Source organism: Gambusia affinis, linkage group LG04 (genome assembly GCF_019740435.1).
Source record: "Gambusia affinis linkage group LG04, SWU_Gaff_1.0, whole genome shotgun sequence".
Taxonomy (NCBI): Eukaryota; Metazoa; Chordata; class Actinopteri; order Cyprinodontiformes; family Poeciliidae; genus Gambusia; species Gambusia affinis.
This window is the reverse complement of record NC_057871.1, coordinates 22,796,934-22,853,550: the sequence shown is the minus strand read 5'-3', so window position 1 is coordinate 22,853,550 and position 56,617 is coordinate 22,796,934. Positions and strand designations below refer to the sequence as shown.

The following is a 56,617-nucleotide window of genomic DNA, read 5'->3' as shown; positions in this document are numbered from 1 at the left end:
CTGAAAAAAAGCCAGTAGAAGTCCCATGTGTAAAAAATGTAGGAGAAAAGACTGTTGTGGTCCAAGGAGACCAAATTTTAACTTTTTTGCTCCACATGAAAAACTGATACCTCATGGCAATACACGGTGGTGGCAGCATCGTACCGTGGTGACATGTTTCTTTCACTGGTGAGAGCTGTTTGTGGTTGCAACGTGACAAAATGGGAAAATGTTTACCGAAGTATTCACAGCGCTTCACTTTTCCCACGTTTTATCAAGTTACAGCGTCGTTCAGAATTGTACTAAATGAATCTCTTTCCTCTAAAGTCTACACATGAACATCTTACAATGACAATGTGGAGACAAAAGGCTTAGAGATTTGCGCAAATGTGTTAAAAATAGAAAACCAAGAAATCACAACGGAATCCAAAACTTTTCTTCCACTTTGTCATAATGTGGAGATTTTTGTATGTAGAATGTTGAGGAAAGAGATTCTTTTAGTACAATTCAGAATGAGACTGTAAAGTAAAATGTGGAAGAAGAACACTTTGCTGCTTGGCGCCGCACACATAGGCGCTAAAGCGAAAAATATGAGACAGAGAAGAGGACACAGGAAACGAAGGAGGATGTGGTTACTGAAAGGGGGTTGTGGGGCTTGCCAGCTTTGACTCTCCTGCACCTCGCGGAGGGAACATTAAATAACACATCTGTGTGTTGTTTTCAGGATGCCAGTAGCAACTGAATCTGAGTGATTACGATCCACTTGATGTGTTTCCATATGGAAAGATCCCCTTTGAGGGAGTGTGCGTCCTGCCAGCTTCAGGGCTGGGATATATTTCTACATCTGCTACCGGAGTTTTGCAGACTGCCAAAGAGCCCTGCGTTAATCATTAAGTAGAGTGTGAAGAGTAAATATTGAATTCTTCTTTAAAGAATTATCGGGCAGCTGGAGAAAATTAACTTTTCCCCTTGATGGTTGCGTCTGAAAGCCCACATGAGCCACAGCCAGATCTCAAATCTATTTTTAATAACAGGAACTGTAACTAACGTTGCCTGTCCATAAACTCTCTATCTAACAACAAAAGATGAATGAAACCATTTGTGTGATCATAACTTAAAAAACCCCCCAAAAACATAACTTTATTGTCCTTTTGCATGTCGTTGAGGTCATCTGGAAAACCGTGGCTGCTGCGTTTGCACCGCTGCCATGGCAACTTGTACAAGGTTAGCAAAGTGTCTGATGTAAACACAGGCAACACGAGCCTTGGGATAAATAAAAACTGTGAAATCTACACCGCTGAACAACTCAACCATACAAACATAGATTATGTCAGCTCAGGATCGTGGCTCAGCAAGTTTCGGTTCTGCGCCAGCTAACTGTCGTGTCACATGAGTGGAAAGCAGCTGAAGGTTCATGTTTTTGAAATTCAAGACGAATATCAAGATGAAAAATGTACGAAGAGCATAATCCAGTGATTTACTGTTGCAAATGAAGAATTTCTCTTGAAGTACGGGAGACAAAAAAAAAACAATTAATTTAGGGGTTTTTTTAGCTCTGGAGGCGCTTTGGAGCCAACATCTCCTATTTTTCCCTTGTAATCTCCTTAAAGTCTTCAAGATTGGAAGCCTAAATTTCCACTTTTAACAAAATCTACCAATTTACAAGTTTAATAAGAAAAACCTCTCCAGATAAGGTGCTGAATTTAATAAAAAAAAAAACATCAACCTGAGAAATTCGGGGTCAGATCAAGCAGCATAAGTAAATCACTTTCTCACGTCTGAATTGTTGCAGTGCCATAAACAGGCAAACACAACAGGCGTCTGTCCGTTTGGCTCCTGACAAACTGTTTACAGGTTTCAGACACTGATTAAATAACAGAGCTGTCCAGATCTTCCTCCTCCACACACTAATCTACAGTAAACAGCTCTGTTTTTCAGTATCTGGGCAAAATCAAGCACAGGGTTCCTTCACATATTTCATGTAAAAATACCACACTTTCATGGATTTAACTTTCCAGAGCTACCACTCCAGTCTGTTCACCCTGAAATACCAAAAAATATACTTACTTAGTACTTAAAGAATATAAATATATCTGTTTTGTGAAATGTTTTGTGCTAGGCATTCTTGTTTCAAGAAGCAGATAGCGCTGTAAGGGTGTTTTCACACTTGATAGTCCAGTAGACTCTGCTTGATTGAGGACCAAAAAGGCAACATTTGTTAAATTTTCAGCTGGTGCTGTTTGCTTTCACGCGGCATTGTGTCCAATTTCAAATTCATTGAAAAAACCTGCTCCTCCCACTCGCTTGTGTGGCGCTGCACCAAGAACCACTGAAGGAAATAACACAAAAACCTCAGAGGACGACATGCAAATATGGAGTAGCGTCAGAGTTCAGTGGTTGTAGGATCTCTCTTTCGCCTCTGGTAAAAGACCTGAAGACATTTCTTTTTCTTGCGAGACATGTGCATTAATTTTGGCAGTATTTACCCAGAATGCCCTGCGCAATAGTCCACTTCCTGCTTCTGCAGAGCTCATCCAACCAGACCGAGACCTTGGTTTGTCGGTGGACAAGAGTCCACTGTTTTGGTCTGCACGCAGCTGAACTAAAACATACTTGAGATCTAATGATTTTATGACTGTAGTAAATAACGAGGAAAAAAAAGAAGAAAAGACTTAGGGACACCCCCCAAAAATGTTGCGGCCCTGGGCTACTGCCGCTTTAAGCCCTTTCCAAGAGCCTGTCCCAGGCTGCATATATTTCTCTTCTTGGGTCATTTTAGATTAGCTCACTGCTAAGCTGGTCCGGTGAATGACAGTAGCAAAGCTACAGTTTCAGTTTCTACCGTCTTAATCAAGTGACACGGCGTCACGCTGTCACATGCAAATCACATCAAAAGGTACATGGAGGGCTGCCCACGCAAACTCCTGAAAACCGTTCAAACTGCTACTTGTATAGATAACATTCTCCCTCTGACAGATCACATTTTTCCCACACAGCCCCTCCGTTCAGATGACGGATGATCACATTGCGCCGACGTCAGTTAGAAGCATGTGGGATTAATGCTTACTGGCGAGCACGACGGAGACTCACACACACACACACACACACACGCCCACACACACACACTGGATAGAGTTGTCCATATGGAAACATGTGAAGCCCATAAGAGAGCAGATGCAGATTTAGCTCCAGACAGTCATTAAAACTCAGGCACAAACAAATCTAAACAGGTGAAACTCGCCTACATGCAGATGTACAAATACACACGCACACACACACACACACACGTATATAGACACACGTGGTGTGTGGTGTGTCTGCTTCTTGTTTACCGAAGATGCTGAAGCAACATAAACTCTTCCTCTTCCTGCCGGCATGTGTGGATGATTTATGTGTCTCCATGTGTCTCTCCGTTTGTCTCTCTGTGTCTGGCTCTCTGTCTGCACTAAAACGATGACAGGGAGTCAAGATGGTGCTTCTGGAGGCCAAGACAGCATGAGACCATGTGAAACTGAAGGAGGAGTTAGAGGACAGAGGGAGACGATGAAATCTGGTCACATCAGTGTCCTTTCATTGAGCCCGAAAGCCTGCAACCAGCTCGACTTGAAAAAAAGCGAACCAGCTGCACCAAACCGAGACTCTAATCTGCTACTTCCTTACACAGTTCAGAGATTGTTTATGAACACAGCACAGAAACCATGGCAACAGCAACCTTTTTCCTCTCTAATAAGTGTTGGGGTTAGAAAAAATGGTACATGTCATAATCTGAGTTCACACATCCTTATCTTGCCTTTAGTTGTTTACAGTTTCTTCAAGCCTTTTTGTCCTCCTCGCACATAGCTAGGCATGTTTATGACTCTTCAAGTAGGATTGTGCATCGGCAGACAGTTTGCAACAATCAAACAGCTTTAAAACTCCCCACCTGCTAAAGGAGATATGGACAGTTTACCATGCGCAGCAGATTGTTTTACTTCCTGAAACCAAACCAAAAGGAAGTTTTTCAGATGCACAAGTTATAAAGGGTTCACTCTCTCCTGTCAGTTTTGTGAGCAGGCAACATCTGAAGTAGGAAGCAGGGAAAAGGGCAATTACTTTAGATTTGGTTTGACTTTCTGTAGGCGACTGTAACAAGAGAATGTCAAACAAACAGGTCAATAAACCGCAGCCATCTGGAACTATTGATCAGCTTCTGGAAAGATTATTTGATAGAGGAGCCAAAGTATCTCTTTCGCAAAGACCAGACGTCTGGTGATTGTTTTACCACTTAATAGCAAACAATAATTCACCTGGTTTTAAATGCTGCGGCGGTGTTTTGATCTGACTTTGCCTCCACTTCTTTTCCAAACCGGACTTATTTCTCGTGATTCTTTCTCAGCACAGTCGACGTTTCCATCAAAGTTGTTTATTTTATTCTTATTTTTATGTAAAAAGTTTTTAAAAAGATCAAGTTCATTTAAAAAACTGAAGCTATCGGATAAAGTAAACAGCAAATTTCAATGTGCTTTTGTTTTTACACCAATGCAGAGTTGTGCAAGATCATGACGTGGAAGGAAAACCCCTCTAATCTAAACAAGTTAGATGAATAGTAAATAGAGTTTGCATGTGCATAACCTTGAAAGCCTGATAGACCGTTAATGTAAAATACTCCATCATGGAGACTAAGTAATCGCTATCTGAGGACTGCAAATACAAGTGCAAACTTTCAAAGACAACGTGCCTCAGAGAACCAGTCAAGAGTTTTATGTAACTCAACCTCATCCGTGTTGGAACAATCCAGTCAAAGTACAGTGCCAAACGCAAATGAAAACCTATGTGAAGACTTGAATGTTCACAGGAGCTCGCCATTCAGTCTGACTGAGCTTCAGCTATTTTGCCAACAAATGGGCAGGAAATGCCAAGTCTATGGATGTGGGATTATATTTAGGTATATCAGGGCAAATGGAGTTGAATACAGTTTTGCTGTTTCATTTGCACAATGTTAAAAATTGGGTATTATACTTACCAATTCAGCACCTGCATAAACTCAATGAACTCAATCTCAGTGAAGTTAGTGGATGCAATGCGGAACAACTTCCATTGCCATGCTTTTCGCAAACCCCCCCAATATAAATTCACTTTATTTTTTTCCATTTGTCTTTCACATGTCAATAAGCCAATTAGCTTAACATTAACTCACTTACTGATGACATGGAAGCCCAGTTTACTTTAAGCAGCACTCTGTTGTGGGAAAAGAAACGATTGGAAACAATCCAGAGGCATATTTTCTATTTTTATAATCAAAAATGTAAAATGTGGCTGGCTGTGATTGGGCTCAAATGTGCCAGACCCTCCTGGATGGGAGCCCAGCAACAGAAACAAAAGCTGTTGCTGTAGTTCTCCTATTGTCGTGTAATTTCATTTACACACATTAAAACCAGCCTCGCCTGTTTGTCTGTTTGGTTATCAGTGATCGAGCCAAGGGGGAAACAAAGGGAAACTATGTGAAGTTGGTGTGACGTAGTCTGATCCATGTAAACACCATGTGTTTACATGGATCCATGTGATCCATGTTGATTCTGGATAAATGCTCATTTGACATACATGACTATTTCAAAAGGGAGCAAAGCTGTAAAGATTTATGAGCAAAATCCCCAAATGGACCTGGCCTGATCACTTAGTATTAACTGTTTTCTTCCTTTGATAAATGCTCCTGCATGTGGATGCTAGACTTCAGAAGCACAGCGGAGCGCGGCTAGCTTAGCTTCATTTTTGTATTTCATACTGCAGTTCATGTTTTCAGGTGGTGACAAATTGAATTTGCAGCAGGGCTGCTTATAAAATTACAACCATGTGTTCTGGTGCCTGTGTGTGGTTTGCCGACGGTCTTGTGTTTGTGTTGATTTTGAGATTAAAGTGATTAAAGTGATCGAGTAGGAGATGAGGAGGAGACGAGGAAGGAAGTTTGAGTTACCTTTTTATATCTAATACTTTTTTAACAGTTTGGTGTGATACAGATTATGCACCCAAGCCTCCTCGCAGTGTTTTTGATAAAGCCAGTTGTTTTTCTTCTTCTACTTCTAGTTTGACTCACGGTCTTTGTGTTTCAGGTTCCACATGTTTCACAGATATTTTATCTGTGCGTGTGTCACCGTGGGTGCAGGCCAGGTAGACACTAACAACTAACTATCTTCAAAATGATCTGACCTGCATGTGACTCGGCAAACCCTTACAGTCTTTTACGGTATGTACGTTACTCACACTTTTCTCATGCCTGGACAACGAACCATGAAATGGGCCTTATTATTCGTTCCTTGAATCTCCCCTGGGTTGTGTTATGTGTGTGTGTTATGACTACTGGTTGTTGTTTATGCCAACTACATCCGCCGAAGATGGGATAAGTTGCCTAACTAGTAGCCTACAGTTTGGGGGAGAGTGAGAACCAAAAACCTTTTTCCTCCTTTAGAAAATAAAATGCTGTTATTTCCACCAGTAAAACTCAAACCAACCACTAACAACGCCATGCCCTTCTGTAACTCTTTGGGAAGTTGCAACGCCCAAGTCCCAAAAGTATTTTACTGCACAGCTTTCAGCCGTTGCTGCGTCTCAGAAAAAGAGACAGTTTGGTAGAACCAGATTCTACGGCCGTAGCCCAGAGGCCTTGTGCGCTTTAGACTGGTATAGAAGAACTTGTGTTGCCTGCAGAGGATCCTGACCGCAACAAAGCAGAACACATTTGGGATGAATTAGAGCAGAGAGCATTTACACTACCACTACAGGAGAACTTCCTGTCCATACCGATTACCTTCTACAGTGAAGTTTTTGATTTCCCTTTGAGGTTAGTGAAGTATTTTTGAATTGATTTGAAATGAGCTTCCTGTTTCTATGCGGTACATTGTATGACAGCGCAAAGATACTTTTCTAGTATTTTTAGCTCTTAGTAATGTTGGTCTGGTAATTGTGTTAATTTGGTGATTTAGTGGTTTTGTGGTATATTGTGTGAATTGTAGTGTATGTTGTGTGTAATGTCTTGAGCTGCTGGGACCTTGAATTTCCCCTTGGGGATTAATAAAGTATTCATCATCATCATCATAATTTGTGTCTCAAGTCCAAAACATCTGAATCAAATGACTGTAGGAGTTATTTCAGTCCTGCTAATGACCTAATTATATGAGTCAGTGATGCAGAGACACAGTGAAATGTTGCAGAGAGAGTAGCCCTCGAGGATGGAGGTTTTACACCTGCTATCTAGAGACTTTATTTTCTCTTACTTAAAAAGGGAAAATTGAACTCATAAAAACGTCAGGAAATGTCCCAAATCACCAAGTTCTTAATCAAGAAATGAAGAACTTGGACAATCAGCTAAAATGATATCTAGAGTCAGAGGAATGGTCAAAAAGTTTAAAGCAATCTGAACGGTGACAATCAAGGCTGGATGAAGATTCATGTGTATCTTTCCACCACACAAAGCAGAGGACGGTAAGAAAGACAAAAACTATCTCCAACAACCACTGGTAGAACTTCAGACAGAGCACAGCTGCATAAAATCTGTTATTTTAAGGCATTTATACAGATCCTGACAGTGAGTACTTCTAATCATGATAGGAATTTAGGACTTCAAGTGCAACGCCATCAATGACATCAATGTGTGGTGGCATAACGTTCTCCATCTGAACAGAAACAAAACTGAAGTTATTATCTTTGGAACGACCAAAGAGTCAGCTCCAGTTGTTACAGCTAGAAACAAGAGATCAGGTCTGAAATCTGAATGCAGTGATGAACTCAGACCTGAACATTCAGAGTCACATGAACACAGTTACAAAGTCGGCCTTCTGTCACTCGAAGGTCATTTCCAGGATTGAAGCAAGATCTAGAGATACTCGTACACGTGTTTCATTTTTGTTGAATTGATCACTGCAACAGTGTCCTCAGAGATCTGCTTAAAAGGTCAATAAGAAGGTCAATAAATCACTGAACAGCGAAGCACCAAAATACATTAACCAGGACCAAACTTGGAGAAGCAGCATTCAGCTTCTGTGCGCCTCTAATCTGGAACAAACATCCAGAAAACTGCAAAACAGTCAAAACACTGAGTTCCCCAGCTGTCCAGAGCTGCCTTTGATTAGCAGTACCGGTAAGTGGAACATGGGTCAACATTTTTCACATTTCATTTTATGTATTTCCTTGATTATTTTGACGATGGGATTCAACAAAATGTCATATCGACTGCTTGTTTTGTAATCGGTCGCTGTTGTATGTTTTTAATGCTGTAAAGCGCTTTTACGGAAACATGCTTTACAAATAAACTTGACTAGGTGCTTGCAAGGCTAGAGACCGGTTTTGCTGTTCTTGAACTACTTTAAAAATCCCAGAGTTGGAATGATTTGCAAGTTTTCGCGGGACATCTAAACTTTGTTACCACATCATGTCGTGTCGTCTCCTCCACCCAGCTGCCCTTCTCTAATCTACACCAGAGAAACCTCGTAGGGGTCAACCCCTACATCCGTCTGCAGCCGGCTTTCTTTGTGACCCGCCGGGGGGATGAGAAAATACAGGCACTGGAAAATGGGTGAAGAGCTGAATGCTGCCGAGGGAAAGGAGGGACAAAGCAGAGAAGGGGGAGGGAGGAAAAGTAGAGTAGAAGTTAGAGGAGAATGTGAGCGGATATAAGAGTACTTACTGGCAATTCTCAAACTCTCAAGCAGCTGTTTAGATTAAGTGTTAGTCATCAGGATCTTTTTCGATTTCTGTCCAACCCCCCAACATCCTCCCACTCTGATTCTTTTTATTTTTGGGGTTGGGGGGCTGTGAATAGCTCCTGAAATAGAGGCCACTGGAGCAGCAGAGGATATTGTGAAAGCATGTGTGTGTGTGGGTGTGTGTGTGTGCGTGTGTGTGTGTGTGTGTGTATGTGTGCAACGTGATACGACGAGTGTGAGAAACTTGTTCACAAGGAGAGGATTTGGAGTGAAAGACGAAGAGATCGAGAGAGAGTGTTGTTGAGGGACACAAGTCCGCAGAGATTAGAGAAAGAGAGGAAAAGAGAGGCAGAAAAAACTAGAGAGAGAGAGAGAGGGAGAGAGGGAGAAGGGGTGGGGAATCACAAAGAGAGAGAGAGCGATAGAGAGAGAGAGGAGTGTACTCAGACTGAAAGTCTGAATCAGTAAGAAAGAAAGCTGGTGACCGTTCACTGTTTCAGTGTCGTATTAGTCATTCCCTTCTTAAAGGAGTGGGTTTATGTTTCTTCAGTTCCTCTGTTTTTGGATTTCATGACCCTGGGATTACAAATCGACCCGAAAGCTTTTGTGAGAGGATCCAGTGTTTGTGTTTGAGTTGAAGCTCATCGATATCTTGTGTAGATCTGAAAGAAATCTCCTGTGTGGATCTATTTATTGCCTCTGACATGGGGCTTGGCAAGGCGCTGCTGATTTTGGGTGAGTCTTTCAATGAAGTTTGTGTGTCTGAATGTCCCCATCTGTGCGCATGGAGAAACCAAAACTAAAGACAGTTTACAAAATGATCTAATACTTCAGTCACGTACCTTTACTTTTTCTTTGCAAACCCTTCTTATAAAAACAGAATCACACAATTAGAAAGCAACTCTTTAAATTAAAATAAGAGTTTAAAGTGGATGAATGGGACTTCATGGAACTCGACAAGAACAACGCCTCACAGTTTTAATTGCGTCCAGCTCTTTTCAGCCAAGGTTTTGAGTTGTGAACTGTCACTAAGTTGTTGCCAAAATGACCTTCTGCAGTCAGATGTGCTTTTCAGGCAAAGCGGATCTTTAAGGCTTAGTAAGAGTTGTGGTTGTGGATGAGGTTCAAGCTGTGAAAATCGTGGCTGAACAAGCCACCGCTGCTGAACGTTTTGATCACTGGTGGAAAGATTTTTATCTTAGGTGATTCTCACATAGATAAGATGTAACCAAGGCTGTTTAGCTGGTTGTTTTTCCATGTTTATCTCTCTTTAGATAAAAAACCATACAGTGTGTGTTAGTTAGAAGAGCATGCCTTCAGAAGAACCTGATATTATATTATTTTAAAAGGATAGAGTTACAGTGTTTGTGCAGATTTGTTGGCCGAATCTTCAACTTTTTCTTAAAGTTGCTAAGTTACAATCTGGTGACTGTCGAAGTCTTTGCTCTCCAATGAAATCATCCCATTAAAAAAACACTTTGAGAAGATCTGCGCTTTGTGGCCCGGTGTATCCACCATACAAAAGGCGCACAGCGATCTTACAGCAATGTATTTGATCAGCATTGGCACTCAGATAGTCTGTGGTGCTTAAAACTAAATTACAAGTGGTACTAATTAGCCCAAAGTATAGCTGGAATATATGTTTTGTTGGAGCTTTTTATAACGTATGTACTTTAAAGACAGAAGTGTACTTTAATCATGTTCCATCTCAGGTTGAAAAGATTCTCTTTCATCTGTAAAGATGCAGTCATTTTTCCCATCACACACCTTTTACAGTCTCTGTTTCTGTTCAGTTACGGTTGGTGACTTCGCATTCTTCCAATTAACATTCGTAATTTTCTTGGCACTCAATAGTAAAATACACAGAATCTAGCTCTGAGCATTGAAATCGTCAGCAAACCTTTTGAAGGGACTTCCCTTTTTACAATTTTCTCAATCTCGTTAAAGATAATTTCTGACCATACCATGGCAACGTTGCTGCAGAAATCGAGACTGCAGCAACGTCTCATAGTGTCCAACTATGGTGAGCCGCTTTAAATTATGGTCTCAGATTTCTGCTCCTAGCTGAAGGAAGTGGCACCGGCTGTTGTTTTATTACATACCTTGGTCGTAATAAGTGGTTATTTAAGCTGCTGCTGCCTTTCTATCATCTTCAGCCAGTTTTCCTTTTCCTCTCCGACCTCGAACATCAACAAGGAAAGAAAAGGCAGAAAATCCCCAGAGATTATCAGTTTCTGAAGTTCTAAGATCAGCATGTCGGGAATAAACAACCGTAGCACATTTAGAGTCACTCAAATCCCTTTTCTTCTGCCTTTTAGATGCTCAGTTTGAGTTTCAGAGAGTTGCCTTTGAAATGTGTAGAGCAGGGGTCCGCAGCCTGCGGCTCCGGGGTCCGCTGGCTGTCTGGACTTTCCACACTGAATCTGAGTAACTTTGGCAAAAAGCAATAATATAGAATTTTTATTTTTATTTTTTTCATTATTTTGATGGAAAAATTTCACTAAATATGCCCAAAAGAATAAACTCAAAAGAACCAGTAATCATTTTTTATGTCTTTTTTTTGGGGGGGGTCATTAAGTTGGAAACTATGTGCTTTTTCAGAATCACAATCAGTTTTGAAGGTAAAGATCGTGAGACCAAACAGGAATTAACTTAATTTTTAACACTCACAGTTTAGAGACATTTGTCGCAAATACAAAAACTTTAGAGGATTTTTTTTTAAATACAAATATCAACATCCCATAGTAGAAACTTTACCCACCCACGTTATTGGGAAAAATGCAAAATTTAGAAATTAAAATGATGGCTTCTTATACACAACACATTTTTAAAATAGATATTCATAAAAAATTATAAGCAGTCATTGCTTTTCCCACAGATTATGTAACATTTGCTGCCCTAAACAAGCTTCATGTTGAAGCTGAAGACAAAATGGACAAAGGTCGCCCTAGATGACTCAATCATTTGATGCCCAGTTCACCCCTTCACCATTTTGTACACCTTTTCACCCAATGCAGCGGCGCTTCTTTCATTTCCACTCACATCTTTTATGAGTACGCCAACCAGTTCATACACATGTGAAATAATATGTTTATTTCTAATTTTAGGAATAAATTGCTATAAAAATGCTGAATCTCATGTAGAATTTAATCCAGTCTTAAAATATTTGATGAAAACTTTACATTACCATTCGTTACAATCCTGATCGTCGTTTGAAATCGCTCACCTGTGAAATATGACAGATTGTGAATCTGATTTACCACCAGCAGTTAAAAAGGACAGGCAGTGATAAATCCGCCTTCATATGTTCTTGTAATTGCTTTCATCTCGTAAAGTCACAATACGAGTCTTGTTTTCTTTGCTTTTACTGCTGGTGAAAACTGCACTCTGAGAAACAAATCACAAGCTAACGTTACTTAAGGCCGTCTTAAGTAACCGTGGAGTCAGCTATTTTCTGCAGAGGTTTAATTCAGACCATAAAGAGAACAGAAACTTTTTGAGCTGCTTGTCACTGAACTCTGTGTGAAATGTTCATTGCTGTTTTTGTCTGCCTGCTGACAGCATTGAAACTGTCAGGAGATTGAAATGACATCACTCTTCCATGTGACGATTTTTTTCATACGTTTGTACATGTGCTGTGTGAAAATATTTTGACTCTGCACAATTTAAAAACCACCGAGGAAGACCAGTTGGATAGTTGATCATTTTATCTCTTTATCCCGCTGAGATGGCTTATAGTTAACTTGTATTGCATAAATAAACTGAATTTAGAAGAAGTTTCCGTTTTACGTTTGTGTCTGATCTCGGCAATGGATTTGACTTCTTCAATACAAGCAACGTTATCCAAAGTTTTGAGAAATATATGAGTTTTTCTTTTGCCATGATTGATGTTTCTACTATCAGATAAATCTCAGACTCAGCCTGACAAAATGTTTTGAGAGAAACGCTGATTTCAGGCAGCTGTGTTTTCTGTTTTCCGGAGACTCGGTAGCCATAGCATGCTAGCTCATGTTCGTGAATCACCCGGCGTTATCTTAGTCCGCTTTCGTTCCAACAGAGATCTCCTCATCAAGATTGGTTTGTGCGTCTGTGCTGCACGGATCAGATCTCGATGACGTCTGCCGACACTTTTTCAGACACGCATAACACCCAGGAATGTAGGGCCAAATATATATTTGTTTTCAATTTCCACCGAGGCACCACATGATTTATTACGATAAATTAAGGCACAATCGGCCTCTTTTGAAATGTCTTCAGAAACGTCCCGCCTTCTTTTCAGCGCGGTCATCTCGGCAGCTTCATCTCAGCCTCGAAAAGATCGTTTTTTTTATCTTGGAATGGTTGTTAAGTGTCCGACTTGCCTCACTTCCCAGGTTAAATGAGACAAGCCCCCGCTTTGGAGTAACAGTGAACACAGGCGGAGGCTTTGTTAGAGCTCAACGCGGATCTAAAGTTACACGACACAATGTTGAAGATGCAAGGCAGAGGAGTCACATAGCCGTCTTTATGACCACCATTTGCAAAACTTCCACATTCACTATATAATGGAGTAAATGATTTTTATAGGACTTTGAATTCCGGATGAAAATTTTCCCTAAATGCTGAAGAACGCTGTAACGTTTTCACACACTACAATCAAAGTCAAGTTTGTGTCTCTCATTTCCGCAACAAGACAATTAAAAGTGCTTTACACCTGGAAACTATGAAAAAAAAACCCAAAACATTAATTTTGTCATATGCCATCTTCAAAATCGAATACATAAATGATGTTGGTTAATGTTCCAGATAGTAAGAATAAAAAGCAGCTTTAAACAAGTGGGATCACAGCTGTGATGTAAATGAACTCAGTGTTTCGGCTTGCTGCCACGTTAGGCCCTGTAATCCCGGAAATGTTCTTCAGGCGATGGAAGGCCGGCTTTGTAATTGCCTTTATGTGTCTTTGAATGTTCAGGTCAGGATTTGTACACATTAGACCAAAGAGATCATAAAACTCAAAGGGTTGAGGAGTATTCCCATGATAAAGGATGTCATGGAATCCACCTCACATGGTGTAAATGTCATTTGGTAAATATTAACACTTTTAATGCAAAGTTGCTCTAAAGATTGCACTGAAAGACTATTTAAAGCCCTAACTTTGCCTTAAAGTGTCATTATTTACAAAATAACACAACGTTGGCACTTTTAATGCAACTTTTAGAGCAACTTTGCATTGAAAGTGTCATTATTTACCGAATGACACTTCATGATAAAGGATGTCATGGGATCCACCTCCCATGGTGTTATGCAACATCATCAGAGCACCAAATGTCATCATGAACCAGCTGAATGATGATAGTAAGAAAAAAAAAAAAGACAAATCAGGTATCAAGGCTTTTAAATTCACTTAGACTTTGCTAGGTCAATTTCAGAACAGAGTTGTGCATAAATATGAAGAAACCAAAAGGACCTGGGTTTAGCATTGTTTGGACTTGTAGCAGGAAGCCATATTGAATACCAGTCAGCTAAGCGGAAAACTGCACGACTTTTCTCCGTGCGTTTTCCAGACCTGCTGAAGACGATAAAAAGGCACATTCTTTACTCCTCCTCTTCCTGAGCTGAAGAGTTTGAGAGATAATCCGCAAAATGTGAGCTGACAACATAATACGTAAAACACTTGTTGGGAAAAAAACACCCAACAGTGAACACATCCGAGGTAGGTCATAAATTATACACTACAAAAAGCAAGCCACAGTTGGACCAAATACCTTTACCTCTACTGCCTCTGCAGTATTTGTACACAAGCTTCAACGACAGATATTTAAATGCATAGTTAGTATTTGTAATTTTTTATTGAAGGCTGTGAAAAAGGTACAGCTGTAAGGCAAACTTGTATAAGTAAATAAGGTACTATAAACAGTGTATCACATGAAATAATAACTAATGGGTGATGTTTAATTTTTTTCTTTTTTCAGCCAAAAACCCCCAGAATCATACAATCCTACAGCTAAGATTCAAGATGCATTTGATTGTACCCAGGCGATACGTTATGGGAAATACTGGGAATAAAATCATAAAAACAAAAACCCCGAAAGACATTAAATTGGCATCCGAGCTCTGAACACATTCTGCCCTTGTTCCCATCTGCAGACCACTTCACCACATAATCAAGCCCAGACGCAATTTTTCTCACTCTGGCTCAGTGAAACGCTGTCTGGTCTGCCTCTGGCTGACATTACGGGATCCCAGCGCTGTCACACCGCAACAGAAGGCTCATTGTGGCCAAAAGGAGGGAAACGCAGCGAAAGGACCTTGGAATGCGAACCGGAGCTCCGTCTTTAAGCTGCTTAAAGACGGACTCCCGAGTCATGAAAATGTGACCGGCGTTAGTCCGTTTCGAGGGGCGGTTCGCTTTTTGGTGTGTCACTGCCGACGTTTGTCTAGAAATACGGAGGAGAAAAAAGTCAAGTTTTTTGTTTGTTTGTTTTGTTTGCTGCCTACGCATGCGAGTAAATGTGCATTAATTTCCAGGACTGGTTAATTATTAACATCAAGTGAAGATGGGGCGAGGTTGATAGTTATTGTGACAAAGTGGTTCAGTTTTCGTTCACCACTTGTCCCTTATTCTTATTTTTGATTCGTTTACTTTCTGTAACTGGTCATAATGCTTAAATTTAAACATTAGTTTGCAACTTTGCTTCATTGACTATCCCGGGTTTGTTTGTGTTAGCATTATGTTGCAGTTTCCATCTATTTATATGTTTAGTTTAAACTTTAAAGCTACTACTTCTGGATTATTGGTTGAACTTGTTTATTTTGTTTCAAAGTATATTCATGGTATTTGTGTTCCTTTTTACTTACCATTGTCCCTTGTAGATCTGCAGCAGGTCGGGAGTATGGGAGCGGCCGGCCCAGTGTTTCCTGATTAAATGTCTGAATGATGTCACTGATTACCTTGCTGGGTTCCACCAATTGGAGGGTTCTTTGTAGTATTGCTTTGTTTGTTTTATCTTTAAAGTCACTTTTGAGTTATCTTGTATTACAAGTTTTATTTTACAGATTATTTCATTATGTTGATGAGTTTGTAAATTAGATTAATAATATTATTCTTGTTTCTGTCTTTGTTTTTTCCTTTACTTGTTTAATTGTGGCTTGGCCCACTTATATGCAGGTGTGTTGCCAATTAGCAATGCCGTCCGTTCCCATTGCTGGCACGTTCGTCAAAAACTGTGTGGCGACCAATTTTCCAGTCTGCTCCACAGTCCCAGTCCAATACATTTAGTGTAACAAACTGGATGTGTCTTCTACAGCTTGAAATAATCTCGAGTCTAATCTTTATTGGAAGGAAATGAGTTGAAAGCAAGAATCATTGTGTTTGTGCATTTCTGTACACATGGCATGGTTTCCACTTCCTTGAGGACTGATAAGTCAGCTTGAGGTTTTTATGTGCTTCAAGGTCAAGTTGGTCTGTGGCTTTTTTTTTCTTCAGTTTCTCTTCTAGATTTTACTAAGTTCCTCCTGCTTTCTTTCTCTCTCTTTTTTTTGGCAGCGCTAATTAAGGGTGAGAGGGAAGCTTATTTTTAGCGAAACGTCTTCCTGTTTGCAGGTTTCAAAGGCAGACGAAAACAATGAATTTAATCGCTTTCTGAAAAAGTTTATATCTTGCAACAGCTCGTGTATGGTGCTCGGTGTTTCAGATCGCCAAGCAAATCAGAAAATGATAACCAGAGTAATTACAATGACATGTATATTTATGCTGCTTTCAAGAAATCAAAAAACTGCAACCAACAGCAGAGCTGTAAACACAAATTATCGAGTTTGTTGCAGCGGCTGGGAGGAAGGATCTGCAGTGACGCTTCTTTGTGCGACTGGGATGCCGCAGTCTGTCACTGAAGCAGCTGTCCTTCTCGGCCACAGCATGAAAAGCCTTATGTTCCAATCCTCTGTTTCAATTCAATGCAGTTTTACTTATTTAGTGCCAATTCACAACAAATGTCTTCTCACAAAATTGTTAATCAAGTCGTTGAAAATGTTGCAACATGAGGAAATTATTTTTCTTTGCTGCACATCTACAGAATGGCTATTGGATTTGACGTTAGCGTCTCTGCTGCCAAGTTTCTATCAAAACTCCTTATTGTTGTTGTGGATCAAACACCTACGACTGCAGCTTCTCAACAGTATCTTTGTTGTTTTTACTGCCATGTTTGCCTTTAGCACAGTTTTCTCCTCATCGCGTTACTTTTGATCAACAATGATTTTCAGCTTTGGACTTTCCTGTGGAGACCATTTTGAACCAGTCTCTCGTTCTTTCTCGTTGTCGAGCCTTTAACATTTTCAATAACTATGAGGGAAGCGAGGTCTGCAGAGCTGTAGATGTTCTTTCCTAACCTCCTGGGTGAGTCGTGGATCTGCTCTTTTCACAACGCCTGGGAGAGTTCATCACTGGTTCAATGTTTCCTCCATTTGCAGATTATTTCTCTCACTGTGACTTGTTGGAATCTGAAAGCATCAAAATGATTTCTTCACCCTCTCCAGACTGATTTTAAAAAAAACTTTTTTTGACACAATAAATTGCTTTTAGTCTACTTCATGTTACCAGACATGTTCTATAAAACTCATATATTGATTCTTCTATTCTTCTATTTCTTGTAATCAGGACTCCAATGACTTTTTACTCTACAAATAATCACCAGACATGGTCAGATATAACCCACAATTCCTGCTCTCCTGGTAAATTAGAGACCAAACTTCATCATTTACTCAAGTCTGTCATGGTATTGTGTGACAGACGGTTTCCACCAGCTTGCTCTGTTTGTGTTTGTCCCTCAGCATTTCTTTCTCATGCTCTCTCACCCCATTTCTTACTTTGTCATTGTAACAACTCCCGATGTTTCATCATTCCCTCTTTCCCAGCATGCATATAGTGAGAATTTATTATGCGAGACGTTTGGTGGGAAAATCTTCAGTTTCTGCTGGCTCTATTCAGCTTAAACCTTTGCTGTCAGAACCCGGCTTAAGATAAGAACCAGCGTCGCAGAAATCATGGATTTAATCAGTTTATCGGTTCTATCAGTTCACAGCTAGGCCATGCTGTTTGAGAGCACACTCTGTGCTTTTGTTTTGACCCGACGAGGATACAGTACGTTTTTGTTTCTTATCTTACAGCTTTGCTACAACAAAAGGTAGAAGGAGACTTCTAACATTTTCAAACTTTTATCAATTCTTAAATGGACCAACATTTATAACCACAAATCCTCCTTCTTTTTTATTTTTATTTTATTTTTTTCAACATTTACTCATTATTTTTTTTACATCTGCATTAACCCACCAGTAACCTGCATGTAATTCTGCTTAGTTTTTTGTTTTTTTTAACGCACATTCATAAAATGCATAATTTATTTGATTCAAAACTGCATGCACATAAAAACTATTTGTGTCAAGCTCCTTGACAATTATTCAGAGCAAAAACAACTTGCTCTAAAAGTCAGTCAATGTGTCACAAAATTCAGATTTAAATGTCTGCTGACTGCTATAATGCGGGTGAACATGTATCTGATTCATTCTTTTAAAATGAATGAGTAAGACGGATGTTTTAGTTTAAAAACTGGTAAGTTTTCTTTTAGCTCATATCCATCATTTGGAAGATAAGTAAACAAAAAAAACGTGCTAACCATAAAGAGCTCAGACAGTTCATGCAACTGCATCATCTGCCAGAGATGCATAACTGTCATTACGTCTCGTCTTTAATGAAACATCATAAAACATTTAGCTTCCCAACCTCCTGAGCAGACCTGTGCGATGTTGAAACATCTCCAGTCTCAGGTTTATGCATTTTTACAAGCATTTAGAAAGATTTACATTCAAGACTGTGGTAGGTCGCAGTAATGTGAGAATAACCTTTCCATAAATCCTCTGAAAACAACGCAGCCAGCCAAAGAAATCGACCTATGGAAGAAGAGGAAGACAGAGTTAATCTTTCTTTATGTTTCTGTCTTGAATTCTTCTCCTTTATGAAGTGTTTAAAAGGATAAGATAATCAGACCACAAACAGCTAAGAACTTCCTGATAAATAAGCTTTTACTAGTTTGCAAGAGTTTACAAGCTTACAAGCCTTCACATAAACTGCTGTGACATTTTGAGAGTGTGTTGTTTTTTTTTTAAATTGGAGTAGTTTCAGCACTGAAAATGTGTGCTTGCAGTTAGAAGGGGACAAAGATGTTTGCTTCATCAAACTGGTGACACCGAGAGAGGTATTGTCTGCAGGGAGGGTCTCTACTCTATTAGAGCTGAACTTTCTGAGTGAAAGAGAAAGAGAGTTTATTTCATCCTACAGGAGGTTTAAGTTTCAATCTAATTTTGTATGCAACACTTTTGCTTTCTAAAATATGTCACTTACTGGGTCAGCACAAAAAAACAAAAAAGTCCAGTGGCAGTTTTCCATTCAACTGTAGAGAAATTTATGGACATTTTTACTGTAAGAAAAGTGCCAGAACAGCAAAAACGTTTCAATGATTAATCAGCAATAAACGTGAACGGCCGTCAACAGAAGCTTTATTGCTTCCCAGCATTAAGTGCTTTATAAACGGCGTACCCTCAAAAGGTGCGAGGTAATAATAATAATAATAAATAAATCTCACATATAAAGTAATATTATGTCTCTTTGTCTCCACAGGGTTTGTGTGCGCGCTGCAGAAAGTCGTGTTTGGGTGCAGCAATGGCTTCCAAAGCAAAGACGGCAAATGCGAAGGTACAGTTCTCACAGACCACTTTCTTCTGTTTTCTGTGACACAATGAGTGAGGCAAGAGGACTCATTCAGAAATGGAGGTACGGTGGCAAAGTGTTGCTTTTGCGGAGTAAAAATGTTTTTTTTTTTTCTTTTTTTTTTTCAAAACTTACGTCACACTGGGGTCACTTACGGAACAGCGGCCTCATTCAGAGTTCTGATATAAGGAAGCAGAAATGTTTGCCTTGACATGCTTCCCGCTTGCTATACGTCTCAAACACAATCTCTCAAAATTGCAGATGTAAACGAGTGTGATGACCCTGACTTCTGTGGGGACCACGCAAAGTGCATTAACACCAATGGGAGCTATTACTGTGAATGTTCTGCTGGTTTCCACAATGCAAAAGGGAATCCCATCTTTATTATTGAGAAGGGACAGTGCACTGGTAAGTGTGGTATCGACTGTGCTGAAAATGGATCTGAGAAGTTGCTCTTAACCGCGTTTGCGTTTTCTCTTCCGTCAGACATTAACGAATGCCTGGACAATAATACAACCTGTGGTCCTCATGGCACCTGCAATAATGTCATTGGGAGCTATAGATGCGTCTGTAACGCCGGCTACGTTAGCGCAGACGCCAGCAACAACACTGCGGACTGCAGAGGTGAGTGTTATTTTCTCTTCCCTTTCAGTTCTGGTTGATAGGTGTTCTGACACAATCTGGAGAAAGAACAAAAGATGATGCAAGAGTTTTCCAGTTCTAGTGAAATGCGGAAAAACCGGAAAAGAAAAAAAAAAAAAGCTTCGCCCTTCCAGACTTTTCTTCTCTTCTCCTGTCGACTTTTCCCTTCCACCAACCAGAACTAAAAATACAGAGCAGTCATCCCCAACTGCAGGTCCGCCAGTTCCCTCCTTCCCTCCTGCTGTTATCAACTCATTATGAAATGATAACAGACATTCCAGTCCGTACATACACAAACACTTTACGCTTAAGAGGCGCTCAGACATCACGTCACTTGGTTTATTCAACAGAAACCCACTTGATGAGTAGTAGTAACGATAACATAAGCTGAGAAGATTTATGAAAATTAAGAGGCTCAGTCGTCTTTGCTAAACAGAACGAAAAACCTCTAAAAGCTATTAGCACACGAGAGCAGACCAAGTAAGGTTGCAATAACAAAACCCTGGAGGGCACTGGTGAATTTAATTGATGCTAGTTGTAGGAAGGAAGGAGGAATGTGTGTTTTTTTTAAAAACTAAGGATTTTGTTGTTGTTGTAAATAACGGCAACTAGACTTGGTTATCAATGAAATGCTCCCAGGCTGAGGAAAAGCCAACGTTTTAAAGTTAACCTGTTGTGGTAACTCTTGGGGAACGCTGTTGTTGCTGAGTAAGAAATAAAGAAATTGCATGCAGTAAATGAATGATTTTCGAGATTAAACAGAAAGAAGTAATTTAAAGAAAAAGTCGTTCTTCACAATTTTCCAGTAACAATCTGTGGATAAACATTTTAATTGCAAAGTATTTCACTAAGTGCTCTATTTAACAATCTTTTTAAATGTGCTGCCAGCAACATAACAACTGGCTCAATGTACTGTGGGTTCAGATTTGCCCTAAATTGCAAATCATTACTAAACGTCTCTCTCTTTCAATCTCTTCCACAGATATAGACGAATGCAGGGAGCACAAAGACATTTGTGGAGAGAAAGGCGTCTGTGAAAACCTTAACGGGAGTTATCGATGCAAATGTGACGCAGGACACACCAACTACGGCCAGGAAAAAACCAGATGCTCAAGTGAGTGCAAACGTTCAATCAGCGTTTTATTGCTTCTTATAAACCATATCTATGTAGCAAAGTGTATCAGGGTCACACTAAGAAATTACACAAGAATACAGTCATAATATTACAACTTTACTGCCGTGATTTTATGACTGTTCTCAAAATACTATGAGCTTATTCTAATATTTACTCAATATTATTCTGCTGTTGGTTTATTCTTGTAATTTTTTTTTGTTTGTGTGTTACATCTGTGACGCGATCTGCACATGTAACTATTTCTGAAGAAGTCACTAGATTCCCATCTTCAGATCTGTTCAGAACCGGTTCTTCACAGCTGAAAAAGGAAGCCACGTTGTGTTTCTTCCTGTTATCACTCGGCCACAGTTTTATTGTCGATACTTCTTGAAATGATCCTTAATCTACCTCCCGTAGTAGATAATCTTACCTCGGATCGTCTCATTTTTACTCGTCTGTTGTCAGGACAGGATTCAGATATTGGAAACGCTGCGAATGTCCTGTAAATGTTGAACTTTTTCTATTCTCGCAGAGCTCGAGTGTGACAGCTTCAGTGCCGACAGCGATCCGGGGAAGGTATGTCTGGATACATCATCAGCGTGGTTCTACCTCAGCCCTTATAATGTTGAGAATGACGTGAAAAAAAAAGAGCATACCGACTATTAAACCTCCCGTTTTGTGCACAAACACACGCTAATTTTCTCCGCTAACGAGCCGACCGAAATAAATTGCAGTCAACGAGAAGTCGAATGATCTTTTCATTCCTCTTGTCTGTGTCTCCTAGTCCTTTGAAGGGCTGGCGGACATGCTGTCCATGATGAGGAACAGCTGCTTGGCTCTGTCCGACCCAAGCTTTTCTGCTGGTGGAAAGGCTGATGGCGACGCGCTGCTCGAGGTCAGGAAAACACAAAACTCAAACTCCCATACGTTCTGAAAACCGCATGCAAATGATCTGTTGACACGACTCCGCTGCCGGGTTTCTGATTCAGTGTTTGTTTCTTTTGGTGCTAGTAGAAGCTCATTAAACAGAAAATTCCTAAACGCCAGCGCGGTGGGGGAAATAATCGTCAAGATGAAATGAGCCTCAGAAGACTCACAAATGGAAACCAAGCGTTCAATCAAAGCGGATTAACTGCATGAGTTTGAGAAACAAGTCGGCTTGGGCTTTACATAATTCATCAACTGTGGAGAGTGGCTTTTTGTAAATGTGATTTTATATGTTTTTGCAGACGTGCAGGCAAGTGCATGTGCATTTATGCATTAATGCTTCGTTTCAAGAGCAACGTTTAACATTCTCGTATTAATTTTAAAACAGCAACAACAAAAACTGTTGTTTATGGTTAAAATTTACCTCCTTGAGAGACGAAGCCATGTTAAGATTGGGGATGGTCATTTTTCTATTCTAACCATGTCCAAAGGTGACCCACAGGGTCCTGTGTTTGGACTGGTTACATGTATTTATGCTTTTTAAAACAATTAGCTTCAAGGAAATCTGTCATCTCCAGCCATTCTCCACTCTTACTGAAGTTGTCATTTAAGGTTTTTGATGAAAAAGAGCAGATGTCTAGAGTTCAAAAACTACAAATAATTTACAATATGTTAGCAAAGCACATTTTTAGATGTCTATGAAACACTTTGCATTTCCACAGGATTCTATTCTTTGGAAAATTATATATAATTGTAGCTTTGTCTGTATTTGATGGGTTTTTTGTTTCTTCTTCATTCAAATAAGTTACTTGCAACACGTGGAGTGTCTTAACATCTTATTTAGCTAAAAAAAAAAGGGTTGTTGAGGAACTTTTTTTCCAAGACGTTCCTCAAGTAAATGTAACTTCCCACATTTGTATTTATGGAGAGGAAGGAGGAGCCAGAAAATATCTGAGGAACACTTTATCTGACGGGGTGTGCATCAGACTGACATGACACTGTCGTAAACATGACACAACATAAGTTGTCATTCTGTAAATAATGACACTTTTAATGTAGAGTTGCTCTAAAGGTTGCACTGGAAGTCTATTTAAAGTCCCAACTTTGCATTAAAGTGTCATTATTTACAAAATAGCACAACGTTGGCGCTTTTAATGCAACTGTGCATTGAAAGTGTCATTATTTACTGAAACAGTCATAGACTTTCATAAACACTCCTTCATGTTCATGACAGGTGTTATGTCATGTTTATGGCAGCGTCATGTCAGTCTTATGGACAGCCTGTTAAATAAAGTTTTACCAATATGTGTGCCTATATGACCCAGCTGGCTTGCAATGCCCCTTTTTATATACCATTCCGTCCTTATGCTGATGACACAGTTCTCTATTTGTGTTGATTTGTTTTTAATTCTGCCATTGCAGTTACGTACTCTAATGTATTTCATTGCATCAGTCTTGAAAATCAGAATTCTTCCTTTATGTATATTCCAATAATAAATAAGTAAAATCAAACCCTCACCTAGTTATTTTTATGTGACTCAACATGTAAAAAGGAAATAGAACTTGCAATGCCCCTGGAAATAGAACAGTTTTAAAAAATGTCTCTGTCCTTCGTCTCTGTTAGAAACTTCTGACGGCGACTGACACCATCCTGTCCCCTGCACACGTGGACAACAGTGAAGGTGTGAGTGGGCTGCTCAGTGCTGTGGAGAAGTCGATTTTACTGATTGGTCCTCAGCTCAAAGCCAACGACACCAAAATGGAGACCAAAGAAACGGGTATGTTTCAACCCATGAGCTCATGGTTTATAGTCATCATAATAGTGACAATAACATTGCGTCATATTTGTCAAAACAGAGGCAAACATTATAGTTCGAAGAGGAGCTACCCGCCCAACCGGACAAATCCATCTGACCAGTGAACATGCTGATCTGAACACTGACTGGACAACAGCAGCTGGCAAAGGCCCATATCCTGGTGAACGTTTGACTCTGATAAACCGGTCAGCTCACCTTCAAAAACATAAACTAACCCTGAGTGTCCCAAACAGGTTTTGCTCTGGCCGCCTTGCTGAGCTACAAGAACCTGGAGGGGTCAGTAAACAGATCTTTCGAGGACCTGAAAGAAAAGGAAAAAGACGCCGTTTCCTTCCAGATCTTCTCCAAAGTCGTCTCTGTCGTGGTTTCCAACCCATCGACTCAGAACCTGCACAGACCTGTCAACATTACTTTCAGACTTCTAAAGGTAGGTCCAACCTGTTCGACGTCACACTTGTTTTTTTCTTTGGTCCACTTTAATAGAACTCCGATTTGTTTGTCTGGAAAGTTTGGTTCATTTTGGGGAAGTGTGAATGCGTAATCAAACTCCGATGCGAACTAAAAAAGCGAACTCTGGTTCACCTAAAAACCCTTCAGTTCACTTCACTTCAACTCTTGGTTCAATTGAAGTGAACTCTGGTGCTGTTCCCTATCATATGTGGATGCAAGCAGACCGGAGACTGCTAAAAAAGCAGGAAGTGGACAATAGCACAGGGCATGCTGGGTAAATACAACCAAAACAAACACAGTAGTCTAGCTCTAGAGGGAGAAATGTCACATGGTCCAAAGACAAAAGAGAAACCCTTCAACCACTAAAATCTCATGCCAGTTTATTTTTGTTTACATTTTGTGAAGAAGGAAGTTCCACTTTTTCAGAGGTTTTTGTGTTGTTTACATCAGTTTGTTTGTTGCAGCGCCACCATAGGCAAGGGGGGGAACAGCTCTTTCACAGGGTTTGGATCGTTTGACACAGGGCAGTGTGAAAGTGAACTGCACCATCTGAAAATGTAACAGATTTCGCAACTTTGGTCCCCAATTGAACCACGTGTACCAGACTATAAGGTGTGAAAACACCCAAAGAGATCCTCATTCCTGGTGGCTCTAATTCCAGCTTTTAACATAATGAGAGTCTGCAAGAAAACACCATATGTGAAGTCATTACCAGGCAACTTTCAGAGCTTTTTCTGAAGTCCAATGAAGGTATAACTATACCACGCCCTCTGTATTTAACTGTTGATTTTGGTTTGCACATTAGGACATAAAACAGACCCCAGAGGTGAGCTACATCTGCGTGTACTGGGATGAGAGAGGAGTCTGGTCCCCAGATGGCTGCTCCCAGGGGCTGTCCAACGACACACACACTGTGTGTTCGTGTGAACATCTGAGCAGCTTTGCTGTGCTGATGGCCCTTTATCCCATGGAGGTAAGTCACAGATAATACTTACCCGGACAAAGCACATCTCTTTTTTTTTTCTTCCAGATGTGGGAGCTATGCAGAGGCAACAATGTTTTTGGGTGTACCTAATATTTATATTAGGTTCAATATAAACATGTATGAACTTGGTGTAATCTTTATTTGGCAAGCAAATTGGTGGGACGGTTTAGTCATGTTTGGCGGAGGAATTTGAGCCACATGTTACATGTTGAGATTAAGTTTTTATTGAAGAAATAGAGCTACCGATGTCAGGAATGGGCTCAAAGAGAGTTTTTTTAATTCCGGGAAAGGTCATGATTGATTTTAGAACCACATCCGGGTCAAACTAACCAGCAGAATCTAGAGGAACTCAGGGAAGCGACCGATTAGAAATGAACACAAAGGGAACCAACAGGACATAAAATGATAAAAAAAACAAAACTCCCAGAGATCTACACCGAAACACGAATCTGAACCAAAATGGTAAACTGGCAAATGGACCGATGATAAATAATGCCTTTCCAGACATACTCACCACTCAAAGTGTTTATGGTTTCAACTTTATGGGGTCTCAAGCAGTTTTACAAGACAGGACCCATTAAGATCCTGTCTTGTAAAAATGCTCAAACAACCAGCTTCATGCAATACGAGTCATGTGTTCATCATTTCTGAGGGGAGCGTCATTGTAAGCTGACGTGTGTTCTCTTGCAGACCAGCTTTCAGCTCCAACTGTTGACCCAGATCGGCCTGATCATCTCCCTCGTTTGCCTGGTGCTGAGCATCCTGACGTTCAAGTTCTGCCGGTCCATTCAGGGGACGCGCACCACCATCCACCTGCACCTCTGCGTCTGCCTCTTTATGGCGGACCTCGTCTTCTTGGTCGGGATTTCTCGAACTAGACCAGAGGTAAGGATTAGTAGACAAAACGATACTACTTAAAGGGGGCTGTTATGTTAAATACATTTTTTGGCATTTTATATCATGTTGCAATGATATCCCCTCATCCAAAACATACTTGGAGAGTTGCTGCATGTTCGAGAAATATGTGAGTCTCCCATGGCAACCATTCAGGAAACGGATGTAAACGGCACATTGAGAATGATGTGCTGAAGGCAGAAGAGCAGAAGCTTCTTAAAGAGACAGAGACCCAATTTCAAGGCTTCAAATTGCAAAGTCAAATTTCTTTTAAGTCATGTTTGATATAGGTAGCATTTGTATGTGATGTGATTGTGCTATAAAATGTCACTAAAGTACATAATACGTCCTCGCTTTGTTTCCCCTTACAGAGACACAAACAGCAAGACATTTAGCTTGATTCTTATTCTTTCTTTTTCGTGTTATTTTTGCCTTCCAGGGCGGCTGCAAGTTTGTCGCCGCAATGCTCCATTTCTTCTTCTTGGGTGTAATGAGCTGGATGCTGTTAGAAGGGGTGCAGCTCTACAGAATGGTGGTCCTGGTGTTCAACGCCACCATCCGGCCCCTCTACTTGTACGTCACCGGTTACGGGGTCCCTCTGGGGATTGTTATCATGTCCGCCATCATCAGACCAGGGGGCTACGGCACTAAAGACCAGTGAGTAAACATCCGCGCTTTTTAAAACGGGTCATTGCTTTTAAAAGAAGTCGTTGCTTTAAAGTGAGACCAGGAAAGCCATGTCTTGCTTGGATTTGCTCACACGATTTGCGTCAGAGGAATTCAAACACTTTCTGTAATCAGCTTCTGTGACGTGAGCTTTTTTTCCCCCCTTTTTCTTCTTCTTCTTTCATCTCACTACTGAAGCTGCTGGCTGTCCTTGGAGCACGGCCTGATCTGGAGCTTCTTTGGCCCTGTGTGCTTCATCATCGCCCTGAACGTCTTTTTCTTCATCGTCACTGTGTGGAAGCTCGCCCAGAAGTTCGCCACCCTCAACCCAGACCTCTCCAAGCTGCACAAAATAAAGTTAGTCTCTGCAGACATTCATACATGAGCGCCTTTATGATGAATGGAAAATGATTTGGAAAATGATTTGAGTCAGAAAAAAGGAAGATGCTTTCCTACTTCTATCCCGTTTTCCTACATTGATAAGCTTTGTTTTTTTGTTTTTTTTGTTTTACTCCTTTTCGACCGCACATTCTCAGAAACAGTGTTCAACTGTAAAATTTATTGGAGTCTGAAAATCTCCTTGCTTGGATGCAGAAGCTCGTAGATCAAGGGTTAGTCTGAGAAATTAATAAGAAATCACCTTCTTGCACAAAAAGCAGCTGCTTGACGAAGCGGCCGTGAAGCGTGAGATTGGGGGTAAAAAGGGGGTCGGCGGGTAAATGAACAGATGGTTGAGTTGGTGAATGTAGCGAGAAGCAGCTTTTCAATTTGACGAAGCTGAAATTAAAGAACGGCCTGTAAAAATGGCTACGTTATAATTTGTAATTTATAATTACGACGCTTCCTTAATCATCTTTAATTATAACTTCTGTTTTTAAGTTGTTTTGTGTTTTTCTATTACATTTCACAACCCAACTTAAAGTACACCATGATAATGAAGGAAATAGGAAGTTTTTCAAATAGTGTTGCGTCTCCCTTTTACATCTTAACCCTAAAATAAGAAAAACAATGGAACTAATTTCCTTCTAAAATCAACTAATGAGCCAATAGACTCAGTCTATGTGTAATCTGACTGAACACAGCTTCAAGGGGTATTGACTTTTCAAATCACAGGAAATTACAAACTGAAGCTATTAAGCAACAAATATATTCACCAGATCCTTAAATCCAGGTTTATCTCGTGACTTTCTTTTTTTTTTTTTATTCCTGTTTGGTTTAGGCTGCAGTTGATCTTGAACTGAGACAAAGGTTCACCTTCCAGCACGACAATGACCCATAACATAAATCTAACAGAGTGAGGTCAAGACTTAAAAAGATAACTCTGTTCAAGGACACTGTCCATGCAGCCTGGTTGAGCCTAATCAGACCAAAAACACCTGGAAATGCAGCTAAAGGTGGTTTCTACTAATTAAAAAAAAAAAATGTTTTTTTTCACTTCACAACACTTTGCATGCGAGAACCGTAGAGGTTATGCGAAGTTTTCACTAAAGACACGCTAAACGTCTTGGTAGTGGCATTTTTGTCTGATTTGTCGTTTCGTCCCGCAGAGCTTTCACAGTCACCGCCATCGCCCAGATGTGCATACTGGGACTGATGTGGGCGTTTGGAGCCTTCTTGTTCAGCGAGGGCACGACGGCGGTCGCATACGTCTTCACCATCCTCAACAGCCTGCAGGGTGCCCTGGTCTTCGTCATGCACTGCGTGCTGTCTAAACAGGTAGGAAGGATCTGGAAGATGTCTGTGGGAGCGAATAGTGTCGGGAGGAAAAGGATAAGTTCAACATCAAAACAGAAAAACCACCAACCAGACCGGCTATTTTTAAAAAAAGAGAAGAAATGTTTTAGGAAGCTCTTCAAAAATTCTGTAAATATGGGATTGAACGACGCACAGCGATTTGAATATTTCCCCGTGGCTCTGCTGCCCCCTGCAGGTGAGAGATGAGTACGTCCAGCTCCTTTCCTGCGTCTGCACGCCGCAAAAGAAGAGGTACTCCGACTTCAGCAGCACCAATCCGTCCAGCAGTCAATCTCAAGTACGTGCCGTTTCCTGCCTCACATGTATTTAATAAGCTATTCACCTGTTTCTGTTTAAGGTATTTTAAAACAAAAGCTACGTTTTTGCATAGGTATAATTTATAATCAACAACTAAAACCAGACAGCCATTAAAGATCCAATTAGTAGTCAAAAAATATTTATTGTTCCAAATGTTTTGTCCAAGTTCAGACAACAAACCTCAGCAAAAAAGAAAGATAATTTAACCTATCGTTGATGTTTGTTTTTAGCATCGCATCATTTTACATTTTTCAAAGAAACAATCAGACTTTAGGAGAATCTTCCATTTCATTGGCCGGTGTAAGACACTCGTGCATGGAAATCTTGAGTACCATGGTTACATAATATTTACTCCGCCTTTAAAAACCAAAATGAGTAACACGATTTAATTAGTTTTATGCCAAACGTAACATAATAACATAACATGTTATTATGTTATGTTATTAACATAACATAATAACATGTTATTATGTTATGTTATTATCACAGTTTCAGTAACATGTTGAAATGCTCTGTCTTTTTTTCCTTCTGCCAAAGTTTTTGCCTTTGAAACTTGCATTTGGAAAGACTCTCGTCTTGAATGTTTTGAAAAAAATTCAACATCAGTTAGTGAGTAACACTGTGGCCAAGCGTCGACGATTATGACTTCGGTAACCCTTATTATTATTATTTGGATCTCTCTGCCTTGCAGTACATTATGTCCACTGGGTTGTAATAGCTGATTTTAAAATCTGGTGAGCGTTGTTCAATCTCTCCTCATGATGTGACTTGTTTCCCTGTAGGGTTCCCGGAGTGGACAGATCACAGGAGAATCCCAAATATGAAGAGCTTCATCATCCATACCCCGCCTCATGGGCAGAAAATCACGCCTTCAGACTGTTAGGGCAAAGACTGTCAAGGTTCAAATCACCTAGAAAAACAAACGTGTCCTTCTGTTGCCTACATTTCAGTGATTTTTAAGTTATTATTCTTTCGAACTGCCGTTGTTGACCCGTAGAAGAGCAGCAAGAGTGATCTCTTATTTAAACTAAACTAAACAGAAACGCTACAAAACCGGAAAAAAACAACAAAAAAAAACAATACATTGAGTGAAGCCATCAATCAATGTGGATCAGGATTTGGACTTTTGCCGTTGTACGTTTTTGAGACTTGAGTCAAGGGTGATCAGACTGTGAATTGTGAAAACTAAAACCCTCCATCTCATCTCCTCAATTCTGTATTCAGTTTCACCATGAAAATGAAAAACTATTTTAGAGCCAAAATGGTCTCAAACGTTGCAAAAGGATGAATTTTTAATGTACTTAAACAACTTCTTGTGACTAAACGGCGCCCCCTGCTGACCACTAAAGCAAACCCAATGTTTCAGGAAATTTTTATCCGTCTTTTTGACAGTTCTGTTTAAATACTCTGTAAGGTCCATAAAAAATACCATTGGGGGGAAAAAAAGCAGAAAATCTTATCTAACTATGCACACCGACTTCAATTTTAAAAAGAAGAACAAGACACCAAAATATAATGTAGAAAGAAAAAGGGTTTGATAGTTTCTGATGTTTTTACTGCCATTCACAACAGAACAAATTGTATGTGATGTGATTTATACTGTAAAATGATCCAGGTTATTTTATTTTATTTTTTAAAGTGAGCCTTAAAAATGTTTCTTCAGGAGTTGTTTGAGTTACATCGATGCTGCGTTAGTAAACAGAAGTGGCTCGTCAGTTCAACCGGAACATATCACAGTTATAATATAAGCTGTACTGCCTCCAAGGCAACTTAAAACTGAGTTTTATGGATTTAGACATATTTATTTCAGAACGCAGACAACAGAAGTTAATACACACACGTGAGCAGATAGTTTGCACTGTATTTGATGTAAATGTTACCTGTATAAATAGTAGTTTTTGTTGTTTGTTTTGTGCGTACCGTAGGGAAAAAGGTACTGAATACATCAAAAAGTATACTTCTAATGCGGTGATGGGGGTCATGAAATTCACACCAGATGTTGGTAACAATCCAAGTTATCCCCAAATGATTACCGTCACCTTGGATTAAAATACAAGAACTGTTCCAGAACAGAGTGAAAAACTAAATATAAACTAAATATATAGCACTGTTTTCTTAAACATAACAGCGCACAGATAATCCACAATTTAAGAAAAGAAGAAATTCATTTGTATTAAATAAAATTAGACTGTCTGTATGCTTCCGTTTATGTTTTTGGACATTTTCAAATATTTACACATTTTTTCATGGACCTCTGAAATTTCTAAACTTTGTCCACTTTCAGCTCATCGACTGTTGCTCAGTCAATTAGGACTGAACCTGTCGATATCCACCACCACCACTAGGGGGCAGGAATTCTTTCAAAACACCGAGATTTCTTCAAGTTCCTTTAGTATCCAAGCCTTTTTTTTTTTTTTTTTTTTTTTTTTTTTTTTTTTGCGGTGTATTAATTTTAATGCATTTCATCCTTATTCTATGTCTCATTATACATGTTACACGTACTTTCTGACACATTGGTTACAATGTTGTTGTATTTGGGCTAAGTTTGGCTACTACCAACGTCCGGTGTGAACGTCGTGGCAAATAGCCAATTCAAAATTCATCTTCACACGGAGAAATGCTGAAGTATTTGATACTTATTTACCCGGCTGTACTTCTGTGGTATTTGTCTTCATGTACTGTAATGAAATATTATGCTTATAATGGGACAGAAACTCACGCACAGCCTCTGATTTCAAACAAAACGAGCGATATGTGTTGCTTTCATCACTCATGACTAATGTCAAATCCTCCATCTTGGCTTATGGCTGAGCTTTCCTGCTCTTTTATTGTTATTATTATTCTTATTATTGCAATTGCCAACCATGTAAACACATCCGGGACAGGATAAGAGCTTCAGTAACCAACAAAAACGCGGCCCGCCCTGCTGATAAGGTTGCAGCAACTTCCCCCCATCATGCAGTGTTTGTTGAGTAAATGTCCATTTAATTACCGTGTTCTTATTTTAGAGCTTGTGTGTGTCCAGGAAATGCTCGTTACTGTAAGACTGAGGCTTTATCGCTGAAATGAGAGCTTAGACAAGATTTGTACAGACCTGAGTTTGTTTTCTATCACTGCACTTTTCTGTTGTAAAAAGAAATATCCAGTACAGCTATAGGGTTTCATTTTGTTATGTAATAATAGAAGCAGTCGCACTAGCAGAACCTTCATAGTTTTATGTATAGATATGCATTTTAATTTTCCATCATTCACATCTGTTGAATTAGACATGGAAAATCTTGTTTTTTATAATAAATTAGAGGCTTTCAGAGCTGCATTTTGTTTTATCTTCCTATTGATGTTCAGATTTCAATGTTAACCTTTAGTTTTACCAGCTGTTCTTTGGTTTGTAATTGTCGTGGTTTTTATTATTATTTTGTACCAGTTTTATTCCTGCAAAGCAAAAAGTTGTGTTTATGCTAAAAAATAAAAGCAATGTGCAGCTTTTTTAAATGAATGTAAGATTCCTTATTGTTAGTATATAGCAGAGCTACATTTATAAATAAGCTTATTTTTTTACTTTGGTTCACTTTACACGATTTGGTACTTTTTCTTCAATGGATATTGTCCACAATTCTGAATAAAGCCTTTTCTTCATGTGAGAAATCTGATTTGTTTGTCTTCTCATTATCAAAACTGTCTTTACAGACTAATTCAATGAATTTGAGTCTTATTGAAAAGTTCATTCACTTAATAAAGTGAAACATTCAATCGATTGATTGCACACAGATTGGTGTTTTAGGACTTTTATTTCTATTAATTATAATGATTTTTTTTTCTGCTTACACCTAGTAAAAAGACATCAGTGAAGGTTAGAATATCATATTATTCCAATAAAACGGCTTTCCAACAAAGAAATGTGGACTCAGTGAAAAGTATGTTTAATACCTGCTTAAAGGTTGTTATTTTTTAAAGATCCTTTTAATCTGTTAAGTCTCATCGGAGACAGAATTATTTCTTAGCTTAATTGCTACTGAACACTCTGAAATGTCTTCTTCTTTTTAACATCTTTACTTCCAGGAATGACTGTTTTTGCTGCATTAGCAATACTTTTACTAATTTCTAAATTTAATTCATTTATTGGTTTATTTATATCTATATTTACCATTTTAACTCCACTTATTATTTTATATTTTTCCCAATTCGTATCCCCAAATCTCCATTTCCCCTCAATTTCTACCTGTTCTTCTTCTACATCTATTTCTACCTTAACAAATATTGGATAACGATCACTTCCTATTGTACTTTTTTCAATACCCTCCAGCTGCAACTATCCGCCAAAGATTGCGATACCATTGTCAGATCAATAACTGATTCTCTACCTCTTCCACCCAAGTGCCTACACCATTATTTAATATTACCATTTCTATTTCTTCAATTACTTCTTCTAAAACCCCTCCATTATAATCGTCTTGTTCTCTCCATAATGTACTATGTGTGTTAAAATCCCCACACCAAACTACTTTCCCTCTCTAGCATTTTAGAATTGTTTCAATTTTTGATTTTTCTATATATATATATTTTTTTTTACAAGGATTATAATAATTTATTATTTTAATATTTCCATTATTTGTCCAAATTTTAACTGCATTAAGTTCTAGTTTTACGTTTTCTTTTATAAATGTGGCACATCCTCCTCCATTTCCATTTATTCTATCTTTGCGTAAAACTGAGTAACCATGAATACTAAATTGCATTGATGATTTAAGCCACGTTCCTTGAATGCATATTATGTGTGGTTTTGTATTTAATTTGTTTAAATTCCTGACCATTAGCTATTAAAATTTGGGGCGTTCCTTTGCAGTATTAGAATTGTGTTCCACTTTGTGGAGCCTCAGTTTCAGCTGATCCTTCCCCATGTCCGAGTTCCTCATGAATTGTTTCCCATGACAGATCTTTGACACTAAAAAACTTAGTTGCTGCCTTTTCTATAATTTTTATTTTTTCAGTTTTAGTTCTTGCTTGCTCTGAGCAATTAATGATACATGCCAGAAATAGAGTCAGTTTTTCTAACGTGACATTATTTTGAGTATCGTCTGTCTCTTTTTTTCCCTTCTAGCTTTGTTTTTGGATCATTTCTTGTACTCTTCACCTCTTTCACTGCTTCAACATAAGTAATTCTCTTATCCGTTTTTATTTTTTGAATTTCAGCTGCTTCCTTTCTTAACATGCATCCTGCATGTGCCGCAGTCTGATTCCCTCCATAATTACAACATTTAACTGGCTTCTCTCCACATTCCCCACAAGGGTGTACAGATGTACTGTCAATTCTTTCCCCATTTCTAAAAGCCTGCAATCGTTTTATACCTGTAATCTCTCCTCCTTTTATTACTTTCTTCAGTTCTTCCATGTTTTCTCCAACAGGGATTCCTGATATTACCCCTTTTGCTCCTCTTTCTTCTCCCACTGCCTTTCTTTCCACTACTTCCTTTTTACAAACCATTTGTAGTTTTAATGCCTTATTTTTTTGCTCAGCATTCTTACGAATAATAATAAGACTCGCATCCCTTAAAATTTTTGCTAGTTTAACATCACCAATGACTTTCTTTAGCTAATGGCTAATAATGTTAATTCAGTATTTACGGAAGCGTGGCCAGCACGGACCGAAGTTTCACTTCCTCGCTGCCATTCTAAAATTAGCGCAGAAATATGACGTCACATCGCACGCGACTTCTCCTTTTGTTCGCTGATTGGTCCGGTTAAAATTCTACCGAAAAAATCCACTTCAATGGGAGAAAGCTCGGACTGAACAGCAGGAATCCAGCGAAATGGCGCACGAAGGAAATGGGTCAGGCTAATAAATTTGAGGTTTTTAATTATTTATCTGAACTGCCTATATATAATGTGTAGTCCTGTGTATTTATAAATAAACAGTAATACAACATAAACTTTTGTGTTTTTTCCATTACGTTCAGACATTTTTAAAAACACGAATTAGCTTCACAAGATTAAATCATCGTGGGTTTCCGCTTTAATCCCAAAACTGGACAAAAAACATACATACAGGTTCAAATACACTTTTTCAGTTAATATTTAATGGCTCAAATTGCTCCTAAACCATGTTTTTGTTTTGTTTTGTTTTGTTTTGTTTTGTTTTGTATTTCGAAGCCATCACCACGCCCCCGGCATTATTTTGACAAGACCCATAAAGTAAAGAGAGAGAGAGAGAGAAAAAAAAAAAGCTCCTTGTTCCCTGTACAGACACAGCTCGGTTCTGGCTCCGGGGCAGATGAGTAACACACCCCACCGTGACGCTGGAGCTATGAGTTGCAACCTGCTCTTGCTCTCTGCTATGCGCTGCTTATCAGGCACTTTATTTCTGACAGCTGCTCTGGAAACATCTGCTCTGAGCGGCTGCTGCTGCTCACCCTGTGCATTAATTACTTCTGGATCCTCCTTCCCAGTGGAGCCTTTTATAAAATCCCTGAACAGGTAAATAAATCGTCTCTCTCTCTCTCTCTCTCTCTCTCTCTCCCTGTTTCTTTTGACCTATTTTTCTTTATCATACTCCTTTGGAATCTTGTTTTTTTTATTATTATTATTATTATCATTGCAGACAATGAAGCTGCTGATTTGTGTCCTTGTGAGCTTGGTCTTCTTGGCTCCGCTGAGGTTCGTCTCTGTCCCCTGGCTGTCCGGCCTGATTGCAGGGCTGGGCGTCCTTGTGGTCTGGATGGCGTCCTGGAAGAACATTCGTATTGCTGCATGCACCATCAAGAGAGACCTGATGTATGCAAGTACTCCGTTGTGCACGTCTTACTCCTGTCATTTCATCGCTCCCTCCATTTTCCCCCCTCTTTTTTTCAACAGGTGTCTGGCTGCTATTGTGAAAGTAAGACTTTCCCTGCACAGAAACGTGCGAAATAAAAGAACCGTCCCTGCCTTGTTTGCTCAGAAGGTGCTGCAGCATCCAGACAAACCCGCCTTGATCTTTGGGGCCACAGGAGAGGTGAGGAAGAACATTTCAAAACTGGTGCAAAAAAAAAAAAAAAAATCTGAATGAAACTCATTTCATGCGTATTTCCTCCAGGTTTGGAGTTTCAAAGCCCTGCAGGAGCGATGCAATGCCGTGGCTCACTGGGCTCTGGCCCAGGGCTGGGCTGAGGGGGACGTGGTGGCCTTGTACATGGAGAGTCATCCGTTGGTGGTCGCCCTGTGGCTGGGGCTGGCCATGGTGGGTGTGGAGGCCGCGTTCATCAACCACAACCTGCGGCAGGAATCGCTGCTGCACTGCATTGGAGTATCTGGGGCTCGGGCCGTGGTGTTTGGAGCCGAAATGACTGAAGGTGGGAGGCAAAGCGACACGCACCCGACGCAAAGATGCATTCACTGCACAAAACGACGTTTCGCCTCATTGCCTGACACTGAATCAGATTAAATGTTTTGCTTTTGGTCAGTTAGGATTACAGCATTTTTTTTTCTATTTGCCAAATGCCAAAATTGTAAAAACTATTTTATAGACATTTTTTTTGCACTACTTTTGTCAGAGTTACAAGTTTAAATACTACAAAATTACAATTTTTTTTTTTTTTTACAAAAACCCAGGGAATGACTTTAAGGCTTTCTAACTGATTAATTTACAGATTTTGAGTTAAAAGGACACACACCTGGTGGAGGCAACACCTCAAACACACCTCTCCTTTGGCTCAATGGAAACATTAGAAGCAATCAAGGTATCAGGAAGTGAATTGGGAACCATGAAGCCACGGGGATAATTTCCAAATGCCAGAACGTCCCACAAATGTTTGTTCAAACAAATGCAATCAGTGAGCCAGAGATGAAAATGAGCAAAATATAGAAATCCACCTTAAAACAAAAGCAAAAAGACTTTGTGAAGTAGTTGGCTAGAGCTGGTCAGAGTGTCCTTAGAGTGGAAGGAGTCCAATATCGGACCACACAGTGAGGAAGAATCCGTTACTCCAAAAACTAGCATGCAGTTTGAAAATGCACTCGTTGGACAAAGACCCTTTGTTTTTTTGTGGAGGCGCATCTTGAAATTGAAACATTTGGCCACAATGACTCCTAACCCGTCCCAACATATAAGGCATGGTGGTGGCAGGATCATGCTATGTGGTTTATTTGCAGCAAAAGGAGCAGGGAACAAAACATAGATAATATCATGAAGAAAGACCGTTGTGTGAAAGTACTGGAGCGAAATTTCAGAAGATCGTCAGGAAATTAAAACTGGGATTTAAATGAGCTACAAAGTGACAAGAAACCTGTTTTCACAAAGCCCTGATCTCACTCCGATAGTCTGAGCTGAAAAGGTGTGTGTGTGTGTGTGTGTGTGTGAGAGAGAGAGAGAGAGAAAGGCCAACTACAAACTTCACTCAGTTCTGTCAGGAGGACCGGTCCAAGATTCCTGCAAGCTAAAGTGATCCAGTCGCATTGTTTAAAAGGCAATTCTAGTAAATACTTAAGAAGTGTATGTTAGCGTCTTTATTTAAAAAAAAAAAGCAATAAAAAAATATCTAATATATTCTGGCTGTCTTTGTTCTTTCAGGAATCCTTTTGATTATTGAACCAACCAGAAATAGAAACGTCTCAGTCTGATTTAATGAAGGAAGGAGGTTTTGTGTCTGCAGACAGAGAGCATCTTAGATATCTGTTTTCAGCAGGACGGGAGCTTAATGCTGGAAGATGCTGATTAACGGCTACATCTTATTGAATTAGAATATGATCAGAAAGGTCATTAATTTGGCTCTAAAATGTGCCTCAGTAGACTCACACAGGGTTTATTCCTGTGGTTTTGGCTGGTTTTTAGCCAAAATCACCAAAAATTAACATATCCAAACAACTGAAACGCTTCACCATTCATAATTAACCCACACTATATATTAGTTTAATGTTATCAAAATACATAAACTCTTCACTGAGATGCACCCGTGTCAAAACGAACCGATTGCAGACGATTTCATCCGAAATGCAAGCCATACATTGTTTTTTTTTTGCTTTTTTTGCGAGAGCAACCTCTTGAGGAAAAGCGTTGTCCTCTCCGCGCTCCGTTTTTCTTTCAGCGGTGTCGGAGGTGTCAGGATCTCTGCAGCCCGGCACGACTCTGTTCTGCACTGGCGATGAGGAGGATGAGGAGGATGAGGAGCAGCGCCGCAGCTTCCAAGCTCCGAGACTCGAAGCCCTGCTGACCTGCTCGCCCACACACCCGCCGTATTACAAGCTGAGGAAAGGCTTCAATGGTAACACTCTGCAGCTTGCTTTATGCGCGTGTGTGTGGCTGCAAAGTTATTTATCATGTTTTTAAAAATACATTGATTGCAACACATTTTCTCTGCAGGTCTTTGCCTGCCAGGTTGCGCTCTTTCTCTTGAGATTTAACCCGTATTGACACGCAGACAACACAAAAACGCGCATGCAAACTTCCACCGCCAGTCTCCTGTGCGATGCTGTAACACTTTAAATGTCACTCAAAGTTGCATTTAAATAACTCCAGACTAGCAGCATCCCAACTATTCAGTTCTGTTTCTGTCTTGGTCGTAGTATCGCATTCCTGAGTTGCACTTCGTGTCTTTGCTTGCTCGGCCTGTCAGGGGAGAAAGAAACATGTCTGCTGCTAATGGGGGAATCTGAGAGCGTGTCATACAAGTAAAAGCTCTGCTGAACGTGACAACAGACACCGAAATCACTAGGAAGCTTTTTAACGTCTCTGCACATTGGGTTTCTGCTGGCTTGCAGACAGACTTTTCTACATCTACACGTCTGGAACAACTGGGATGCCGAAGGCGGCGGTAGTTGTGCACAGCCGGTGAGTTTATTTCATTCAATTTGATGAATTAGCACAAATTCATATATATATATATATATATATATATATATGCACATGCAGACTATATGCATATAGGCTGCAGACTATATGACTAATAGTCTGCAGCCTTCACAGTACAGGGAGCCATTTTCACCCTCAGTCCTGTCAAGTAAAACTTGTTTAGAGCCACAAATGTTACATGAACTAATAATTAAAAAGGTAAATATCTGCTGAAGGACTTTTGAATTACAGTTTCTTTTAAAGTAGTATATCCTATTTTTTATCCTACCCTAAAGAAAAAGTTTTATATATATATATATATCATCTTCTGTTGTGAAATTCAGTGCTATTATTCAATGAGAAAAGAGGAATTAATACTAAAAACATGCATTTATTATTTGCATATTTCAAAATATTAGTTGGATCTTTATTATTTGTAAAAGGTCCAAAGAGCCACTTGCACAACTAAACCAGCCTTAACTGAGCGCGTTGATGACATTTCAAAACGAGTCCTTTAGATACTCTACAAAATAAAAGCCTTCACATTTAACAATAACAACAGTTTACTGAAGCACTGCTGGAGATAAATCAGCGATGAACCAATATGAACAGCTGTCGCCTTCATGTCTGTCGCGTTTTTAGAAACGGCTGAAATGATTAACTCAGACAAAAAATGTTAACGTACAGGCGACCTATGACCCACTCAAGATTGCAAAACACACAGAGGGTCTTTCATGCACAGACTGCATGACACAAGGAAACCAGTTTGCTGGTGGCAAATAGTTCACCAGTGGTAACTCTGAGGGAGCTGCAGAGTTGCTCAGCTCAGGTGGAAGATTTTCTTGATCTACAAAGCTGAAGTCATGAGTTTTTATATTTCGAATTTGCAAAGCATCTTTTAGGAGCTGAGCTGAACACGTGGAGACGTTTTCTGCTCAGATGAAACCAAAATTAGTATTTTTTTTAAATTCAAGATGTAAAATAAAACGTAAGGGGAGAAAAACGTAACACTACACATCACCCAACAACCAGAAAGAGCTTTTGTCTATCGGTGTGTGGAGTAGATGTATGGAATGGATCGAATGAAGAGTTCAGAAAAGGTACAAATATAAACCAGCTTAAAAAAACTGTTTAAAAAGGAGATATGTTGCATAAGATGAGTGTTTCAGAGTCCATGAATGCCGCTGATGATATAAAAAATGTTGAAGTGACTGTACATTTAAAGATGAGAATGTGAGATTTAAATGTCCTGCCAGGTGGAAATGATTTCAGTTTTTCTGTTGTTTGGAGATTTAATTGTTTATAAGTTGTTGAGCGTAAAAGGGGCAGGAATCCATAAGATCTTGTAGTTTCTATCTGCTCCTTGTCAAACAGATAATATAAAATTGCATGTCACTTGGGCATGATGGTGTGTTTCAATTTTAATTGAATCCTTTGTTTTCTTTCTTTTACTTTTGTCTGCTCCACATAAATAAATATCACAGCACCCTGAAAACACCATCCCCATGTTCAAACAAGGGAGTGGCGCCATCATGCTTAGGGAATGCTTTCTTCAGCGGTGAATGAAATCCGATTGAAGCCGCCGTGACGTGACCAAACGTACTCAGAGTAACAAATGCTGATTGTCTCTTCTTCCACTTGGCTTGGCAGCTATTTCCGCATCGCTGCCTTCGGTTTTCATGCGTTTGGCTTGCGTCCCGATGACGTCTTCTACAACTGCCTCCCTCTCTATCACTCCGCAGGTAGGCCCTGTTTTTACTGAACAACGCACCTTTTTAGAAAAATCTGCCGTGAACCTGTTTTATTTCTTATTTCGTGTATTAGAGGAACAAAAAAATCTTTCCAAACCCCAGCCTGTTGTTGTAAAATGTATTTCTCCCCAAGGCAGCTTTTGTCTCAGTCTATAATATATTTTTCCAAAAGTCTTGAGGATGACAAAGATGATTTTTGGCAAACGTGAGACGACCCTTTTGTTCTTTCTGCTCTCGGCTGCCACTTTTGCCCAGTTCTGTTTATTTTTGCTAAATCTTGAACACTGAGGAGTCTGAGACGTGCGACACTTTAGATGTTTTCCTTGGTTGTTTCATGGCCTTTTGGATGAGTTGATGCTCTCACTTCACTGCTGGAAAACTTTTCTCTATTTACGGATAATGTCTTTATTTATTTATTTTTTAAGGTTTGAAAGGACTCCAGTGCAGAGCTATGCTGTTGTTGAATAAAGTCCCGTAACAATGGAAAATAGTGACATTACAGAGGAAATGCAGGGAAAACCAGACATGGAAGACGGGCAGGGAAATGTAGGAATCCAGCAAGGAAACAGTGAAGAGCCAGTAACTACTGAGGCAGAGCGGTGGAAATTCAGGACCAGATGAACTAATCAGAGAAGACGGGGAGCAGCTGTAGGAAGGGGAAGGCAGGGAAACCGAGGGAGAGAAGCTAATTAACACCCAGGAGCAAAACTAACGCTAAGTGCACACAGCAGGCGAATCAGATTTTTTTTTTTTTCTTTTTGGCCATATCCGACTTTTTCACGACAAGCTGAACTTCTCAATTTTGATAATTTCACTCTCGTTCCTCCAGTTCCCCCCCCCCAAAAAAAAATAAAACAAAAAAACATCAGTGCCACTTGTACATGTGGGACTAAGCTGGAAATGAATCCAGTTGTTTCTCAAGCAGAACGACCGGGTCGCATCTCATCCAACTTTTACAGCATGCTGATTGCGGCCACATTTAATTATTAGTGAGAATGGCCACGCAAAAAAAAAAAAAAAAAAAAAAAAAAGAATTAAATAAATAAATAAATAGAATTTTAGCAAAAAGTCAGAACTGAGCATCTGGATCTGCTGTGTGATCGCAGCCCAAGACTCACAGGATCCACAATCTGACAAAGAACTAAGAGGAATATATTAAAATGCACTCAAAAGAATAAAGCAGTTTTTCAACACCTTTCTGACAATACCTGTGGTTCGTGACAAGTATTAAACGTTTTTCATGATCTGAAATATTTAAGTGTGAGGAAAAACAAAGCATTAGAAAATAAGCTCCTGGGTTGTTTTTACTGTATGTGTTGTTTGTCTGCACAGGGACCATCATGGGCGTGGGGCAATGTTTGCTCTTTGGCTTGACAGTCGTAATCCGGAGGAAGTTCTCAGCCAGTCGCTTCTGGGACGACTGCGTTAAACACGACTGCACTGTGAGCTCACAGCGCTGCCGCGAGCCGAACCATCAATTTCCTTCAGGCTCGTCTGTAAACAAATCTGCTGTGTAATCTGTCCAAAAACCCAGGTGATCCAGTACATCGGTGAGATCTGCCGCTACCTGTTGGCTCAGCCTGTCCGCCCGTCCGAAGCCCATCACCGGGTCAGAGTTGCCATCGGCAACGGCCTCCGTCCCTCTGTGTGGGAGGAGTTCGTCCAGAGATTCAAGATCCAAAGAGTCGGCGAGTTCTACGGCGCGACCGAGTGCAACTGCAGCCTGATCAACATAGATGGAAAGGTGGGTTTTTATGGCAGTGCTGAGAGTTTAGTTCAGGCCTCACAACCCAACCAGACTATTAACTTTAAATATAGGCTCGAACCTAATTTGGACTTATTGTTTTAATTCTTTTTACTGCTTTTGTTTTTAGACCTTCATTTCAGTAATTTGTTTTGTTTAACATCCACCTGGTCACTTCTTGAATCAGAATCAGCCTTTATTGTCATCGTACAGAAAGAAGCACGGTCAAATTTGTTTCAGTACAACCCATCCAAAGAGCAACATTAGACAAAAGAACAACATAAGTCCTGGGCAGACGGGTGGCTGAGGCTGCAGCCTTCATGAGAGGCGCTGTGAGGCAGCGTGAGTCAAGTTCAAACCATCCGGGATGTGAGCAGTGGCACAAACTTGGATTCTCACAATAAATTAGCTTAATGGAAACGCAGCAATTTCTAAAAAAAAAATAATAATAAAAAAAAAAAAAATTCAAAACACTAAAAATTAGAACGAGGCGGTTTTGAAACCGGTGAATTTCACATGAACAAACTTCTTCCTTGTGGTCCTTATTTGATGGAAACACTTCTGTAGAGAAATTGTGTTGTTTTTTTAACATTAGAGGAACATCGACGTTGTTGGATACGCGGCTGTTGAAAGAATCTTGTTGCAGTCTGAATAACTTCTGCGTTCTCCTTACCTGTCTTTATTTCCTCAACAAGTTAAACGATCTACTCCTCCAGTTAGACTATAATAAGAGGACTAACCCGACCCAATTCAGACGCGTCCCATCTCACCCGTCCAGGTGGGAGCTTGTGGTTTCAGTAGCCGGATCCTGCCCAACCTTTACCCCGTCCGACTGGTCAAGGTGAAAGAGGATGAGAAAGAGCTGCTCAGGGATTCGCAGGGACTCTGCATACCTTGTCTGCCTGGTAACACAACTCTCTCTCTCGCACACACCTAAACTAAAAAAAGAAAAAGATATCAAACAGGTTGCCAATGCGCACATCTGCCTTTGCCTCTGCAGGGGAGCCCGGTATGCTAGTGGGCCGCATCAGCGACAAGGATCCGCTCAGGCGGTTCGACGGCTACGCCGATCAGGACTCGACCAATCAGAAAATAGCTCACCATGTGTTCCAGATGGGAGACTCTGCTTACGTCTCAGGCATGTTGCATGCGGTCCGCGTGTCGGTCTCTGAATAACGATGATGTCACGTCTGGGGGTCTGGTTTCCAGCCTTGCCGCGTTCAAACAAAGGCTCTCAGTGTAGGAAAGCTGCGGGAGACGTCGCAGCGACACGCGCGGAGGCGTAAAGTATAAAAATGACACGAGAACAATTCGTCTGTGTTCTCCGGTTGCTGGTCAAGATAAGGCAGCCTTCAGCTCCCTGTGACTGGAAGAACAGTACATGTTTAATAATAGATTCTCTCATGGTGTTTTTCTTTTCCCCACCTTAAGATTTGGAAAACCTTCTAACAAAGAAATGAAAGCTTGTAGTTTGTCGCAAGAGGCGCTGCTGCAGTGCCAGGTTGAAAGGAAGGAAATAAAAATACAACAGAAACAAAATCTGACACTGAACAATCTAGAAAAATCTAAGTATTTAATTCTGCTTCTTAGTTTGTCAAGAGTGCTTGGTGTCGTCTTGTCGCTGTTTTCTGATTGGCTCATTGTTGTAGTGGAAGATCCAATCGTGAACCATTTACCTCTAAGGCTTTTGGAATAAAAAATAAAAATAGAAACACAGACCCGCAGCAAGTACCTAACCAGTACTTGCTGGTGGACATGATGTGCTTTCCCAAATCTCATCCTTTGTTCCATGTCCAAACCCACCTGTGGTGTTTGGAGCTGAAAAGCTTATTTTTAGACCCAGTTAACCAAAACTCAGGGTTCCAGCTGGAGTCTGCAGCAAAGCTGAGCAAACTCCCATCATCCCCTGCTATCATTATATGACAGTGAATGTACTGAAATCAAAAGTTGGGCTTTTCGAAATTGTTGAGTCTGACAATAAAATACGATCCAACACCAACCAAATACAGTGTCCGAATGTATGATATCAATACTGACGACGATTCTTTTTATTCAAGTTTTATATATAATCAAACTTTCTGACCTTTCAATTATTTTTGCTGAAAACTTGGACAGAATCTGGACGAGGTTTACAGATATCTACAAAATACTTTAAGAACTTATTAACATGGTTTGTGTAAATATTTCCTAAATAAAGTGGGGGGAAAAAAAAACACAATTTGAGAGCAAAGTGAAACAAAATCTTTTTTGAGGAAGAGCTAAGAAGCCAATACAAAAATAAAATAAAATTTCAGGATGGAATCTGAAACTAAAGTATCGATGGCATCGATCCGATACTGAAATCGACTTGGTATCGATATTTTTGGGTCGATCCACCCACTTTTACTTTGTTATTTCAGGAGGATAATTATCTTCGATTTCTACTTCACGGATGAAAAGTTTTTTCCATGTTTGTGTTTTTTTGTCCATCAGGCGACGTGCTGGTGATGGATGAATACGGCTACATGTATTTCAGGGACCGCAGCGGGGACACGTTCCGCTGGAAGGGGGAGAACGTTTCCACCACAGAGGTGGAGGGGGTCCTCAGCGGCTTGCTGGGACACACTGATGTAGCCGTCTACGGAGTGCCTGTTCCAGGTATGGATGAGATGGGAAAACACACACAACACACACACACACCTACAAACGAACCCAAACCTGAAAACTCAAGAGCCTCCTGCGTTTGTGCAGGCGTGGAGGGCAAAGCCGGCATGGCAGCCATCGCTCACACAGGAGCCGGTTTGGACCTTGATGAGTTTTTGAGGGCCGTGCAAAAACACCTTCCCTCCTACGCGCGACCCGTCTTCCTGCGACTCATGCCATCTGTGGACACTACAGGTGAGGCCGCGATCCAAGGACTCAAACATGCTTTGAAAAGAGCTGAAAAACTTTTTTTTTTCCTCCCAGGTACATTTAAAATTCAAAAAACTCGTCTGCAGAAGGAAAGCTTTAAGCCACAGCACACGGGGGAGGAGATCTATTTTCTGAACAGCCGGGCTGGACGCTACGAGGCCGTTAATGATGAACTGTGTGAAGCCATCGTTGAGGGCAAAGTTTCTCTCTGAGACAAAAGGACACCTGTAGAGTCTAGTGGATATTTTATTACTATTGTTTTTAAATATTTTTTTTATTTTTTTTTAGAAAACTCCACTGTACGATGGAAACCTTGTTGATTTTTCAAATAAATGTACATAAAATGTTTGAGAAACTTCTTGCATTTTGTATCTAGAAGTCTTAAAATACATCAACTAAAAATCTCTAGACAGAAGACACAAACAAACACAAGATACTCTGTAGGATAAAACCATACATACACTATAAAGCTTAACTTCCGAAAGCAAAACTCCAGTTGCAGTAGCCATTGAAACATCTAAACACAATTAACCAGACAGTATGTTGTACTTGTAATTTACTATAAAGTAGAAAACATGGACTAAGTTTTAATTTTTTTGTGTAAAAATAGAATTTTGCAACAGTAAAAATACGTAACATATTGTTGGATGGACGGGAAAAAGCAATTCATCCGCCACATTTCATTTGGTAGTTTTACTGCAGAACAAAAAAACTAATTATATTTGCACAACGTAAAACATGATCACCTGATCTTAAATTAACTTTTTTATTACATTTGTCTTAACTCTTTTTTTTCTTTGTCACACTGTTTGCACTTATTTGAAGTTTCCATGATAAGGAAAATTTTATTTCTACTGCACATTTTCAGCAACAAGGCAATTCAAAGTGCTTTACATGAATTAGAGGAAATGCAAACAAAATAAAATAAAAACAAAAAGTACTCCATAATTTATAAACTAGTAGGTGTTTCTCTGGATTCTTGTTCTGATAAACTAGATTAAAGGTATAAAACTACATGTTTGTTCTCCGTTGTTAATAAGCTATTGTTAAACTAGCCGGTGTCGCTCAGGGCTTTGTTCAGTGAAACATGGTAGCTCACGTTAAACCTGCTCTTTCTGCTCTGCTTCTTAATATTTCTGGTGTTTGGCGTCTTCTCCTTTCCTTCAGCTTTTCCCGGTTCCTCCCTTTTCGCACAACATAATTCGACCGACTTCCTGTCCGTCTCTCTCGCCGTCTTTGCCGCAGTACGTTTCTCCGTGGGAGAGTGGCCTCTTGCGGGCCGATCCTCCGGGTCCACGCTGATCTTCACCCTCTGTTCCAACACTGCAACACCTCCACCCGCAGATGACGACTCAAAGTAAGGACAGACTGCTCCCGAGAAGCAATGCGTGAAGGTAAAAAGAGGCGCGTCCGTGTCGGCATCCACGAATGTCACCGTCCCTCCGTCAAGGTCCAGTTTTACTCGGACTCTGTTGAGGTGGCGTGAGCCGCCGACGTCGAGGGTTTGAGTGGGAGTCGTGAGAGCTTGGTACTCTCCATCCTCGAGCCTGACGCACCAGAGTCCGGCTTCTGGAGATGCTTCACATGTGGTGGTTTTCAGCGCCGACAGAGCGGCTACACCCACTGTCCATCTGTCGGTGTCCCCAACCTGAGCGACGAGAGATACACCTTTAACCTAAAATGTTTTGGAAAGGATCGTTATTTCTTGCTGCACTCGAGATCATCTAAATGTTCTCCTGGTTAACACTTCACTTATTAGTACCAAGTTTTTATGTTCTGGACTTTCTCAGTCGGTAAAATGTGCTCCAGCTTGGGGGCAGGAGTGCCGCAGGGTCGTATGCTGAACCCCCTGCTCTTTGCACTTCGCAGCCATGGCTGTATTCCCATCAAAACCCTAAAATAAATACAGTTTATTTTAGGGTTAGCAAAGTTTGCATCGTTTGCAAAATTTCACCTAACAGTGTGGTTCAGAACCTGGCAGTGAAATGTTTATTCTGCTTTCGAACACCAGATGGAGATCTGAGGACCGCAGGGACGTCCTATCTCATTTTAGCAAATGTCAAGACAGGAGCAGTGGAGTGTTGCATTCTGAGAGTTACAGTTACCTCTTCGGTTCTAGCAACACATTAAAAGTTGCATACAAAATACGTCATTTAAGTTTTTAAAACTAGCTAACTCCCCTCAGAATCTGTTAATCGGTTTCTATAGATGTCCTCCTGACGGCTTAATATTCCAGCTGCACCACAAAGCTTCTCCAGCTTGTGATAAAATCGGGAAAAGGAAGTTATCAGAATGGAGTTGCCATGAGGTGAACGGCAACACAGGATGCGCGGGGGAAAATATTATCAAAGATGTTTTTCTAAAACAAGATGAAACCTGTTCCAGCTCCTGCCATCAGGGCAGCTGCTACAGATCAATTATGTTCCAACAAAAACAATTTTTTCCGAACACCCATGAATTTATTCGACACTCACTCTCCTTCCTGCTGAGTGCATGAACCGTGCGTGTAAAAACACTGCATGTTTAGTCAAAACATTAAAGCTCAACAAAGCCGGCTCATATCTGCAACACCAAATAATTGTCAAATTCTGACAGATTTTAATTTTTAACGACATTTTTGACCTTTTGTTAACCGTGTTTTAATGTTCTCTTCTTTTCTGGTTTCATTTTGTATAATCTATGCTTTTTTTTCTCTTCTTTTCTAATGTAGCTTTTATGTCCATCCATTTTTTTTCTCATGGATCTTTGGACAATCAGAGAAACCATCTCATCAATGAGAGAAATTACCTTGAAAAACCAAAAAAAGATGATGCGCCTCTCAGGGGTTCCATGTTGGTATATCTGTTAGTTTTTTTTTTAAAGACATGATATTTAAATATTGTTAACTTGCTGCGGATGCCTTATCTGGGTTTGCATTTGTTGTCTTTAAACATCCTGCACAACATGTGGTTGTGGTGAAAGAAGTCAACAGAGAAAGAGTGAAAAATCATCCAATGTCGAAAGGAAAACTGTTAAAAACTACTGATAAATTAGAAGCTGTTCAAAAAGGTAAACATGCAACACAACAACTGTTCAAATGAAGTACAGAAACCCACAATTATCACCCGAGTCATTCTTTTGCCAAAAGGGATTTTTTTTTTTTTTTTTAGCAAACGCTTTTAAGGCATTATTTTAGGAAGGTGACCAGATGCCTCGTGGTGAAAATGTGAGATTGTACATGTACCTGAGTGAAGCTTTCTCCAAGTCAGACGAAACTGGTGTCAAACGCTTGTGCAGCAAAAACTTTCATTTGTGCCGCTACCATTTTAAAGATCTTAAGAAAAGTTTCCAGAGGTCAAAGGTCACCCAGCTCACCCACCTTCTTCAGAGCAGACCAATTCGGTGTCAATCGACTCGACTGTGTTTGTGCTGCTTTGGCTTTGAAGATATCAATGAAAGTTGAAAGGTTAAAAGGTCAACCAGCCTTCCGACCTTTTAAAAAATCAAAATGACTTGTAAAATTTCATTCATACCTTCAAAGACAAAGCAGCACAAACAAAACCTTTTGCGGCACAAACCAGTCGAGTTGATTGGCACCAATTTTATCTGATCTGAAGAAAGTAGAGGGGGGTGCTGGTTGATCTTTCATGACCTCTGGGAACATTTCTCGATATCTTTAAAATGATAGCGGCACAAACGAACATTTTTGCTGCACAAACATTTGACAACATCAAATTTGGTTTTGTCTGGAGAATCGCTGGGCTTCACTCGGGGTTTCCATGGGGACAGTTTGTAGATACCTCCACGTCCCAGCAGTGCACCCCGGAGCTAAAGCCCTCTCTTGCCAGGGTGCCGGAATGAGGGTGGAGGTGTTCAGACTCCGCCTCATTTATGGGCCGCTCTGCGCTCCACCAGGGTCCAGCGGTGCCATGGAAACGGCTCAGCTCTGAAGGCGACGCCCTCACAGCCCGGCCTGCTGTTCTGGGATCCAGAGTCACCGGAGCTGGATAGACGTCGGGTGTTTAACGGACATCAAGGCGGGAAAACAGAGCTGACCGTAGAGAAAGCGCATGCGCATGCGTGGGAGGACACTAACTATAGGGGGCGATTTGTTTCATCTTCTCCCAAACGGCGTATCGGAGGTTGCCTAAGTGTTTTGCCACGTTGAGTAATGGCGTGTGAATCCTCTCTGGCTTGGCGCTAGCACACCCAGTGCTACAGTGAGTAAACATGGGCAGAAAATCAGATGATTGTGATTTTTTTTTTTTTTTTTTGCTTTATATGGATCAAGAAATTATGATAAATCCTCATACCTACTCATTGTATCTTGGTATTCCTGTGAAAAATAATTGATTTGAGAGAAATTCCTTTTTAATTTTTTAACTGTTAAAAAATAATAATAAATTTGATGATGTGACCTGTAAGTAATCGGATCCTTCTCCCCCGGCATGGAGCTCCCGTTCAGTCAGCCGGATCTTGTCCTCCAGGGATGTTATCTCCTCGTTCAGTCGGTTCATCTTCGCTGCAGCCTTCCTGCTCTTCTCCTCCCTCTCCTCCATCAGCGCATGAAGTCTGGCTGATTCCTCCTCTCTCAAAAATCGATGAAGTTTCTCAAATTCTTCCTTCACGATCTCCTCTGTGAGGTGGGAATCAGCCTTGAAGAAGATTTAAAAAGTAAAGCTCATTTACACACGCAGATGGGTGAAGAAATATGTTGTTGTTTTATATTTGTGACTGTTGTTAGAGGCACCTGGTTGCACTTATTTTTTTATTTATATTTTTTTTACCTGGTTGCACTTGGATGCCGTTCTGCAGGCCTGCATTACGTCCTCGAAGTTTTTAATCTTCACGTCTAATTTGGTTAGTGATGTTTTAAGCTCCTCCTAGTGTTGGGAGGGAGAATAACTTTAAAACCAGGCTTTAAGGAGCAGAATACATACAATTAACTTGTTTAGGAAATAACTCAAATTCAATTTCTGACTTTGCATTTGATTACTTTATTTAAAAAATCTAACATTTTAAAGCAAAAAAATCTACACACACACACACCCACACAGATATATATATAAAAAAAATATATATATATTATATATATATATATATATATATATATATATATATATATAAATTTTATAGCAATACAAAACAATGTCTGGCTCACCACATACAGCAACAATTCACTGTGCTAAGCTGGTATTAGCTCCTTTTGGTTTTAATAGGACTCATTGATAACATTTTCCAGACAAGAAAATGTGGACAAATCTTACAGAAAGATCAGCTGTTGTGCTTCATAAACTCATTATTTTGTTTTAAATGACACAATTATGACTCATTAGTGTTACATCAGACTTAACCTGTTGGCTGAGTCTCGGTTGATCCAGCCCTAAAAATAAGGTGCAGACTGGATGTGGATGGACAGATGAATTACCAGATCCAGATCAGAGACTAAACTTTAAGAAGTTGTGCTGTAAACCTTTTAAAAACATGTGCTATAAAATATGATTTCAGAGTAGAGTGATTATTTAAACTATTTGTGAATGAATGTACTAAAACGGGAACAGAATCCAAAGAAATCTACGTGTCAGGCTACATTACGTCTTTTGCTAAAACAATCCAAAATCCGAAGGTTAAAGCTTCTCAGGTAATTTAATATGAATTTTATTAGCAGTCTTTAATGAAAAGTCTGGGATTTTTTTTTTTTACAAGACACGTTGATGAAAGTGTATTATGGCTCAATTCATTCAGCTTTTAAACTGATGTTGATACTCTGCAGGCGGGAAAACGTCTCTAAAATGTTTGGCCAACCAAACCGCAGACAAAAGAACATGCTAATAAAATTTCCAATGAAGATTGAAAGTCAAGAAGACCCAAAAGTATTAAAAGTAACGACTTTAGCAACTATTAAAAACCTCCCTCACACTGGCACTCAGCACTAAATCATCTAAAAATAAAATTTCTGGTTATTTACAGTGGATCCCAGAGAAACGCTCAAAGATGAAACGATGATAAGATGGTGATGAAATCCTCGTGGAGCCAAATTTTTAGGAAAGACGACCTCTTAGATTACAGGGTAAGCATAATTTGTGAAGATTCTCTCTTAATAAGTCAGAACCATGTTAAGTCTAAACAAGGCAGCATCTGTTTGGAAGAGAAAATGCATATTTACCAGAAACTTTATGGAGGCCTGTAAAGAATCCTCCTTGTTTACACATCTGCCGGATGTGGCTTCAGGAAGCAGGCGGAGGAAAAAAGTACACAACACTTGGAGAGGGCCTCGAGATGGGGCGGGGGCGCAGGCAGATCATGTAAGACTCTGCGCTTCTGGCAATTCTAGACGACTTTTGCGAATATTTGATTTGGCTTTCTGGCATCATGGCTGCTGTGAAGAGGGATACCAGTGCTCAGACATTATGAGTCAGCTGGTGTCCATGAGGGGAAAAGTCAATTCATGCCAGCTGCTCTGTTTCTCAACACTTTGTGATCTGTTTTTATTGCTTTCTAGGGAAAAGTCAGGTCTGTTTCCATTTTAATTTAATATATATAAATATATACATATACATATACATATATATATATACATATATATATGTATATATATATATACATATATGAGTGGCTGGAAAAAGCTGGACTGAAGGACAGCACAGAGGCCCTCATCATGGCCGCCCAGGAACAGGCCCTAAACACCAGAGCAATTGAGGCCCAGATCTACCACACCAGACAAGACCCAAGGTGTAGGTTGTGCAAGGAGGCCCCTGAGACAGTCCAACACATAACAGCAGGGTGCAAGATACTGGCAGGGAAAGAATACATGGAACGACACAACCAAGTGGCAGGCATAGTGTACAGAAACATCTGTGCAGAATATGGACTGGAACCCCCAAGATCAAAGTGGGAAACACCCCCGAAGGTAGTGGAGAATGACCGAGCTAAGATCCTGTGGGACTTCCAGATCCAGACAGACAAAATGGTGAGGGCGAACCAACCAGACATAGTCGTGGTGGATAAACAACAGAGGAAAGCCGTTGTGGTGGATGTGGCAAAACCAAGTGACTGCAACATCAGGAAAAAGGAGCATGAGAAACTAGAGAAATACCAGGGCCTAAGGGAGGAACTGGAGAGGGCCTGGAAGGTGAAGACCACAGTGGTGCCTGTGGTCATCGGGACCCTCGGGGCAGTCACCCCCAAACTGGAACAGTGGCTACAACAGATCCCAGGAACAACATCAGACATCTCAGTCCAGAAATGTGCAGTCCTAGGCACAGCCAAGATACTGCGCAGAACCCTCAAGCTCCCAGGCCTCTGGTAGAGGACCCGAGCTAAGAGGAAGAAGAATCACCACCCGCGGTGGGTGAGAAGGGAATTTTTTTTTTATATATATATATATATATATGTTTTTTTTTTTACTTTTGGGATATTGTCAAAGTAAAGGTATAAGATGAAGATTGACATTGGAAACATAGTCTAGAATAAATGCAGAGCCAGTCACAGTTAATGTCATGTCGGGGGAAGAAAAACCCATAAAATGAACTCATCTTTTATTTCAGCAGCCTAATCTAAAGATTAATTAAAAAAAACACCAAAAAAATCATTTTCTAGTAATTTTTACTAATAGCAATTTACTTTTTGGTTTTCTGAGGTATAAATATCAATTAACAGTATAGTTAGGCTTCAACTAGGACACAAGAGCATGCAATGAATCAGCAAGAAAATAGCTTGTCATCTAAACTTCCTCATGTACACAATCAGAGCAAATTGCCGTGTCACCTTTTCCCCAGTGTGAGGAAGCATGCCCTGCTTGCAGAGAGGAATTGCCAGACATTTTCTTTATGCAGCACTGCACCGCATTTTAGTCCCAGAATCTTTTTGGCTTGCCCAGGGCCGGAGTCGAGTGAGAGCCGCCACTGTTTGAAGCCCTCTGTGTCTGTGCTACCCAATCACAGGAGCTCATTCAGTGAAGAACCGAACGCCACAGGAAATCATTCCCATGTGCAGCGATTGAAATGATACGAGTCCACAACAAACAGAATACTTTAACGCCAAATACTGATTCAGATGTGTGCATCCATATACACGTATATATATATGCATATATATGCAAATATATATATATATACAAATATATATATATATGCATATATAACACATATATTTATAGATTTATTTATATGAATATAAATAAATATATTTATATACATACACATATATGTATATACTGTATATATATAAATGTTATTTATATATTTATTTCAGGGTTAAAGAGTTAACTGCCCCGACCAGACCCAATAAAGGTTTTGTGTCTTTATTATTTGCTATATTAAAGACACATCATATCTTAATTTATTGAATAAGACTGTCTGGCATTCTCATGTAAGGGGGGGTTATGAAGTACTCCCTCCCCCCCCCCCCCCCAACAAAAAAAGTGTCCTCCTTTTCAGAAACCCAAATCTGGTCACCGTAAGCCTGGCCGTTGCTTTCCCTGGCAATTCAGCACGATTCAAATCTCACTTCACTGCTCTGTCTGAGCTTCCTCCCACTGAAGTGGATTTCTCTAACAGAATTTTTACTGGGCCAATCAGCGAACGGAAGGAGAAGTTTGTAAACGATGATGACGATTCTCTATGCAGTTTTACAATTGTAGCCGGCCTGTAGTTTTAGCAATGACAGCAGAGGAAGTGAACCAAGCTTTTCAGACCGTGTTGGCCACACTTTCAAACATTTAGTTTGCATTGACAGCCGTCTCCGTTCGGCTCGGCACTTCTCTCTTCGCATTGGAAGATAGCTATTTGCGGCGCAGGCAAGTTCCGATCAGCTTCATAGCGTCATACGTCATGCACAAACCAGCGATTGGGTAAAATTCAACACCTCAACCCTGTCCACGCCTCCAGAAAGAAATCATTTCTCAACAGCGGAGAGTCCAGACCAACTGTATGAAGCAAAGCCTAGAACAAGGATCTGGTTTCTACCAGGCTAGTATCATCCTGATTGGGGTGGGAACCCTGAATGTTTAAATGTTTCTGACTATTTAAACTTCCAACTCTATGTCAACACCTTGTTTCTATTCCTAAAAGATGCACAATGCTTTCTCGTAAACATACAACTTAGAGTATCAAAGGTCAAGGTAAAACGTGCAAGCAGCACCAAATTCCAGATTCCTACCTTGCAGTCGATCGCGGCCTCCGCTGATGGGTACACCCTGTGGACTGTGTGGCTGTCAGCTGCACAGTGTTTACATAAGGGCTCCAAGTCATCCAGACAGAACAAGGACAGGTACTCCTGGTGTTCCTCGCAACATTCTGCAGACGCAAGCGGTGAGGGGAAAACAGCGTCTGCCTCTGATCCGGGCAGGGGCGACGAAGAAGAAGAAGAGGAGGCTCGGTCACTCATGGCTGTTCTGACAAGGTATGAAGACAGTTTAGCTTGACAGAATGAAGCGGCGAGGGGGAAGCTGGGAACTGGAGAATGGCAAATGGGAGGCGCACTCAAGCGTCCTGGTGTCAGGATTGCACTGTGGTCGGTTGGCATGCGTCTGTTTAGGAGAAGTGAAGCTGAATAACACAATATCTGCTTTCAGTCTTCTCATCTGAAGCCGTGCATCGCCCAGCAGCGAAGCTCTGTCTTCTTTAGAGCTGTGATTCACAGATGTTCACGTTCCTAATTAAGACTTGGCTCGTCCCTTTTTGCGCCAACCGTGTCTGTCGTAGTAAAAGAAAAATAAACAGGTCTGAATACGAGTTATCCCTTCTCTACCAGGTGGTAAAGTTACTTTAAGTGTACAAACCACACGACTAAAGATTTCGATGTGTAATTATTCACTAAGCGAAGACAAACTGGAAAAAGTTTAATTGCAATTCTCGCTATTATGATTCAAAGTGCGTCCTCCTCTTCCGTGACTGTTAATCAGAATCTGAGTTAGGTTTTCACGGAGGTCGGCTGGTCATGAGGTTCTGCTGTGTGACATGCGACTCCTCTGTGTGGATCCAGTTTCGTTGGCCTTTAACACTCTGAGATCCTGAACTCATGAGGCGGATCGGTTTCATGTGACTCATTTTTCTTTGCTCGTATCCATCAACCGCTGACCAGTTTCAGGTTAAATGATTGGGGGGAAAATGGCGTCTCATCTTTTTATTTTCAAAAATTTTTTATTTTTTTTTATCAGAACAGAAGCATGTTTAAAGAGACATTGCAAGTGACCTTAAAGCCACCCTTGAAAATGCATGAAAATGATAATACACTATCTAACTTATTAGATAGCGAGTAGATAAAATATATACATTTTTTGATTTGATTTTTAAAGATATTTCTTGTAAAAAATGTGTGAAACCTCAGACCTTGTGGGGGAACGTTGAGTCCTGTCATGCCTTTGGAGTCGACTTCAAAGGCATGGAGCTATTTTAATTTTACTTATAGAGCACATTTCATGCCATAAACATAAACTCAATATGTTTAAAAGGAAACGTAAATATTAAGGCAAGCAGTGACGATAACGTATCAAGCACATCTTTGAAATATGTATGCCCGTTTTGATGCGCTCCCTTCGCTGAAAGCTGCAGATCGTCTGTATTTTTGTGCCTCTTACGACGCCGTCGACTCAAACTGAAATAAAGCTCAATAAGCTGGCTCTGTCTTCAGTATGGTTCTCAGGAGGTTTTGTATTTTGTAAAATCGTGCAGGAGGAAGTCATGCTTCGTTATCCTGCTATGCACTGTCCACTTGTCAACGAGGGAAGAAAAACCATGCGGTAACAGATTCAAGAGCAAAGCAGACGATTTGGAGAAGTTCTAAAATAATTTTCATCTTGTGGAAACTTCAGCTTTCGTCTCCTTTGACTTCACGCTTTCCAACTGAACCAATCAGATTCTCTGTGTTCTGAATTTTTTGACCCACTGATTTTTAACAGAGCGTGTTGCAGACATCCTGGGTAATCTGAGTCCTCTCTGTAAACTGCTCTCATCTGCTGAAACATTTGAGGAGGAAACGCACAGAGTCCTCTGAGCCCCGCCCTCTCATTCAGCATGCCGTGAGTCACTTCCTTCCTGAGTTTCTCAAATCAGAAACATATCCCTATGGCGCATAAAACTCAACAATGGCACTGGTTCAGGACGTCCCGGCTGACCGGATCATCATGGAGGGGACCTTGCCTCAGTGCGTGGATGGGATCTGGTCATACTGCCACCTGCAGGTCAGCAGCGGTTTTGCAGTGGGAAGTCGTAACGCCAGAGAGGTAAAAACTGGATCTGCATTTGGTTCTTCCACTGAAGCTTCATCCAGTTTCAACGTTTGAACACATCAAGTGTTTAAAGGTGGATGGAGCTGTAAGACGGAGTTTGTCCTTTCTGGCTGCCACGTCTGGACCTCCGTACCTGAGCATCGTGCGCTAGTGTGTGACATGAGCAGCACATTACAGGTGAGCGCCTTCAAAACAAATAAATGCGCCCAGATTTATTATTTTAACTGCTTAGTATGATTTTTTGTGTGTGTGTGTGTGTATGTGTGTGTGTGTGTGTGTGTGT

At 40.3% G+C, this 56,617-nt stretch overlaps 3 protein-coding genes across 5 annotated transcripts; 2 read left to right on the top strand and 1 right to left on the bottom strand.

Moving 5' to 3' along the window:
* The first annotated feature begins 9,069 nt into the window (after positions 1-9,069).
* On the top strand, positions 9,070-32,575 carry LOC122829724 (adhesion G protein-coupled receptor E1). Its single transcript, XM_044114494.1, has 17 exons — positions 9,070-9,389; positions 19,303-19,377; positions 19,654-19,800; positions 19,879-20,016; positions 21,017-21,148; positions 21,681-21,724; positions 21,933-22,043; positions 23,700-23,853; positions 23,933-24,052; positions 24,126-24,319; positions 25,148-25,315; positions 26,018-26,212; positions 26,661-26,878; positions 27,086-27,244; positions 28,435-28,603; positions 28,818-28,919; positions 29,722-32,575. The coding sequence occupies exons 1-17, from the start codon at positions 9,359-9,361 to the stop codon at positions 29,761-29,763; spliced, it is 2,199 nt and encodes a 732-aa protein (XP_043970429.1). The 5' UTR covers positions 9,070-9,358; the 3' UTR covers positions 29,764-32,575.
* Positions 32,576-35,134: 2,559 nt separating this feature from the next.
* Positions 35,135-45,475, top strand: LOC122829721 (long-chain fatty acid transport protein 1-like). 3 transcript variants are annotated; one of them, XM_044114491.1, is made up of 14 exons: positions 35,141-35,410; positions 35,535-35,707; positions 35,789-35,927; positions 36,009-36,264; positions 37,996-38,172; positions 38,669-38,738; positions 40,389-40,480; positions 41,822-41,931; positions 42,024-42,233; positions 43,012-43,138; positions 43,234-43,371; positions 44,706-44,870; positions 44,964-45,110; positions 45,180-45,475. In XM_044114491.1, the coding sequence occupies exons 2-14, from the start codon at positions 35,538-35,540 to the stop codon at positions 45,335-45,337; spliced, it is 1,959 nt and encodes a 652-aa protein (XP_043970426.1). In that variant the 5' UTR covers positions 35,141-35,410; positions 35,535-35,537; the 3' UTR covers positions 45,338-45,475. The 3 variants fall into 3 exon arrangements, with proteins under 3 accessions (XP_043970427.1, XP_043970425.1, XP_043970426.1); XM_044114490.1 differs by having other exon boundaries at positions 35,139-35,410; positions 35,535-35,927; XM_044114492.1 differs by lacking the exon at positions 45,180-45,475 and having other exon boundaries at positions 35,135-35,410; positions 35,535-35,927; positions 44,749-44,870; positions 44,964-45,079.
* A 683-nt stretch (positions 45,476-46,158) lies between these two features.
* On the bottom strand, positions 46,159-55,199 carry LOC122829723 (E3 ubiquitin-protein ligase TRIM35-like). Its single transcript, XM_044114493.1, has 7 exons — positions 54,264-55,199; positions 49,892-49,987; positions 49,523-49,759; positions 49,418-49,440; positions 49,201-49,319; positions 48,905-49,107; positions 46,159-46,773 (listed from the first exon to the last, which is right to left on the bottom strand). Exons 1-7 carry the CDS (start codon positions 54,627-54,629, stop codon positions 46,177-46,179), a joined length of 1,641 nt encoding a protein of 546 aa, XP_043970428.1. The 5' UTR covers positions 54,630-55,199; the 3' UTR covers positions 46,159-46,176.
* Positions 55,200-56,617: the final 1,418 nt, after the last annotated feature.

Bases quoted from the DNA above. Each gene is read 5' to 3' on its own strand.
- LOC122829721 (XM_044114490.1), top strand. From the start codon at position 35,538: ATGAAGCTGCTGATTTGTGTCCTTGTGAGCTTGGTCTTCTTGGCTCCG. The intron at 35,928-36,008 runs GTGAGGAAGAAC...TATTTCCTCCAG, and splicing joins TCTTTGGGGCCACAGGAGAG to GTTTGGAGTTTCAAAGCCCT. The intron at 43,139-43,233 runs GTAACACAACTC...TTGCCTCTGCAG, and splicing joins CTGCATACCTTGTCTGCCTG to GGGAGCCCGGTATGCTAGTG.
- LOC122829723 (XM_044114493.1), bottom strand. From the start codon at position 54,629: ATGCCAACCGACCACAGTGCAATCCTGACACCAGGACGCTTGAGTGCG. The intron at 49,760-49,891 runs GTAAAAAAAATA...ATCTTCTTCAAG, and splicing joins CGGCATCCAAGTGCAACCAG to GCTGATTCCCACCTCACAGA. The intron at 46,774-48,904 runs GTATCTACAAAC...CTCGTCGCTCAG, and splicing joins TGCACTGCTGGGACGTGGAG to GTTGGGGACACCGACAGATG.
- LOC122829724 (XM_044114494.1), top strand. From the start codon at position 9,359: ATGGGGCTTGGCAAGGCGCTGCTGATTTTGG. The intron at 26,879-27,085 runs GTGAGTAAACAT...TCACTACTGAAG, and splicing joins GGCTACGGCACTAAAGACCA to CTGCTGGCTGTCCTTGGAGC. The intron at 28,604-28,817 runs GTAGGAAGGATC...TGCCCCCTGCAG, and splicing joins ACTGCGTGCTGTCTAAACAG to GTGAGAGATGAGTACGTCCA.